Source organism: Arachis hypogaea, chromosome 14 (assembly GCF_003086295.3).
Source record: "Arachis hypogaea cultivar Tifrunner chromosome 14, arahy.Tifrunner.gnm2.J5K5, whole genome shotgun sequence".
NCBI classification, from domain to species: Eukaryota; Viridiplantae; Streptophyta; class Magnoliopsida; order Fabales; family Fabaceae; genus Arachis; species Arachis hypogaea.
In genome coordinates, this window is record NC_092049.1 from 93,920,960 (window position 1) to 93,993,048 (window position 72,089).

The following is a 72,089-nucleotide window of genomic DNA, read 5'->3' on the forward strand; positions in this document are numbered from 1 at the left end:
CTGCCCTATAATCTCTGAAAACACTTAACACACATATCAAGGCATCTAATTGTAATAAGAGAGGATTAATATTAGCAAATATAAGTCCAAAGAAACATGTTTTCAATCAAAGCACATAATTAGGAAGGCAAATGTAAGACCATGCAAATAGTATGAATAAGTGGGTAAAGAGTGGATAAAAACCACTCAATTGAGCACAAGATAAACCATGAAATAGTGGTTTATCACCATTCCTGCCCTATAAAGACTAAAACACTTAACACACGGATCACAGCATCGAATGGTATAAAGGAGGATTAAAATATACTAATTTAAGATCTCTAGGAAGCAAGTTTTCAATCATAAAACAATATTAGGAAGGGATTATAAAATCATGCAAATCATATGAATAAGTGGGTAAAGGCTTGATGAAAACCACTCAATTAAACACAAGATAAACCATAAAATAGTGGTTTATCACTTGTCCTCCTCAATGGGAATGTCTCCTTCTATGACAATTTCATCTGAATTGCATAAGTGACATATGAGGTAAGGGAATGCCAACCTTGCTTGAGTGGAGGGCTTTTCTGCCACCTTGTACAGCTCTTGAGGTATCACCTCATGTACCTCCACCTTATTCCCAAGCATGATGCAATGAATCATGATGGCTCGGTCAATGGTCACTTCGGACTGGTTGCTAGTAGGGATAATAGAACGTTGGATGAATTCCAACCATCCTCTAGCTACGGGCTTGAGGTCAAGCCTTCTTAGTTGGATAGGCTTGCCTTGAGCATCCCTTCTCGATTGTGCTCCTTTCACACAAATATTTGAAAGGACTTTGTCCAGCCTTTAATCAAAATTGACTCTTCTAGTGTAAGGGTGTGGGTCTCCTTGCATTAATGGTAGATGGAGTGCCAACCTTACACTTTCCGAACTGAAATCCAAGAGACGCCCTCGGACCATGGTGTGCCAATTTTTGGGGTGTGGGTTCACACTAGTGTCATGACTTTTGGTGACCCACGCATTGGCATAAAACTCTTGCACCATTAAGATTCCAACTTCCAGGATAGGGTTGGTCAGAACTTCACAACCTCTTCTCCGCATTTCTTGTTGGATCTCCTGGTACTCATTCTTTTTTAGCATAAAGGGGACTTCAGGAATTACCCTCTTCTTTGCCACTACTTCATAGAAGTGGTCTTGATGAGCTTTAGTAAGGTATCTCTCCCTTTTCCAAGGTTCGGAGGCAGAAGCTATGGCTTTTCCTTTCCTCTTTCTAGAGGATTCTCCGACTTTGAGTGCCATAAGTGTGAATGAAAAGCAAAAAGTAAGGCTTTTCCAATACCAAACTTAAAATCTTTGCTCGCCCTCAAGCAAATATGAACAAAAGGAAAGAATAGAGTAGAAAAAGAAGAAAATAGTGGGATAAAGAGAGAGAGAGTGATTCAGCCAAGTGGGGGGCTTAAGGTGTATGAGGGTTGTGTATGTGTGGGTATGAAGGGGTGATGGAGTGGGTATTTATAGGGGGGTTTGTGTTAGGGTTCGGTTATGGGGTGGGGGAATTGGGAGGGAAATGTTTTGAATTTGAAGTGGGTGGGGTTGGTGAGAATGGTTGGATGGTAGTGATGAAAGGTGTTGGGAAGAGAAAAAGGTGATGTATATGTGATTGGTTGAGGGTGTATGGGGAAGGGTGTATATGGAGAAGAGGGAATGTAACAGAGAGAAGAATGTGGGGTAGGTGGGGATTCTGTGAGACCCACTGATCCTGAAGGGCAAGGGAATTCAAAGTCCCTGCCCCCTTGTGGGCGTTGAACGCCCAGCTTCTACTCCCTGGCTGGCGTTCAATGCCAACGTCCTGCTCCTTTTTAGGCATTGAATGCCCAGCCTCTGCTCCCTGGCTGGCGTTCAAGGTCAGCTTCTTGCTCCATATAGGGCATTGAACGCACAGCCTCTGCTCCCTGATTGGCGTTCAACGCTAGCTTCTCGTTCCTTCTTGGGCATTGAATGCCCACACTATCCCTTGTGTGGCGTTCAATGCCAGCTTCCTCACCCATTAGGGCGTTGAACGCCCCTCTTGCCTCCTTGTCTGGCATTCAACGCCAGCAAGGGGTGTACTCCAAGGTGTTCTGCTTCCATCTCTAAATGTCTTTGTCTCTGTTCAAACTACTGCACATGATCAAACTAAAAAAAATTATGAAAATAAACTTCATATTAGATAAATAAACTTAAAAAAAACAGGAAGACTCTAGTTATGGTTGGGTTGCCTCCCAACAAGCACTTCTTTAACGTCACTAGCTTGATGGTTAGCCCCTTTATGGGGATGGATAGGGGCTCAGGACTTTGCCCCTTACAGTGAACTTCTTCCCTGTGCTCTCATGGATGAGCTCCACGTGTTCTAGAGACAGGATCTTGTTCACAGTGTGCGAAATCACTGGGCTGTCTGTGAAGACAACTCTCATGCCAAGTGAGAGGCCTTCAGTGGGGATTTTTTTATCCCTCCAACCTTTAAGTACCTTCTTCTTAGTACCCTTATCCTCAGTGCTTGTGGATGGTTTCACAACACCAAACTTATATTTGGTGTTTGGGGACTCTGCACTAAGAGAGAGGATTGAAATACTAAGTGTTGCACAGTTGTCTCTCCCTTAGGGAAGGTGTTAGGTTTGGGCATCTTGAATAAGATGTGGTCCTCCCATAATTGCAGAACTAGCTTTCTCTTCGCCACATCAATTATGCCATTGGTTGTAGCTAGGAAAGGTCTTCCAAGGATGATGGCTTCATCCTTGTCCTCTCCAGTATCTAAGATGATAAAATCTGCATAGATGTAAAAGTTTTCAACCTTTACTATGACATCCTCTACCAGACGATATGCCTTTTTCAGTGACTTGTCTGCCATCTCCAAAGAGATCTTAGCAGCTTGCACCTTAAAGATTCCTAGCCTTTCCATTATAGAGAGAGGCATGAGGTTTATGCTTGATCCTAGGTCACATAAAGCTTTATCAAAGGTAATTGTCCCTATGGAGCAGGGAATTAGGAAGCGTCTGGGATCCGGCAGTTTCTGAGATAGTTTCTTTTGAACCAAGGCATTGAGTTCCTTGGTGAGCACTGGAGGTTCTTCCTCCAATGTCTTTGTTCCAAATAATTTGGCATTCAGCTTCATCAGAATTTTGAGGTACCGAGCAACTTGCTCTTCCCTAGTCTCTTCTTCCTCATCAGAGGAGGAGTATTGTTCAAATTCTATAATCTGCAACCAGGTATTTAAGGGAACCTCTATAGTCTCCTTATTATCCTTGGTTTCCTTCAGTTCTTCAACAAGGTGATCCTTAGTGGGCGTTGAACGCCCAGCTACTCCTATTGTGGCGTTCAACGCCAGGATTTTTCCCTCTTTAAGCGTTGAACGCCCAGTCTCTACTCCATTACTGGCGTTCAATGCCAATAACTGCTCCTCCTTGGGCGTTGAACGCCTAGCTACTCTCTTGCTGGCGTTCAATGCCAGCTTCTCCTCTTCAGTTTTGGCTTCAACTTTTACAGTGATGGCCTTGCACTCTTCTCTTGGATTTACTTCAGTGTTACTAGGAAAAGTGTTAGGAGGAGTCTCAAGGATTCTCTTACTCAACTAACTAATCTGTACCTCCAAATTTCTAATGGAAGATCTTGTCTCAGTAATAAAACTATGAGTCTTTTTAAAGAGATTGGAGACTATAGTGGCTAGGTCAGAGAAGCTCTGCTTGGAAGTCTCCATCTATTACTGAGAAGGTAGGAATGATCTATTATTAAACCTATTATGGGTTTTTTCACCTTGGTTGTTATTGAAACCTTGCTGAGGCTTCTGTTGATCCCTCCATGAAAAGTTAGGATGATTCCTCTATGATGGGTTGTAGGTGTTTCCATAAGGCTCATTATTGGGATTTCCTGAGGACTTTCCCAAATAGTTTGATGGTTTATCAGTGGCTAAGAGAAGTGGGTTGAATCTTAGCCCCTTTTTTGCTTAATAACACTTGCTGTCCTTTCAGAACACTTGAGGAGATATTTCTTATTTTTGTCTCGTGCTTAGTCAAGAGATTTTTTCTTTTTGTCTCGTAACCAGACAAGAGATATTTTTCAGTTTTGTCTCCTATGCAGCAGAAAACAGAAATGGAGTAGAAGAGAGAGAAAATCACACCAAGATGTATCCTAATTCAGCTGCCAAGTGCAATGCAACCTACATCCAGTCTCCATCACAACAATGATGGAATTTCACTATAATCATCATGATTACATACACCAATACTCCCTAGGAACTACCCTTCCTATCCGGGACAAGTCCAGAATCTAATCCCAATCCTGAACTTGACTTGGTTACCTACCAAGGTTTCAACTGTTAAGTGCTAACCCAACTTGCAAGGGATTCCCACAGAATCATGAAAGACAACACAGATGTACAAAGGATCTCTAAGGACATCTATGGCTTTTTCTTTTAATTTTACACTCTTTGCCTTTTTCCGCTCTATGGCTTTTTCTTACAAACCTCACTGTTTGCCTTTTTCCATGAGACTCAAGACAGACAAAATTAAACAGAAAAATTACAAAATGAAAACACTAAAGGAGAAGAACTTCTATTAGTTTAGGTAGCTATGAGAACTCTGTGCCTTGCACTCTCACTCCTTGCTTTAAGCCCTGGTTGTTCACCCTTATTTATAGAAGGGGAAGCCTCCACGGTTGAAACTGTTGAACCAAGCTAAACTTCTTCTTCTTCAAACCAAAACCGGTTCGGCCAGAGAGAGAGGAGAGGAAACCGTATGTAAAACCCAACATGCAATTACCTATGTGTCCTCCCTTTACACCAAGCTTCATCAATCCGGGCCTTCCATCTTGACTTTCACTCCAAGAAGGATTCCTAGCCCTTGATGAGTTCTTAATGATGACAGCTTCTTCTGCTCTAACTTCTGCCTCATCCTCCACGTAGCTACAGTAGCTACCTCCTGTAGTGGTTGAGCAAAAGCAGAGACAAGCCATCCCTCCAAGGATCTTCTTCCTCTGACCGAATGGATCTCTATCCTTTTTGAATATAGAAGGCTTGAGTCTTCTTCACCACATCTTACCATAAATGGCAAAGATCTCAGTCACACCATACTTCAGATTTTCTTTTTCTTGATGCCATTATCACTATGGCTTCAAGCTTGCTTCTAGCTTCATCACTTCTTTCTCTGTTGGCTTGTTTCTTCATTTTTCTTTCTGACAGAGAAGTGACCGAAAGTTTGAGAGAGAGGAGAGAGTAGAAAGAAAAATATTCAATGGATTTGAACAAATGAATTAAAATGAATTAATTTTACTTCCCTCTTGCTTTAGGTAGTGTGTAGCACTAATGATAGCAATCAAATCAATTGCTATTTTTTCTCTCATGGTTCCAATGCAATTAAAGCAAGTTAATTGAATTTGAAATCCATCACAAATTGAAAGTGGGATCCGTTGGAAGCAAGGAACTTTGCTTTCTTTCAATATTGGTTTCGGACCAAGCTTTGGTCTTAGTAGCAAAGATTTAAATGGGCTTGTTTCAACAATATACTGGCCCAACTAACAAAAACTTGCTCCAGCCACAATAATTAAATCAATTTGTTCTAAGGCTGAATTTCTTTATTATACCGGGCTTGCTATTTTTCGGCCCAATAGCAAAATCTGCACAGTAAAATTATTTAATTAACACATATGAACCAAAATCAAATTAATAATTTTGCAATTAATCATATTAATAATGTTTAGTCATCACTATTTTAATTTTGAGCTTTCCAAACTCATCAATCTCTCCCTTGATGGCAAACATTATTAAAAATTGAAATGGAAAGAAATCAAAGATTAGAGTACTCCCTTTAAGGATTAAGATTCCTTCACCTTTTAAATTGTTACATGGATCCCCCTTAATATATGTCATTTTACCAAGGGAAGCATTACCTGTAACAATTTTATCAAGCCTAAGGCAACTATGTTATTCAACATATGGAATTTTGAGATGTTGAATGGCTTGATTTATGAGCAGAAATAACATGATAAACACAACTTGACTTGTTATCATATAAATGATTTTCTACTCAATAACAATCAAAAAATGCTTTGAGTATAGAGTACATGAAAAATAGTTGATAATTCCCAAATAATTTGATTAAATGAACAATATTTTCCAGCCATCATATCAGAGCAAAAAATTATCAGTTTATAGTAAGGAAAATATTTTCAACTTAAACAGAATCATATCAGAGCATAAGGAATATATCAATGTATCAAAGCTTAAAGAGATTATCAAGTCACAACTAAAACCCAATTTCAAAAAAAAATATTTCAACAAAATAGAGCATGAGGCATCAACACAGCAGAACATAAAGGAATTGTCAAAAATAACTAAGTTCTAAATACAGCAACCATTTCAACAAAACATATCATAATCATTGGAATAGGGATGATCATGAATCACAAGAGATTTCAGTCCCTATTTCTTTCAATTTTTCAATTTTTCAGCTTTCTTCCCCCTTTTATCATCAAAGGGGAACCTGCAAAAAATGACACCAAAATATCCAGTGTTTAACAGAATATCAGAGGTCTAGAGTATCCAAACAGCCTATAAAGTACCAAAACAAACCAAACAGAACCAGAATTCAACAAGAGACAATTAAATCAATCATCAGAGAGGTTGTACTCAGATCCAGATTCATCATCCTTATCTGCAGCCCCTATCTCTTCTTCGAAATTCTGAAGCATCAGACTAACTCTTTCTTGGCACTTTGTCCAAGCTTTTTCATTTTCGTATGCTTGCTTTCGAGCGGCCTTGTAAGATTCCACCATCAGTTTGGACATATTAGAAAACTTGGTGAGGACTTCCTTAATCGATTCTGTCACCTTGGATGGTTCAGCTGGGCGGCTCTCAAGATCACTGTCAGAGGGCATTGACCGTTTGCCTTTGGTGCCTTTCATAGTACCTGAAACTCCTCCTCCCTTAATTGATGAAACTTTATTCTCTACATCTTCATTAGTTAGTTTAACATTGAAGTATTCAAAGATGCAAGTAAGAAATATGCCATAGGGAAGGTTAGCCTTTTTGGTGCTCCTAACACATTCCCACATATGCCTTATCATGAGATATGCAAAGGAAATAGGAGATAAAGTAATAATGGCAAAAAGCACAAAGGAATCATAAATGGTTACTCTATTGTGTGAGCCACTTTGTGGAGTCAGAATGTGAGTAATGATCCTGTGTATCAATGCTCTTTCTGGACCAAGGGCCTTGTGAGTTGGAACCGTGCCATCCAGCCCAGACAGATTTTCACAGATTTGTTGCAGAGCAATCTGATATGTGACTCCAACATGAGAATCCCATTTTTCTGACATATAAGCTGCTGGACCTTCATCAACATAACCTAGGGTAGCGCTTATTATTTCTCTGATCAGAGTCATGTAAACCCGCTTCACAAAGGAATGAATTGCACCATCGATCAGCCTCATGTTTGCATAAAATTCTCATACCAAGGCAAGGTATACAGGTTTCTAAATTTTGAACAAGGGCGACCACTTCATATTCTCAAAAAGAGTGATAAAATTGATTCCTTTAGCAGCAAGAGAATCCAGGTTCACTATGTGTGAAGTACACAAGTGACGTTTCTTTAGCACATCTTTGTGAAACTCATAAGATGCACAAGAATTAAACCTTCCTGGATCAAAATGTGAATATTTTTGTTGTATTTATTATTGAAGTCCAGGGATTCCAGATTCGGTGGTTCTTTTGTGTTACGTAGCACGTAACCTTTGATCTTCTGAGAGCTTCGGGCAGAAGTATGTGGGGTTGCTTTCTTTGGAGATGAATGAGGTATAGATGTATGAGACTCCTCTTCCTCCTCTTCAATTGGATCTTTCTCTTTTCCCAGCTTTCTTCTGGATGAAGATTTCTTTTCTATCACCTTTCTTCTCATAGTGTCTGTTTGTTTAGAGGAGGGTGAGGGGGATGAAGAAGATGTGAAGTATATATGAATGTGCATGTGTGTTTGAGGGGTTGAGAATGAAGGATTTTTGGGAAAGGGGGTTCGGCTACTCTTCCTTGGTGCAACTTTCTTTTTCATGTTAAGAAAAAAATAGAGAAGGGAGAGGGAAGATGAATAGAGGCCGAAGAGAGTGGAGAGAGGTGGGGGGTTATGGAAGCAATAAATACTGAGTGGAGAGAGAAGATTAGGTGGTTAATGACCATTAAGTTGATTGGAGAGAGGGGGTTATGTGCGGTTATCAACAAGGAAAGAGTTTAAAATTAAAAACTGAAAAGTTAGCTCCTAGAAACAAGGGATGAGAGAAGGGAAAAGATTTGATTTGACAACAATACTTTCCTACAAGATTTGATATGACACCTTCCAAAAAGTATGATTAAAAAATATGAGAAACTCAAAACGGGTTAGAGTAAGGTCAAAGAGATTTGGTGGGGCCCAAGATAATTAAAATCAGTTCAGTCTCCCCCTGAGTCATGGTCCGTTCATCACATCCTAAAATTTGTCTCCTGTTTACCTACGAGACAAAACCAAACAGAGTCAAAAAATTTCATAAATTATCAACAGAACTTAATTCTATCATTCCCAAACTGTTTCTCAAGGAACAGAATCTGTCTTCACACAAGGGCTTAGTAAAAATGTCTGCAAGTTGTTCTTCGGATTTTACAAATGGAATATCAATAGTACCTTTTTACACATGTTCTCTAATAAAATGATATTTGATCTCAATGTGCTTGGTTCTTGAGTGCAAAACAGAATTTTTTGAGATATTTATAGCACTCATGTTGTCACAAAACAAGGGTATACTATTGATTTTTAATTTGTAATTCTCCAATTGAGTTTTCAACCAAATTAATTGTGAACAACATGCATATGCAAAAATGTATTTAGCTTCGGCTGTGGATAGAGCTAATGTGGCTTGTTTCTTGCTTGACCACATGTTGAGTGAGCTTCCAAGGAAGCAACACATGCTGCATGTGCTCCTTCTATCCACCCGATCTCCCGCATAATCTGCATCACAAAACCCTACTGCACAAAAATCATCAGATTTTGGATACCATAAGCCATAATCACTAGTTCCCTTAATGTATATAATGATGCATTTAACGGCCGAAAGATGGGATTCTTTTGGGTGAGATTGAAATCTTGAACATACACCCACACTTTGAACAATGTCCGGTCTAGAGGAGGTAAGATACATGAGTGAACCTATCATTCCTCTATACCGGGTTTCATCCACATCTTTGCCATCATCATCTTTATCAAGCTTAGTGTTTGGATGCATTGGTGTTCCCATAGGTTTGGAGTTTTCTAGGTCAAATTTCTTGATTAATTCTTTAGCATACTTTCCTTGGTGAATAAAAGTGCCACTAGGAGTTTGTTTGATTTGGAGACCAAGGAAGAAGGTTAATTCTCCCATTAAACTCATTTCAAACTCACTAGTCATAAGTTTTCCAAACTCTTCACACAAGGATTCATTGGCCAATCCAAACACTACATCATCCACATAAACTTGAACAAGAAGGATGTTATCATTAGATACTTTAATAAATAAAGTAGTATCGGTGGTACCCTTTAAAAGTGATTTTCCAATAAGAAGGCACTAAGCCTTTCATACCAAGCTCTTGGAGCTTTCATAAGGCCATAAAGAGCCTTTAAAAGTTTGAAAACATGATTAGGAAATTCTTTATCTTCAAAACCATGGGGTTGTGCCACAAACACTTTTCTATCTATAAAGCCATTAAGGAAAGCACATTTGACATCCATTTGGAACATTTTAAAACCTTTATGGGCAGCATAGGCAAAAAGCAACCTAATTGCTTCCATTCTTGCTACCGAAGTAAAAGACTCATCAAAATCAATACCCTCTTCTTGATCGTAACCTTGGGCCACTAATCTAGCCTTGTTACAAACAACTTTACCATCCTCACCCAATTTATTTTTGAAAACCCGCTTAGTACCTGTCACCTTCTTACCATTCGGATGAGGTACTAGTGTCCAAACCTTATTCTTGTCAAATTGAGCTAGCTCTTCTTGTATAGCTTTGACCCAAGAAGGATCTTCAAGAGCTTGCTTCACATTGTTAGGGTCCATTTGGGACATGAAAGCAACATTACTTGGCTCGACTTGCTTCTTGGGTGAGGATCTTGTGGTTACTCCTTGGGAAGGGTCACCTATGATAAAATCATGAGGATAACCCCTCATAGACTTCCATTCTCTTGGTTTTCGGAGTAGGGTTGAGCTTTGATGAGTTTTAGCAGACGGTTCTGTTCCAGATTCTCTTACTGGCTTAGGAGACAAAACAGAAATATCTCCTCCATCCTGACGAGACAAAACTGGACGGACAGATTCTTCGCTTGGGATAGCATTGGGACGTTCTTTACTTGGTTAATGGCTTGTTTCTGCTTCACTACCTGTATCATCATCTAAAGGAGCACTGGGAATTGCATTAGTATCACCAAAAGAAATGTGTATGGATTCCTCTATGGTCCTATGCTCTTTGAGGTAAATTCTATATACTTTGCTAGGGGTAGAGTATCCAACAAACATTCCTTCATAGGATTTTGGATCAAATTTACCAAGATTCTCTTTATTATTAAGTACAAAGCATTTACATCCAAAAATGTGCAAATACTTAAGATTTGGTGGGGTTCCTTTCCATAGCTCATAAGGTGTTTTCTTTAAACCCTTCCTAATGATTGTTCTATTCAAAATATAACAAGCTGTATTTACAGCTTCAGCCCACAAAAATTTTGGAACATCATTTTCACAAAGCATAGCCCTAGTAATTTCTTGAAGGCTTCTATTCCTTCTTTCAACTACCCCATTTTGTTGAGGAGTTCTAGGGCATGAAAAGTTATGAGCAATTCCAAAATCATCACAAAATTTTTCAAAGTCTTGATTTTCAAATTCTTTTCCATGATCACTTCTCAAGTGAGCAATTTTCAAATCTTTTTCATTTTGAATTCTTTTACAAAGGGTTGAGAAAGCATGGAAAGCATCATTCTTATGAGCAAGGAAAAGTACCCAACCGAATCTAGAGTAATCATCTACCACTACTAAGCCATAGTATTTACCTCCTAAGCTTTGAGTTCTTGTGGGACCAAAAAAATCAATGTGCAACATTTCTAATGGCCTCTTGGTAGAAATTCCATCTTTTGGTTTAAAAGAGGTTTTTACTTGTTTACCTAATTGACAAGCATCACAAGTAATATCCTTATCAAATTTAATGTTTAGAATTCCTCTTACCAAGTTTTTCTTAACAAGTTTAAAAATTTGGTACATGCTTGCATGACCCAATTTCTTATGCCATAGCCATTTTTCATATTCAAGAGAGGTAAAGCATGTTACATTTTGATCTTTTAAATCTTCAAGAGTCAATCCATACACATTGTTACATCTCTTAGCTTCAAACAAAATATCCCCAGATTTTTCACAAATAACTAAGCATACCAATTTTCTAAAAATAACTTCATATCCAAGATCACATAATTGGCTTACACTTAGTAAATTGTGTTTCAAACCATCAATAAGAAGAATATCATTTATAGAAGATGAGAAGCTTTTACCAACTTTTCCAATGGCCACTATTTTTCCTTTACCATCATCACCAAAAGTGACAAACCCTCCATCATACTCATCAAGCATAATGAAGAAGGTTGCCTTTCCGGTCATACACCTAGAGCATCTACTATCCATGTACTACATATTGTCCTTCCTCTTGGATGCTAGGCACACCTACAAAATAAGCTCAAGTGACCTTAGGTATCCAAATCTTCTTGGATCCTTTCACGTTAAACCATCTTCTTTGTCCCAATCCATTGTAGTCAAAAACAACTTTGCAAACTTTGTTACAAATCATTCTTTTACCAAAGAAACATTGAATGCGAAAGTGACCATTTTGGTTGCATAGTCTACAAAATCTTGGAGTTGCTGTTTTGTTAAAGCTTGTTGGGTTTTGAAACCTTGTATCATTAGAAGATGAAGCTATATTTTCAAAAGAAGGTTCTTCAATAGTTTTGAAAGTTTTGTGAAAACCCAAACTAGCTTTATCACAAAGAGGTTTTTGACTAGCCAATATTTGATTTAGATTTTCAGAACTTTGAGTGAACTTGGCTAAGTCTTCTTTAAGCTTTTTAACCTCTTTAAGAAACTTTTCATTTTCTTTAAAACATTTTACATATGCTACCACAGAATGATTACTTTCACAGCTCTTAAGTTGAGCTCTTAACTGCTTGTTTTCTTCAACAAGATCAACAGTAGTTTCAGCCTCCCTTAATTTATTTTTGAGGAAACCATTTTCAACTTTAAGAATGGTGATTTGTTGTTCAAGATCTTGGTTATCAAGCAAAAAGCATCTAATTTTTTCAGAAAGGTGGTCTATTATAAGATGAAGATCTTCAGTGTCAGGGTTATGAGAGACTACCTGTTCGACGTGATCTGCCATGAGACATGGTTGGGACTTGATTTCTGATTCTTCATCATCTTCTGAATCATTTTCCAAGTCCTCCCGAGAAGCCATTAGTCCTTTCTTCCTTCCCTTCTTTGGCTTCTCTTCCTTTTTCAACTTAGGACAATCAGATTTGAAATGGCCAGTCTCTTTATAGTTGTAACAGATCATTTTGCTGAAATCTTTCTTTTGTTTTCTAGAACTGCCTCATTTGCTTCTTTTCTTGAGTTTCACCATTTTCCTAAATTTTTTGGCAAACAAAACAAATTCATTTTCAGAAGAATAATCATTGGATTCATCATCCAGGGGGTTAGTAACAGATGTGAAAGCTATTCATTTCTTTTTTGTATCTTTTTTCAAATATGTATTTTCAAATGCAAGTAAGTTTCCTCTCAAATCATCATATGTCATGGAATCAAGACCACTACTCTCAGATATTATTAATGCTTTTGTTTCCCACTCTTTTGTGAGACATCTCAAGACTCTTCTCACAAGCACAGAATCAGGATACTTTATTCCCATAGCATCCAAGCCAACAATGATGATGTTGAATCTTTCAAACATTTCATCTATAGATTCTCCTTCCTTCATTGAGAACATTTCATATTCTCTGTTCAGCATGTCTATCCTGGTCTTCTTTACTATGGTGGTTCCTTCATGACTGACTTGAAGTTTGTCCCAAATTTCCTTTGCCGTTGTGCATCGTGATACTCTTCGGTATTCCTCAAAGCTGATTGCACAGTTGAGCAAGTTAATAGCCTTGGCATTGAGCTCCACCTTCTTTCTGTCTTCTTCGGTCTAACTGGCTTCTGGTTTAAGTAAGACTACTCCTTCAACACTTGTGGTGGTTGGATATTGAGGACCCTCCAGGATGATCTTCCACAATGTGTAATCTACTGCTTGCACAAAAATCTTCATTCTCTCCTTCCAATAGGTATAGTTTTTTCCATTGAAAAGAGGAGGTCTATTGCTTGACTGTCCTTCTGTCAGATTATAGGACACCAAGTTTGAGCCACTGTTTTCTGCCATCTGAATTTTTTCTCCAAGCTACAAAGCTTGATCTCTTTGAGACCAAGCTCTGATACCAATTGATGGTTCATCAGTGGCTAAGAGAATGGGGGGTTGAATCTTAGCCCCTTTTTTGCTTAATAACACTTGCTGTCCTTTCAGAAAACTTGAGGAGATATTTCTTATTTTTGTCTCGTGCCTAGTCAAGAGATTTTTTCTTTTTGTCTCGTAACCAGACAAAAGATATTTTTCAGTTTTGTCTCATATGCAGCAAAAAATAGAAATGGAGTAGAAGAGAGAGAAAATCACACCAAGATGTATCCTGGTTCAGCTGCCAAGTGCAATGCAGCCTACATCCAGTCTCCATCACAACAATGATGAAATTTCACTATAATCATCATGATTAAATACACCAATTCTCCCTAGGAACTACCCTTCCTATCCGGGACAAGTCCAGAATCTAATCCCAATCCTGAACTTGACTTGGTTACCTACCAAGGTTTCAACTGCTAAGTGCTAATCCAACTTGCAAAGGGATTCTCATAGAATCATGAAACACAACACAGATGTACAAAGGACCTCTAAGGATATCTATGGCTTTTTCTTTTAATTTTGCACTCTCTGCTTTTTTTCGCTCTATGGCTTTTTCTTACAAACTTCACTGTTTGCCTTTTTCTATGAGACTCAAGACAGACAAAATTAAAATTACAAAATGAAAACACTAAAGGAGAAGAACTTCTATTAGCTTAGGTAGCTATGAGAACTCTGTGCCTTGCACTCTCACTCCTTGCTTCAAGCCCTAGTTGTTCACCCTTATTTATAGAAGGGAAAGCCTCCACGGTTGAAATTGTTGAACCAAGCTAAACTTCTTCTTCTTCAAACCAAAACCGGTTCGGCCAGAGAGAGGAGAGGAAACCGAATGTAAAACCCACCATGCAATTACCTCTGTGTCTTCCCTTTACACCAAGTTTCATCAATCCGGGCCTTCCATCTTGACTTGCACTCCAAGAAGGATTCCTAGCCCTTGATGAGTTCTTGATGATGACAGCTTCTTCTGCTCTAACTTCTGCCTCATCCTCCACGTAGCTACAGTAGCTACCTCTTGTAGTAGTTGAGCAAAAGCAGAGACAAGCCATCCCTCCAAGGATCTTCTTCCTCTGACCGAATGGATCTCTATCCTTTTTGGATATAGAAGGCTTGAGTCTTCTTCACCACATCTTACCATAAGTGGCAAAGATCTCAGCCACACCATACTTCAGATTTTCTTTTTCTTGATGCCATCATCACTATGGCTTCAAGCTTGCTTCTAGCTTCATCACTTCTTTCTCTGTTGGCTTGTTTCTTCATTTTTCTTTCTGACAGAGAAGTGACCGAAAATTTGAGAGAGAGGAGAGAGGAGAGAGTAGAAAGAAAAATATTCAATGGATTTGAACAAATGAATTAAAATGAATTAATTTTACTTCCCTCTTGCTTTAGGTAGCGTGTAGCACTAATGATAGCAATCAAATCAATTGCTATTTTCTCTCTCATAGTTCCAATGCAATTAAAGCAATTTAATTGAATTTGAAATCCATCACAAATTGAAAGTAGGATCCGTTGGAAGCAAGGAACTTTGCTTTCTTTCAATATTGGTTTCGGACCAAGCTTTGGTCTTAGTAGCAAAGATTTAAATGGGCTTGTTTCAACAATATACTGGCCCAACTAACAAAAACTTGCTCCAGCCACAATAATTAAATCAATTTGTTCCAAGGCTGAATTTCTTTATCATATCGGGCTTGCTATTTTTCGGCCCAATAGCAAAATTTGCACAGTAAAATTATTTAATTAACAAATATGAACCAAAATCAAATTAATAATTTTGTAATTAATCATATTAATAATGTTTAGTCATCACTATTTTAATTTTGAGTTTTCCAAACTCATCATAGTTAATCTCATCCATCATGGGTTGATCTGGATCATATGCCTCTCCTTCATAGGAGGTTTCTTGAGTGTTGTCATCTGTAGCTTGTGATCCAGTCAAATGCTGAGAGATCATGTTAACCTATTGGGTCAGGATCTTTTTCTAAGCCAATATGACATTCAGAGTGTCAATCTCCAGGACTCCTCTCTTATGAGCTACCCCAGTATTTATAGGGTTCTTCTTAGAAGAGTACATAAATTGGTTGTTAACAACCATGTTAATGAGTTCCTGTGCCTCTTCAGGTATTTTCTTTAAGTGGAGTGATCCACCAGCAGAGTGGTCTAAAGCCATCTTAGATAATTCAGATAGACCATCATAGAAGATATCTAACATGGTCCAGTCTGAAATCATGTTAGGAGTGCACTTTCTGATCAATTGCTTGTACCTCTCCTAGGCTTCATAGAGGGAGTCACCCTCTTTCTGCCTGAAGGTCTGAACTTCTACCCTGAGCTTGCTCAACTTCTGAGGTGGAAAGAACTTGGTTAAGAATGCATTGACCACCTTTTTTCAAGAGTCTAGGCTTTCCTTAGGTTGAGAATCCAACCATAACCTATCTATGTCCCTTACAGCAAAGGGAAAAAGCATAAGCTTGTAGATTTCAGGATCCACTCCATTAGTCTTGACAGTATCACAGATCTGCAAGAAATCAGAGATGAATTTGTTGGGATCTTCCTGTAAAAGTCCATAAAACTGGCAGTTCTGTTGAACTAAAGTGACCACTTGAGGCTTCAGCTCAAAGTTATTTGCACCAATTGCAGGTATAGAGATGCTTCTTCCATAGAAGTCAGAAGTGTGTGCAGTAAAGTCACCTAGGACCTTCCTTGTGTCTCCTCCACCATTAGGATTGGCTGCCATGTTTCTATTTTTAGCTTCTTGTTCAAAAAGCTCTGTGAGATTTCCTCCGAAGTGCTATGCTCTTACTTGTTGTAAACGCCTCCTTAGAGTCCTCTCAAGTTTAGGGTCAGGATCAAAGAGAGGTTCTTTATCCCTATTCCTGCTTATAAACAAGAAGGAAGAATGCAAGAAAAAAAAAAGAAGAAAAGGATTCTCTATGTCAGAGTACAGAGGTCCTTTGAGAGAGTTAGATCAGAAGAAAAGAAAAGAAAGATATCTTTTAAATTAAAAGAGTTTTTGAAAAATAAATAAAAAAGAAAAAGAAGATTTTTGAAAATAGAAGAGAGAGAGAAAGAGGTAAGAATTTTCAAAAAAGGAGAGAGAGAAAGAAGTAGAAAGTTTTCAAAAATAGAAGAGAGAGAAAGATGAATTAAAGAGATACCAAACTTTTAAAAATAAAATAAGATAAAACAAGTAACTAACTAACTAACAAGAATTGAAAACAATTTAAAAGATTTGATTTTGAAATTTAATTTTAAAAGAAGGTAAAGATTTGAAATTTAAAAGTTTTAAAATTTAAAAGAAGATAAGTTAGGAAGGACTTAAAAGTAAGAAGATATGATAAAGATTTGAAAAAGATTTGCAAAGATAAGTTTTGAAATTTGACTTTTGAAAAATATTTAATTTTGAAATTTGAAATTTGAATTTTTAAATCTTAAATTTTGAAATTGAATTTTAAAATTTGAAACTAAAGTAAGATAAGATAGGATTTTTGAAATTTAAAGAAAGATAAAAAGATAAGATAAAGATTTGAAAAAGATTTGAAAATATAAGATTTGAAATTCAAAATTTAAACTTTACTAACAAGAAAACACCAAACTTAAAATTTTTAAATCAAGAAAGGGAAGGTTAGTCAAGATTTTCGAAAAATTAAAGAAAGATAAAAGAAAAATTTTTTTGATTTTCGAATTTTAAGAAAAAAGAAAAAAAAACTAAGAGACACCAAACTTAAAAATTTAAGATCCAAGGAAACCAATTTTCGAAAATTTGAAAGAAAAACACCAAAAAGAAACCAAACTTAAAATTTTTGAAATCAACAAGAAAAATTACCAAGAACAATTCGAATACTAAGATGAACACTCAAGAACAATTTGGAAAATTTAAAGAAAAGATGAACACAAAAAGGGACACCAAACTTAAAAACTAACACAAGACTCAAATAAAGAAAAAGATTATTAAAAAAAAGAAAAAGTTTTTGAAAATATTTTTGAAAAAGAAAATAAAAGACACGAACAAAAGAGTAACTAAACCTTAAAAAGTACCTAATCTAAGCAACAAGATAGTCCAGTAGTTTGTCAACCTCAGAACAATCCCCGGAAATGGCGCAAAAAACTTGGTGCGCGGAATTGAACTCCGCACAACTGAACCGACAAGTACACCGGGACGTCCAAGTAATACCTCAAGTGAGTGAGGGTCGAATCCCACGGAGATTGTTGGATTGATCAAGCAATGACTATCTTGTAAATCTTAGTTAGGCGATTAGAAAAGATGGTTCTTTGGTTGGAAGCATAAATGAATAGTAAAGAACAAAATACCAGATTGATTGTGAAAACAGTGATAAGGATTCAGTTAAGGCTTTGGAGATGCGTATTCTTTCTGGATTAACTTTTCTTACTGTCTACTTCAATAACGAGTGATTCATTCAATGGCATTCGTAATTGTCTAACTCATGTAGCATCATCATCAAATTAGCCTATTCTAAACCATAGCAATCCACCATATCCGAGCAACTCATGTAGCATCCTCATCAAGTTAACTCATGGCTTCCTACTATAGCCGAAGGTGAAGACCTAAGTAATCCACTCCCCTTCACAATCCTACTTAAAACGCCACAGATAAGGTCAGATCTTCCGGATCAAGGAATGTTGCTTCTCAGACTCTAGCCTTAATGCCACAGAGACCTCAGCAACCCACAGTCAACGGGATTTTATGTCACTTATCCAAAGTCGCCCAGGCACTCTCTTGGAATCCGTAGTGCATTCTCTAGCTGTGGTTCAATGCTATACGGGTCAGGACTCACACGGAACCCATGTAGAACAAGGATGAATGTCATGGTTCATCCTCAATTCATGAGATAAAGAACGAAAATGCACAAGAGAATGGAATCAAACGTGTATTGAAATAGAAATAGAAACAGTAATACTATTAATCCATGAGAATCAGCAGAGCTCCTAACCCTAACTTAGGAGGTTTAGTTGCTCATACTTTATAGAAGTAATAGAAGTAATGTGTCTGTGCTTCTCTCCTCCTGGGAAGCATGATCCTCAAGAGGAAGGAAGTTTCTAACCCTAACTTAGGCACGATCCTCATACTAAGCTAAAGGGTGCGAAAATCCACTTCTAGGCCCACTTGGTGAGTGTTTGAGCTGAGTTTAGGATGAATTCACGTGCTTGGACTCCTCTTGGGGCGTTGGACGCCGAGTTTGATCCCTTTTGGGTGTCCAAACGCCAAGCTTGCTCCCTTAAGGGGTTGAACGCCAGAAACGGGGTGTTTTGGGCGTTCAACACCCGTTTTAGACCTTCATTTCCAAAAACAAGTATAAAATATTATATATTGCTGGAAAGCCCTGAAAGTTAGCTTTTCAACGCCATTGATAGCGCATCAATTGGACTTCTGTAACTCCAAAAATGCTTGTTTGAATGTACGGAGGTCAGGAGTTGACAGCATTTGCAGTTCTTTCTTTGTCTCTGAATCAGACTTTTCCAAAACTTTCCAGATTCATCCAAAAATCACCTAAAATCATAGAAAAACCACAAAGACTCAAAGTAGCATCCAAAAAGTGATTTTTTCACTAAAACCTACTAAAACATAATAAAACTTAACAAAACATACTAAAAATACTGAGAAAATAGTGCCAAAAACTATATAAAATATCCGCTCATCAATGCTCTTAGACGTATATAAATAGTTAATATTGTAACATTCTCCTTTAATAGTAGAATGATGGTTACAAACTTACAATGTAACAATTAACCTCATAAAATTGAGTTATTAGGCATTAGAATGGGTTATGAGGAGTTAATGTCTTCTTTGTAACATATTCTTTGGAATCCAAGAGCATACTTAATTATCAAATCGGTTTCTTAGAACTTCTTATACTCTTGAACTCGGTTTTTAGTATTGGACTTATAGAAATATTCCAAAACAGACCACCGAAATCAATATGCTTTTCTTTTGAGAAAGATTTTTTGAGTTTCAGATCTCAGCCTAAACGTGTTATTCTTTAAGATGGAGCTTTCTATTTTGCTTATTTTTTTTATAAAATCCAAACTCTGATCATAACTTCTATCAATCGTAGGTTAGTACTCGATTTATGAGTTTGGGAGTTAGATTTTTAATCAAAGTTTGCATATTGTGATTCTAGGATCAAGAGTCAATATTTTCATTCCTTGAATGTCAGATTGATTTTTTTTTCGTTTTTTTTTTTCGGTTTCATCATGGATTTTCCGCTGTGGCTACCCCCAACTCGTAGCTTGTAAGCTCGAGCGTCCGAGTTTTTGAGATTCCGACGAAGATATATCAAAATAAATTCAAGTTATTAGTTATAATTATTAAATTTATTGTGGATGAAATAGTAACTCAATCATGAAAATATTGAGTTTAAAATAAAGGAATTATTTCTCTTAAAATAATTGCATAATGAATTTTTTTTATTTAAGTACAATCTATCTAAATGAAACTTTTTTCAATCTAAAGCAATTATTTGGACAATTGAATGACGGATTTTTATAATTTAGATTAGTTGACTCGTGATTTTTTTCAATAAACAATTATTCAGAGATTATTCCTTTATTTCTACCATAAATTTTCATATTATTATTATTTTTTAAATAATAATATGCTTTAAAATATTTTATAAAATTTAAATGAAATAAATCATACCTTTACGTGTCTAAGTATGAATGTGGTTTGCCTTCAAGGAGCTTAATTAGGACTTTTAACATGAGAATGAGTTTCCTTCGTCTGGCTTTATTTTTTAAAATTTCGATCTTTGGGTGTTAAGTTGTAATTTTTGTGGTAAATTTGTAAAAACTTTTTTTTTTTTTGGATTTCTTACTTCACAACTTTTACATTATTACTAGGCTTCCAAATCATTGACCATTTAATTATTTTAGCCATTATAAGAATTTGAAGCGTATAGTGATATAGTCACAAATTTAAATTTGTAAATTCAATCTCTTTGGTGAAATTTTTATAGTATGTGCTTCAATGTTTGTCTTTTGTGACCATGCATTTTCTACTCTTTTTCTTACATCGTTCATCTTGTGAATATGTGTTGTGCTGGATTCATCTCGGAGTAGAACTTAGAATGAAGAGAATGTGACAAGCGATATGTCCTCACAGACGGTGCCAAATGTCCGTACCTAAATTGGGTTACATACTTATGAGAATCCGAGATCCCGATATTGATTGTTCAGAGATCAGGCCAGGAGGGCAACCTGCAATTACACTCTAAATTTTAAGTCAGTTGATATATCCTTATTTGCCGTTCGGAGCCCCCATTTTATATATTTCATAAGTATCTGTTGAGCATTTATTGCGTCAAATTGTTGTTTATATTGTTCGACATTACTTACGTTATCCATATTTCTCGCGTGATGTCAATATCGCCCAATTTTGGGTATATAGTAACCCGTAATTGTCTATAACAACATGTTCGTGTATCTATATTCTACTATTTTAAAACTTTTATGTTGTTGAGGGTCAATATCAATATATATACCCATATTTCATATCATGAAAGTCATATTTTGTTGTTATTATCATCTATGAATCTATAAAGCACGGCCATTTCGCTTAATTGTTGTATTTGTGTGTTGAATAAATTTCGGATAAAACAATCATTGACACTCGTCCAACACGTATATCTATTATGTCTAATCGTATCTTAATAAAAAATAAAAAATTCTTATTCAAACACATTTGAACAAATCTAAATACATATCTATTATGTATCAACATATCTAATATTATATTTAACGTACATTCTTAAAATAAATTTAGAAAAATAAATATATTTTATTTATTAAAATAAAAAAATATTTTAAATACTTTATATAATTTAAAAAAAACATTAAAAATAACTAAAAATTATTTTATATTTTAATATCAAATATTAAAATATTATTATAATTTATCTAAAAACTACCTCATATTTTATACCTTCTGCGTGGTAAATACCTGATACACCAAATGGTACAACTGTTAACAAGAGTGAAATTAACTAACTTCGTCCCCTTATGATTTCTATGCCAAAAAAGATGAGATTGGTCAGATAAAACTGAATTTCAATTCAACCTATTTATTTTAGTTCAACTAAAAAATAAGTAGTACTATGCAATGGAATAAAGTAAGCACCTTTTTGCCCATTGTGACAACTGCTAGTATTAGTGATGCAGTGCATTCAAACATGAGCATGGCTCCTAGTCTTTGCCGAAAGTAATAAAAAAAACGAGTAAAGAGATCATCAAGTCCAAAAGCAACCAGTGACCACCTCTCTTTTATTCTGTTACATTTTTAAAAAATTGGTAGATAGATTAAATTATCATAATAGTCATGTATTGTTGCGTATATGCTATGGACTAAGAGTTACCCAAAGTTTTAGTGGTTGAACCAAATGATTACCATTTACCACCAAGAGACTCACAGGGTCACCAAGCAAAATCAATAGTCAAAAAGAAGAAACTAAAATTTGTATACATATGAACAGTTGTTACTCAGTTGAACCAATCTCAAATTTTGTGCTAATTAGACATTTCTTTATGTTATTATATCCCCTGTTGCTTAATTTTTCTTCATGTTAATTGAAGTTTAGTAACAAGATTCCCTTTAAGCATTTATGGTAGATATGATTTTGTAAGGAACAAACACAACACATTAAGATGCGGCTTTAACAGATAATATGATTGGAGGTGTCTATGTAAAACTCACAGGTTGGCGCATGTTATTTGGGACTCTTTTAAGCTCATCATACCATGTGTGACACCATGTCTCACAAAATTTTCATCATTATTATCTTCCCAATTGTTACCTTTAATTCACACATGATATGAGGCTATGAAAGGAGTAGTTGAAGAACATTCCAAACAAGGTAATGGAGAAATACTTGAGTTGGGCACAGGCTTTGGCTTCTGCATGGGGATTCATGCTTTTGGTTGCTCTAATGTGTTGTTGCCTCAGCACCAAACCTCAACAAGATGGTGATGTTCTTTCCGGTAACGGCGGTTGCACTTGTGATGGTGGTGGCCATGCTTGTGTTTGATGCTTCCATTTTTACGGATCAGTAGCGTTACAAAATTTTTATTTAAATTCATATTTCTTGGATGGAAAATGCAAATAGGCGAGTTAGGATCACATATGTTATAGTTGCTGGATAATTTCAAGTTGGTGATATACTTTTTTTTTTGGTGATATACTTTTTTTTGGTGATGTACTTATATATGCATAACATTGTATTGAATTTGAGGTTTGTTATGTATAGAGATGATGTTTCGTTCTTCTTCATTCGTTTTAAATGTTTTTCTTTTCCAGGTAATTGGATCTCTGTTTTCCTTTCTACTTTTAATATCCAAAAAGTTTGCGTTCCTAACAAAAATAATCCTAAAATATAGAGATGATAAATAAATTATTGAAAAATTTAAAAATGTTAGTAAAATAATTATATATTAAATATATATTTAAAAGAATAAAAATTAAATTTTGATATAATTTTTTATAAATATTATTAAAAAATAAAAACTTTTTATTTTTAAAATTTAATAACTTTATGCTAACAATAAAGTGAATTTCTTTAAAAAAATTATTTTTTTTCTCTTGGTGGTTTCTTTTTTCTCTTTGTTTAGTTTTATTTTAGAGTAAAGTAACAATTAGATCCCTAAATATTTTTATTTTAGACTAATTAGTCCAAAAAAAAAAATACCAACTTGGTGCTTGACGATAGCAAACAATGGACACATGATGTCTTTCTATAGATTCATCACGTAAAAATTAAAGGTAGTACTTATATGTACCGTTACCTAATGTGATGTGTTTATTTTTAGAGCAAAATTTCACTTGTTTTAATAAGATTCATGATAAATAGAGAGCAATCGATAAAAATTATATAAAAACTCAAAAAAATAATAAATATTTCGCTGTCCAAATTTACGCCGTTTCTATATTCATGTGGCTGTAACGGAGCACGCACCACTATAAATAATAATACATGGACAACTCTATTTTATTTCGTACTATTTATTAATAAAAAGACATATATATGTATTGTTTATTATTGTAAAAAACTTAATTAATACTTTTATTTCTTTAAGAATTAATTAGTCCAAAGTCAAAATTCTTAAAAATCTAATTGTTACTTTACCTTTTATTTTATTTTCTCATTAGCCACCCATTTCAGGCAGATTATTGGAATATATCAATATTCAATAGCAACTTTCTTCAAATTTTCTCCCCCAATGAAAAGAATTTTGGGTATTTATAGGTTGCTAAATTAAAAGGTGAACTTTGCCTTTCCTTTCACCAACTGAACAATAATTTAGTCATCCTTAAGAGCAAGCTTAAACCTCACTCAATCATTGTCCTTTTCTTTTCCTTGGAGAATCTTTTAAATCTAACCATATTTTTTTGTATACCAGTAAAATTTCATGTATACCAGTAAAATTTCAAACTAAATAACTATTTTAAAAAAACATAAATTATTGAGTGCTTGATGGAAGGGTTAATATTAGTCTAGAAATTTTCAATAGAATTTCGTTATAAATATAGTCTAAACTAATAATTAACTCTCAATCAAAATTTAAAAGGTTGTCACAATATAAATTAAAATAATCAAAAATATTAATCTTGGATCGTTCTCCTTTAGAATTGCAATCAATTGCTCAATTATTAGCTATGAGAAAATCAGACATTTTAGTTGAAATAAACAAGAAATGTAAATAACAAAAAATTAAAAAAGCAAACAATAACTAAATATCAAAAGCAATTAAACTAAGACAATTAAAGAAATCAAAATGCCAAAAGACCTCTTGACAAGAGATGAGAATCAAGGTTTTCTATCCTAGTCATTGACCAAAAACGTGGCAATTGTGAAGAGTTAATCCCACTTAGTCAACCTCTATACATTGAAGAAAGTTAAATAGGTATAATTGATCTCAATCAACAAATCCTAGCCAATTCACTAATTAACTTAGTAAAAGACGCGTTAGTGAAAACCAAATCAACTAACAATCCTAAATTACCAATCAATATTGCACATCAATGACTCAAAGTCACTTAAGTCCTCAATCCCATGCCAAGAGTATGAAAAACTATACTAAAACTAAAAGAGGCATTTTATCAAATACTTGGCATGCATAAAAGGAAATACATAGTAAATTGCATGACTAAAAAAATCTATAACTATCAATTGCAAGAAAACAATAATAACCACTCAACTAAACAACAATAAACATAAAAATATCAAATTGTATTAAATGGAATCAAAATTAACAAGAGTTTATAAGCATGGAAGCAACAAAATAGAGGAAATTAACAAGTAAACTAAGAGAATTAGAATGCTAAAATAATAAAAGTAAAGAAAATTAACTTAAAACAAGATCAAACTCTAAATCTATGGAAAGAAATAAACCTAAAATCCTAAATTCTAGAGAGAAGAGAGAGCTTCTCTCTCTAGAAATATAATTTACAACATAACAAAAACCTATCCTAATTGCTCTCTCTTCATCCTCCTTGAGTTTGGCTTGAAATACTTCAGAAATGAGTTGGATTGGGTCCAAAAAAGCTCTGAAATCGCAACCCACATGTTCACTTAAGTGAAGTCACGTGCTAGCAATCATGCGTACGCATGAGGCATGCGTATGCATGAATTCGCAAATTTCCGAAACGTGCGTACGCATGAGGCATGCATATGCACAACTTGACATTCATGCGTACACATGAGGCGTGCGTGCACATGATCCTGAAATGCTCAAAACTCCATTTTTTCATGAATTCTCCACTTTTGCATGCTTTTTTCTTCACTTCTTCAATCCATCCTTACCTTGTAAGCCTAAAATCACTCAACAAACACATCAAGACATCGAATGAGATTAAAGTTAATTAAATTTAGCAAATTAAGAGTCTAAAATGCATGTTTTTAATTTTAAGCACAATTTAGGTGGAATTCACAAAACCATGCTATTTCAATGAATAAATGTAGGATAAGTTGATGAAATTCACTCATTTCAATACAAAATAAATCATAAAAATTGTGGTTTATCAAATTTTCCACACTTAAACAACAGCATGTCCTCATGCTAAACATAAAAAAAGATAAAAAATAGTATCAACATTTATTCAATGCAAACTATCTATATACAATCTATCTACATGTATGTAACTACTCTAACTAATACTATCTAGTTATCTACATGTATCTACTTAGTCAAAGTAAATCAATTTCTAAGAATACATATATAAATATAAGGGCTAAAGCAATAGCAACCAAGTCAAATTTACAATTGAATTGAGTCATGAAAAAGAATTTACAAATTTGCAAGATAAGAGATAATCATAGGTGAAAACATGGAATTGAGCAATCAAACCCCTCACCAGATGTGTATACGCTCTAATCGCTCAAGTGTATAGGGTTAATTCACTCAATTCTTCTTTAATCATGCTTTCTAAGATTTGTTCTTCATCTAACAATAAAAAATTATTCAATGTATGCATAAAAATATCATGAGGACTTTTCAAGATTGTAATGAGACTACGGGCAAAGGTAAGGATATATATGGCTAAGTGAGCTAAAATTTAAATCTTTAATTAACCTAAGCTCTCACTAAAGACATATAACAACCTATACAATTATAATATCAAGCCTAGCTACCCATTATCTCACTTTCACACACACACCCATGCATTCAATTCAATCACACACATATGCATTGTCCTTATTACTTTCCTTTTAGACCTTTGTCCCCTTTTTATTGCTTTCTTTTTTATTTTTTATTTTCTCTTTTTTTTCTTTTTTTTTCTCAAACTAAAATATATTCACAATCATATACACAATTAATACATGAGCATGTACCCAATTTCTAAAAATTTCAATACAAATATAAACCATATTTTTATCAACCACTATTCCCAATTTTTCTACACTTAGATATTACACAATTTCACTAGCCTAAGCTAATCAAAGATCTAAATTAAGGACATTTATTATTTTTTGCTTAAGGCTAATAATGTGCTAAAATTTAGAATAAAAGGGATTAAAAAGGCTCAAAATTGGATAACAATGGTAAATAGAAAGGGTAAGGCTATATGGGTAAGTGAGTTATGATGAAAGAATGGCCTCAATCACATAAATATATATATACACTAAATAATGGACATAAAAAATCAAACAAACCAAAGATTGCAATCATAGAAAGAGACTAACACACAAGAATGAAAATAGTGGTTAATATAATGTAACCACACATTAAGGCTCAAAAATCACAAGGTTGTATGTTCTTGACTCAAAAATCATATTCCACAATGTATAATTCAAGCAAGTTTTAATGAAAAATATCAACTCAATTCAATTAGAATGTCAATGCTCTGTATAAAAAGAACTTTTTTTGGAAATTTCATTAAATTGACTACACTTATTATATATCTATGCGTGTGCGTGTGCGTGATTGGATGAAAAATAAAAAATCCTAAGTTCATTTCCAAATCAATCAACCCAAATCATCAAGTGTATAGGAAGCTAAACTAGGTACAATCATCACATTATTTAATCACAAACAACAACTAGAGACCAAAAAGTATATATACAAGCCAAAATAAAAGAAAGTATAAATATATGCAATACTAAAAAAGAAATCTAGATTATCTACAAACAAAGATAGAAAGTACAATAAATTAAGAAAAAAGTGTTCAAAATAACACAATATATACAAAATATCTAAAAAACATAATAAAATCTAAAGTTAAAGTGTTTAGAATGGAAGAATTGTCACCCAAAATGCATTGCCAATGGTAAGATGACCTCCCCACACTTAAGATCTAGCACCATTATCGGTGCTTATGAAGTCATGCGGAGTGGAAAGAGTCGTTATCGTTGTCTCCACCCTCAGCTGGTGGGTCGTGCTCCTCCTCCTCGCACCCTGGTTGGTCGTTCTCCTCCTCCTTACTGTGCTCGGAGGGGGTGTTCGGCTCCTCTATCGCCGTGTTCCAAGCCGGGTGTTGTCTCTTAATGTTCTAATAGCTCCGTTTGGAGCGGCGCTCCCAATGGGCTATGTCCTCTACTAGCCGGTGGATCAGACGGTAGAGTGGCTGTGATGATGATGCTGCTGGTGCTGAGGGGGCTGTTGAAGCTGAAGGCCCTGCCTCTGAAGGAGATACTGCCTAATGTCTACCTCAGCGTCTGGAGGTCGACTGAGGTCCAAACTATTTGCCATGAGAAATTACCTTCTTGCTGCCTGCGATGGTCGGCCTCTCATAATTGGTTAGCCAGATAACCTCGGCCTCCATAGCTAGCTCAATGATCATACACAGAAAGGCCAGGTTGCCAATATGGTGAGTCTGCCTCATGTTCTTTCTGATGGACCTTGGAAGGTATAGTTTTTTACCTTCCAAGACACACTAGACAAGACTACCATGTCGGCAATGATGTGGGTCTCGTGGGTGTTCGGCATTATATAATTGGCCAAGATTTGCTGGCAAATCCGTGCCTCGATGGTCAAAGCATGGACTAAGATAGCCTTGGGAGTCATCTTGTCAGCTCCATAAATCCATGAACTCCTAGGCTTGGCAATCACACCCAATACCTTATCCCAGTCAAAATTCATCATCTTTCTTTCACTTTCTGCCTCTTCAAAAGCATCTTTTCTACTGGGCCTAGGTGAAAAGTGAAATGTACGCTCTATAACCTGCTCAGTAACCAGAATCTTCCTGCCTTGTAGGTGAACTGCATCGAGGGCCCCTGTGTAGTAGTTGGAATAGAATTCTGGACTCATGATGCATTCATGGCCACAAGTTCCCTCTCCAGGAAACTCCATCCCCACTGAGCAATCTGATGCTCAGTAAACTTTTGCAGCCCAGCGGGTATTTGGAGCTTTCTCTCAACATGGAGGCTCCTTTTCTAAAGGAAATCGAGGAACTTAAGCTCCGAGTAGAGGTTGCTGAACTTGTATGGATCAGTGGGAGGTGTATTCTGATAAGCTCTATCTCTCTCACTGATCCGTCTCTCATAGAATGCCACATCTCCTGTTTCAGCAGTCTGTAAAGTCCGCTTCCTTTTACCGGACTCCATGGCCTTATCCTTTTCTTTCCTGTCAAATATCCTGAAAAGAACAGAGAAAACAGACATATGAAATGTATTCTAAAGGCACACAGAGAAAAATGATGTGACAACCAGGCAAGAAGCAGAAAACTAAGGTAAATCACAACATATATGTAAAGTAAACGGGTAATATAAAATTGATTGGAAGCATACGTGAAATTCAAAATAAAATCAAACAGAAACACTTTTCAATCAATCAAATTAATCAAAGTTAGTTAACTTCCTTGTTCATCAAAAATAAAGAGAGGAAAGCAGCATTGTTGCTATGCATGAAAAAAAAGAAAATAGTTAGTTAAAAAGAAAAGAAAAGTTAATGGTTGTGTGCATAGTAAAAATGGTACTTAATCCTGAAAGGTTTCAAAAAATTCAAAACAAGTAAGATCACATTCAATTCACTACAATGCAATATGCCAAAGTGAGTGATGCAAAGGTATGTGTAGAGTACATAATCAAATGAATAATGGTCACAAGACACTTAGCATAAGCTTATGCAATTGGTGTTGAAAACGCTAAAGCATTGATTAACAAAGCAATTAAGGAAATTCAAACACCAAGAATGCATTCAAGCACTAAATTCACAAGTTTGAAACAGGAAATAGAAAATTTATGCCCTATGTAACTTAAAGCAGTTTTAGCATGGTGAAAGCGGATAAAACTTGTCACATAGGTTAAGAATCCTCAATTTTGTGAATTCATACAAAAGAATCTCTAATCACAAAAGAATCTAAGTTTTTTGTAAATTTTAAAATCAATTCTAGCCATTCAATGCTTATGAATATATTAACATGAAAACAAGCAAAGGCTTACAAGGTATGACCAAAATTTGCAATAAAGCTTCTTTGAGGCAACTTTTCAAAAGCAAAAGTAGCGTAATGTCAAACTCAAGTAATCACTCATACCAAGAATGAACATTGAAAACCAATTCAAAGCAATAAACCATCAATGTCATACATTCACTCAATAAAATAAGTTTCCATATGAATGCAACAACAACAGACACAATTCACATATCAATTCATAGGAATTAGGGAAATAAACGCAATTGAGTGGAGCAATAAAGTTCAGTATAAGCAACATGAACATTGAACCAACAATCAAGCATAAAAAAATTTCAAAAAAAAAAATCAATCCAAACACAGTCACAGTATCAAAATTAAACAGGCCTAGAATCCACTACATAATATGTTCATCTTATCTAACCACCTAAAAATCCACTAAAACATGCAATTCTAACTAATTCTAATCTAGTCAAAATTGACTAACTAACTTAATTGAACTAAATAGAAGCAGAAATTAATATGTTTTGTATAAATAATCTAGGTAAATTCTATGTAATCTAGGTGAATATGGTGACTATTATCAGTGTAGAGATAGTAGTTATAAAATTTTAGTAATATTCAAAAACTGTTTAAAATTAAAGTTATATTTTTTATTAGAGAAAATGACAAATAGGTCTCTGACTTTTTGCCCCATGGACATTTTTGTTCCTGACCATTTGAAAATACTTTTAAGTCTCCCACCTTCATAAAAGTTGGACGGATTAATCCCTCCGTGCAAATACCTCCGTTAGACTCAACGAAAAAGTCTGACGTGGCTCCCGCTCTGATGACCTGGCGTTACGGCTGCACACGTGGCACATTAGTGGAAGGATAATTTTAAAAATTGGACAAGAAAACCCCTCTCCCTCAACACCACAATCAACCTCCTCCTCCGCCTCAATCACACCACCAAAAGCAACCGCCACCTCCGCGGCAGCAGCAGCAACAATAATCTCCAACAGCACTGGATCCCACCGTCGCATTAATGGGTCCCACAATTTCATTTGTACCCCCGTCCCCATGGCAATCCAACGGTTATGATCACCCCATCCCTTAGTTCCATCACCATCACCATCATTAACAACAACAGAAACAACAGAACCATCTTCAGTTTCCTTGGCCCCACACCCTCTTACCTGCAAAATCTCTTTTGGTTGACTCATAATCCGTTTGCCCCTCCTCCTGGTGTACCCCAAACTCAAACCCTAACCTCAATTCCCAATTCCAATATTAGAATCGACGATCTCAGGAGATTAGAGTTTCTAGTCGAAACTGCCGCTACTACTACTACTAATATAAGCAATAACAGCAATATTAGAGTTTATGCTTTTGTTTAGCAGCAGAAGTTGAAGCTAAAGTTCGGGTCTTTGCCTAATGACGCTTTTGCTCATGAAGTTTCACCTAATGGGGTAGTGGATTTGTTACTATACTTGAAGCTGAACAATGGAAACTTGAACTTCCATGTTGAACCGCATAAACAAGGTCCAAATTTTTTTTAATTTTGCTACAAATTTAGATGCTGTTGAACAAGATAGGAGAGGGATTGAGAGGAGAAAAAACAACAACAACATCAATATTAATAACAATAATTTTCATAATGGTGGAGGAAATCTTAGGTCTGAGACTAGTAGGACTCCTCTGCCAGGGTTTGGGAACAAGCAAAGGGGAAAGGGTCATTGGGGCTCTGCAGGGAGAAGGAAGGGTTCAGAGGTTTAAGATGATCGAGTGATGCTTATTGATTTTGGGGAATTGGGTGGTAGGATTGAGGGTATGCACCCTAGGAAGGAAAATTTCAGGATGGTGTCTAATGGGAAAGGGACTATCTTGTCCAGTTTTCAAAACTACCCTTTCTTTAATATGCCACGTGTGCAACCATAATGTCAGGTCATTAGAACGGGAGTCACGTCAGACTTTTCTGTTGGGTCTGATGGAGGCATTTCCACAAAAGGACTAATCCGTCCAACTTTTAAGGAGGTGAGAGAGTTTAAAGTATTTTCAAATGGTCAGAAACAAAAATATCTGTAGGACAAAAGGTGTGAGATCTATTTGTCTTTTTCTCTTTTTATTATTTAATAATGTTTTTATATTTAATTATACATTTTAATGCTTTTTCTTTCATTTCATCTTTAAATTAAAATGTAGATTAAATAATATAAAAAAATATAATTTTAAGTTTAATTATATTTTTTAGGTATTATTAAAATTTGATTATTACTAACCAATGTCAAAGTACTTATACCATATATAAGTCATCTTTCGTAGGTACAAGATTTTTTTTTTCTATAAATACATTGGCGAACATTTTTATCTTTTATATATACAAATAATTTTTTATTCCCTAATAACTTTTATAATAATAGTGATCATAAAATTTATCATTATGATCATCTAATATAATGTAACAGACTATTAGTTTTTTTTTTCTTTTATATATAGATACCCTGTTTTACATGAAACAAATTTGAATAATTCGGATTTTAGTCTCTTATCAGTAACTTTTTAAATAAATAAAATAAATAAAATATGTAAAAAAAAAATATGTTTACCCTGCAAAATACTGTTTAAATATCAAATTTTGTAATTCAAATATTTTATTTATTTTAAAAGACATCCCTTATCAAATTGCTTAGTGTAAAACTTATATAAAAAACAAAAATAATATAAAATATTAGTGTTATTAATAATATGTCATGATAATTACATTTAAGCATCATTCAAATAGAAATTTATTATTCTATTATATATTACTAATTTTATAATTAAAATGTGTCACGCAGTGAGGGACCCAGGAAATTTTAGGAGTGGGGCAAAAAAAAAAAAAAATATATATATATATATATATATATATATATATTAAATATATTTTGTTAAATATTATTAATTATATGGAGATATAAAAATTAAAAAGAGTTAGCGAACACTTTTATTCTTAAAATACTATTTATTATATATAATTTATAAAAATATTTTTTTATTTCTAAAATTTAAAATTAAAATATTTTAATTAAATTATAGATAATTTATTATCCTAACTAATCTTTTTATACACATTTAATAATAAAAGACTGAATTAACTGGCATATTAGCGCCTAATAATACATTAATATTTATAATTTGAAATTAGAATTATATATAAATACTAGAAAAATTAAATCTTTATATGAAAAGTATGTTTATATAAAATAATAAAAACATAATTTTTATAATTTTTTTTATTTTTTAAAATAATTAAATTTGTTATATATTTTTTAATTTAATTTTGATATAATGTTAGATAAAATATTTTATGTATCTGTTTAATTATATATTATAATTAAAATATTTTTTATCATTATTTTTAAAAATAAAAAATATATTCTAAATTAGTAAATTAATCAGTTCATTTTAAAATTTTATATGCAACATAGGTATATATAATAGAACAAAAGATAAAAAATAAGTAATAAGGATGAATAAATCGAGAATAAAATAAAATATATAAAGTCACGAAAAAAATAAAATATTTGATTGATACCTAAACTATAATTGTTTGAATTAAAAATTGCAATTGAAAATATCAAAAAGAAAAATAATGAAATTGAAAGATACATAGAGTCATAGAGAGCTATATAAAAAAATTGGAGAATTTAAAATTTACTTTTTGATGAAGAGAAGATGACCATTAGACAAGAAATAGAAAAAGAAGGTTGAAAATATAAAAATAAGAAGAGGGTTTAAGAGAATAAAAAATTGACGGTACAATAATTAAATTTGATTAGGTTAAATAATAGTCAAAATGATAAAAAAAATAAAAAAATAAATTTAAAACTTTAACTAATTGAATTTATTTTATTTGTAGTGGAGTCATTTAAAATTTGAAGTGGGGGCATATTATATATAATTATATCTTTTAAACAAAAATTAAAAATATCATGGGGCAAGTGCCCCCTCATTTGTATGCTTGGGTCCGTCCATGGTGTCACGTGTCACTTTTTTTTATTATAATTGAAATTAAATTTTTTTTCTAAAACTAAGAGTTCTCTCCTCTTCTGATCTCTCCCTCATTTTCTATTTTTCTCATTTCTTCACCTACTTTATCTCTCTTATATATCATTATTAATTACTAATTATAAATTTAACAATCAAAATGTGCAACATGATATTTTTTAATTATAATTAAAATTAAATTGAAATTAAAAAATAAAAATTGAAAGTAAAATTAAAATATAGCAATATTATCTATAACAATATATAATGCCAAAACAGAATTTTTGGTGTCCAACTTTAGGTTCCAATATTGCCCTTAATGATAGAAGAAGTTCTCTGTACATGCATGTGTCAGTTACTTTAAATAAAAAAACTTCCACCGTTAACAACAACAACACATATTCTTCTATCTCATTTCATTCTGTGTTTTCACTAGTAACCGTAGAAACGCGTAACCTCTTCTTCAATTCTTCATTTCAATAATTTATCCTTTTCAATTTTTCTTAATTCTCTTCTCCATTCTGAATGTGCTTCTCTGTATATAACAATTATTTGGATGAATTTTTATGGTTTTATGAACTAAATAACGATGATGCCAAATGTTGATTTTCGATGTCAGGTATAAAAGGAGGAAAAGAATAATTAGCAGTGATAAATATTTTTTTATAGATCTTATCATTTTGTTTTGGGTATATTCTATATGTGAGTACTTTATACCAAGAGTTTGATCTCATTCTTCTGTTATTAATTTTTTTTTATCTCATTATTGAATTCGTAGTTCTTTTACTCTCACCATTAGATGCACTTTTACTATAAATAATAAAAAAACAGAAGAAATAAAAATGCTTATTTTTTTGTTTTTAAATATCAAACTATAAGAATAATTAATAAACAAAATAGAAGAATATAAAAACTATGTACCTGAGAAAAATTTTCGTAATTCATCATACATCTCTTTATCAATAATTTTTTGAGTCTTGAAAGACTGTCAGATTTATTGACCATAGAAATAACTATATAAAGCTTCAAGATTATTCAATTAAATTGATTTCTTATTATAGGGATGAATTCAATTAATTATAGATTTGATAAAATAATTTAAAGATTAAAAATAAAAAATATTTAAAAATAAATATAAAAATTTTATAAGTTATTTAACTTTTAGGATGTTAAAATTTAAAAATTTAAATTAAATACGATATTAAAAAATTTATCATGTTGTTATTATGTGTAATAAAATCAAGATAAATATTTATAAAGTAATTATTTATAAATATTATAAAATTTATTTATTTATTTTTTTAACAGTGTTTAATTTAAAGTAAAGATAAAAATTTACATTCAAGGTATTTTTTTTTAATTTTATATTTATAATTCTAATAGATAAAAAAATATTTTATTTTTTAAATTTTATTTTCAATTTATTAAATTATCTTTAATTTTATTATTTTTTTAATTATTAATTTATATTTTTATTATATCTCCTTATTGTATCACACATTATTATTTTCTCTTACTATTATTTTCTATATCACACACTATTATTGCCTTGTTCTCCTTCTCATTTTCTTCTTCTCCTCCTACCTTCTCTTCACCCGATCGTAATTAATGATCATCAAGTACCATTATCGCAACTTTCAATCTTGTCTATCACTTTGATCTATAATCATTTATGGTGTTAACTTTTATCAGTCATTAAAGTGTTGTTAAAAGAATTGATTTTTGTGTCTTTTGAATATCTAGATGTATAAAAATAATAGTTTTTTCTTGATGTGCATTTTAAGTTGTCTTATTATTCTATTAAAAAAGATGTACGACATAAAACATTCAAAATTTTTGCTCAAATTATCAAAATTTGATGTTAATAATCCATAAAAATAATATCAAAATATATTACTTTTAACTAATTTAATAAAAATAGTACATTATTATAAGTTTTTAACTAATAATTATAAATTTAAGTTGCAATTTAATATAGGCCCTTAGAATAAAAGACTGTTATTGTTTCTTATATTTGACTACTTTTATATAAGTTACACATTTGTTTAAACTATATTAATTAAACTAATTTTATTATAATATTTTGCATGTTTTGAAATAATGCGATCCTACTATAAGGATGACATTAGTTTTCATAATCTAATATGAACCTTCTTATTATTTTGTTTATTACTTAAATACTATCTATAAAAAAAGTAATTACTTAAGGTGAAACATTGTAAAAAGAGAAAAAAATTTTTGAATCTAGAGTTTTAATTTGTTTATTAATCATCACTTGATATAACGCAAATTTAATATGTTAAAAAATTCTCTCTATCTCTCACTCACTCATATTCTTAACTTCTTCTATAATAAATTTTTTAAATTATTTAATATACAAAAGGTCACATCTTTACATTTATCTTAAAAGTTAAAAGTTAAAAGTAAATGATATTAGTATTTTTAACAAAATTAAAATAAAAAAAATAGAAGGCTCTTGCTATGTTCTTTTGCCCTAGAATATTACAGTTTATTATATTATTATTTTATCTTTGTACCACAAAATAAAAAGTAAGATTTTATATCTTCTTGTTTTTATTTATTTTACTTTATTTTTATTACAATTTATTATATTATTATATCATCTTTGTACCACATAACAAAAAGTAAAATTCTATATCTTCTTGTTACTTATTTTACTGTGTTTTGGCTATCTAGATTAGGCTGTATAATATCATGAAAGTTGAAATGTTAAAAAATATATAATAGAAAATTTAGATGTTTATTGTGTTATCAGGTTATTTAAAAAAATTAATTAATAAATATTTTTATTCTACTACATCTTCAATGTTATATGTTATCTAATATTCAGTAAAAAAAAATAATATTAACCAACATAGAATTGATTAAAAATTAAAAAAGAATTAGCAAAATTTTCATGAGAATTTTTTTACTTTACCATGTAGGTACAGATTTTTTCGCGTCTTTTATATGCCAATCAAATAATTAGTACCATATGTCAAATGAATAATATTAAATTAATAAATTTTTTTGCAATATAAGTTATTTATTTTAATTTAATTATGAACGAATTTGCAAGTACTTGAATATCAGTACTCTACATCATTAATTGTTTAAGAAATAAACATATTAATATTTTAACAAATCATTGGTAGGTGTAATTTTTTTTTTTTGCGTCTTTTCTATGTTAATCAAATAAGAATTTAATTTTGATGTTATTTTTTTTTTTTTTTTTGCGTCTTTTCTATGTTAATCAAATAAGAATTTAATTTTGATGTTCTATTAGTGTAAAATAGTTTGACATGCATCTAATTATACAACACTATCAAAATTAAACTCATCAAATAATGAGGGTTATATACCAAACAATATTGTGGAATACAAAATCATTAAATTTTTTGTTATATAATTTATTTAATTTAATTTAAAAATAAATATTTATATACTCAAATTTTAATCACAATACTTTACATAATCAATAATTTAAAAAAATAGAAAAAATAATAGCATTCAATACAAAAAAAATTTTAAAAATTGAGATTTAACTAAAAGGTAATAATTTGTAATTGTAGTGAATGGAGGCGATACAATCACGATGTTGAAAGAAGGATAATAATGACAATAGTAAAAATATAGAAAAGTGCATCTAGTGGTGAGAGTAAAAGAACTACGAATCTAATAATGAGATAAAAAAAATTAATAACAGAAGAATGAGATCAAACTCTTGGTATAAAGTACTCACATATAGAATATACCCAAAACAAAATGATAAGATCTATAAAAAATTATTTATCACTGCTAATTATTCTTTTCCTCCTTTTATACCTGGCATCGAAAATCAACATTTGACATCGTCGTTATTTAGTTCATAAAACCATAAAAATTCATCCAAATAATTGTTATATACAGATAAGCATATTCAGAATGGGGAAGAGAATTAAAAAAAATTGAAAAGGATAAATTATTGGAATGAAGAATTGAAGAAGAGGTTACGCGTTTCTACGGTTACTAGTGAAAACACAGAATGAAAATGAGATAGAAGAATATGTGTTGTTGTTAACGGTGGAAGTTTTTTTATTTAAAGTAACCGACACATGCATGTACGGAGAACTTCTTCTATCATTAAGGGCAATATTGGAACATAAAGTTGGACACCAAAAACTTTGTTTTGACATTATATATTGTTATAGATAAATTTAAGTTACAATTTAATATAGGCCCTTAGAATAAAAGACTGTTATTGTTTCTTATATTTGACTACTTTTATATAAGTTGTACATTTGTTTAAACTATATTAATTAAACTAATTTTATTATAATATTTTGCATGTTTTGAAATAATGCAATCCTACTATAAGGATGACATTAGTTTTCATAATCTAATACGAACCTTTTTATTATTTTGTTTGTTACTTAAATACTATCTATAAAAAAATAATTACTTAAGGTGAAACATTGTAAAAAGAGAGAAATTTTTTTGAATCTAGAGTTTTAATTTGTTTATTAATCATCACTTGATATAACGCAAATTTAATATGTTAAAAAATTCTCTCTATCTCTCACTCACTCATATTCTTAACTTCTTCTATAATAAATTTTTTAAATTATCTAATGTACAAAAGGACATCTTTACATTTATCTTAAAAGTTAAAAGTAAATGATATTAGTATTTTTAACAAAATTAAAATAAAAAAAATAGAAGGCTCTTGATATGTTCTTTTGTACCAGAATATTACAGTTTATTATATTATTATTTTATCTTTGTACCACAGAACAAAAAGTAAAATTTTTTATCTTCTTGTTTTTAGTTATTTTATTTAATTTTAAATTTTTACCGCTTATCTGTAATTTATATTTTTATTTTTCTTCTTTCAAATATTTATTATATATAATTTAGAGAGAATATTAGTGTAGTGATTAATAATTAGAATCAAGATTCAATTATTTTAAAAAATATTAATTTTGAGTTAATTTTATAATTATTAAATATGAATTTTTTTATTCCTAATTATATTGTATATACATAAGAAAAAAATATTATTTTTAAATAACAAACATAAAATTAATTATTTTTATTTATTTATGCAATAAACTTAGCACCGTACAAATATAAAAGTATACACATTAAATTTTTTAAGTTTTAAATAATAAATATTAAAATTAATTATTAATAAAAAATTAAACTCTTTCACATAAAAATAATAATAAAACAGTTTATTATTCAATTTTTTATTTATTTATGAAGACTCTGGTCTTTTTATCCACAGAAACTTTTATCTCTTAAGACCTTTTTTTAAAAATAGTTTAATTTTATAAATTTTTTGTGTCATAATCTATAATGTCATGTCAAAATAAAATCAACATAATTCTAAAATATTTATATTTCCGTAATATTATTACACGAAAAAACACTAATTCATAAAACTAAATTTATTTACAAAGATCTTTACTCCGATCACTCTTCAATGTGATAAATATTTTCACGTTGAGAATCATTACTATTACCATCACGTTAATGGCCATCAGAGTATGTAGCTTTCTAAAGAAACAACCAAAATTGGTTGTTGCTCAACTATTATCGTAGTATAACTAATAATATATTACAAAATATAAAAGATGTTAAATTTCAGCATACTTAACATACATCATACATATATCACACTTTTGGCCTAACATCATATAGTTTGTTTACAAAATTAAAGTCTTCTTGTTCTTCATCTCTTTTCTTTTACCTTTCTGTTACATATATTTTTAAATTTATTATACACAATTTATTCTTATTGCCAACATACAACAAGATCACCGCACACAAGTAGCTAGTGATAGCATTATTTCCCATAACATGGTAGCACCCAAGCTTTTAACTTAGATGGTTATTATAGAATTGTACTTAAATTAAAGCAGGGAAAGAGGGTCTTTAGGTAGTGTTTGGATTGTGTCAAATACAAAAAGAAAGAGATCTATTTAAAAGACATTCTCTCAGTGTCTGTTCCGTTGTCTCCATATTTGCATTCCAGAACACAATCCAAACAGAGCCTAAGGATGCACAACGGCTCTCATCGTTTTCTTGGAAGCACCAGCATTATCGGAATCAAGGGGGAAGAAAAAGGGGTAAAGCTCATATCTAACATAACAAGAACTATATAGCACTCTACAGCCTTTACGATTGTTGCAAAACGTGGGAAAGTTGCTCACCGAAATAGCCAAACACTGGGCACAAGATATCTCAGACAAGTCCCTTGTGCATTGCACCAACGCATAAAGCGTTACAAATGGGGACAGTTTGGTCTTTCCCTTCCCTAGCCCTTCCTGTTTTGGCACAACAGCCTCTGCTCTAATCTCATCCATCAGGGATCCAAGTTTGTTGTTGAAAGTTTTGGGATCTGTTACGTTCTCCACGTTGTAATAGAATATGCCGAATGAAGTATCGACTTGGCTGGCGAAAGTCTTGTTGTTGTACCTCAGGAAGCAGAAGTCATACCAGATTCTTGCGTCGGCTTGGTTCGGACACCGTTGCCGGATTTGTTTGGCTGCATCTTCAATGCAAATGGAGCAGTCTTGGGTGCTAACATCTCCCCTGCATTGAGCCAGGCCATAAACTTGGTCTTTCTCTTTACCTATGTTCACAAACATAAACACAAATACCAATCATCTATACACAAATGCCAATCATCTATATTAAGTCTATACCAATTATTACCAAAACAACTGTGCTACACTAAAATCAGTATATTATCTATATATTATACGTATTGAAATACAAAATATATAATAAAAAAAATAATATATATATTATTATAGTTGATTTAGTAATAAAGTTTTTAATGTGCATATAATATTATTAAAGAAAAATAGTGTTATTGTTTTTTGTCATTATTTTATTATCAACTTAATTTTTTTAATTCAATAATTCATCAATATATTTTATTCCATACTTTTAAATATTAATAGTTATCTAATAAAAAAAATAATAAATTTTAATGATCTTTTAATATTTTTTATTTTTAAATACCAATACTAAGTATGATGATCTACAATATGTTAACCAGAGATCACCGATATTGGGGTATAATGTCGAAAAATGTCCATACCAAAAAGGGGGAAAAAAAAAGTTGTTAGCGTCTGTTTTGTGTCCCTCGTTCTTCTTTGTATTTTTTTCTTCGTATTTTCATTTTCTATTAAAGCTTTATGGAAAAATTAGTATAATATAAATAAAAAATAGAATTTATTATTTTCATTTTTTTACAAAATATTAAAAATGGAAAATATAAATTAAAAACAAACAGAACTTTGGTTACTTACTAGGGAGCAGTATATAGATGACGATGCATATGCATATGTTATTGTGCATGAGTAAAAATAATGAAGCAGTTGGGTTTCACAAGTATTTACCAAATGTGGTAGCAAGAAAACCAGTGGAGGGAGTCTTGAGGACTAATTCGGATAATAAGTTGTTGATATTAGATGATACTTTCCCTCCAATGCTTATGTTAGTCTCTTTATTGCAGAATTCCCCTAAGGGATCTTGAGATTCTGCATCTGAAAAAGTAATGCACAGAAGTAGTAAGAAAATGGTTTTGCATAAAAGGAGATACATGATTTATTTTTCTCTGGCCTTCTGGGTTTCCATGGACTTCTTATTATGAAGGAGAAAATTATAATGGGAAATGGTTGAATATGTGGAATCCATTTAGCAGGCAATTTTGACTTGTAATTTGTAAACTTGCCCCAATCATGAGTACAGGAGGCGTGGTCGTTTCATTGACTTTTTGAAGTCCAATTAAAATATACATAATTTTTTCTTTAATTTTTAGTTTTTGATATCATGCTATTATTAACAGGACATTCATTTTAGTTATTATCAAGTATTAATCCAAAAACTAAAAATAAAAAACAGCCGTCGAGTATATATATATATATAACAAATCCTCTATAAACTCTTTTTTCTTATAGAAAAATTGATTAATAATAGATTCTAGTATGTTTATTTTAGGGTAGTTACAATAGTTAAAAAAAATATTTCTAAAATTAAAATAATATTTTTTAATTATTTAACAATATTTTTTGTTCATTATTTAAATAAAAAATATATGAATTTAATTTTATATCATAACTATCATAAATATAAGCATACTATAATTAGAATACACTTCTTTTAATATATCTCTATTCTAGTATCATAGTTTCCAAGTGTGATCTAAAGTTGTATCTTCAAAAAACAGTGTGATTAGATAAAATTTCACTACTGGAAAATAAACTCCTTATTTTTGTCCTTTACCACGAGATTTATAAAGGCCCCTTCGAAATAAGCCTTATACACATTCTAGATCTTATAATTACCGATCCATCCCCTCAGTGTAAAAGTAATATGTTTTTAAGAATTATAATTTTTAAATATTATAAAACTTGTTTGTTTAATATTAAAAAAGAAGATTATTTTTAATATCTTAAAAATTCAAATGGATTACATATATACTAAAAATTAACTATCAAATCAATCACCAATATAAAATATATATTAAAAATAAATTAATATATATTTATATATAAATATATGATGGCTAATTTAATAATTAATTTTTAATGTGCATAAAAGAACATTTTTGTTCAAAATTAAACTATGAGCATATTTGATGATTTATAATGCATAATTTTAGAAGTATGATGTAAAATTTCCAAAATACTCTATTATTATATATTGATTAGTGCATTGGACACAAAATTATTCTTACAACTTAATTTTAATTAATTCTTTTATCTCAAGAATATTAAATACTAAATAGTCACTATTTTTTTTTAAATTAATATTTATGAAATGTAATTTGTTTTGTGAATAAGTTTATTCTAAAAGTCCATTTTTAAATGTAAAAGTATATTCATATACTATTTCTAGGAAGAAAACTGAAATGACTTTAAACAAACATTACCTAGAAGCTTAATATATCCATAACTAAACTCACTCTCTTTAAATAAAAATATTAGATGTTCATATATTTGTTATTAGCATTGTCTTTAAATTTAAACAAACACTATTTAATTCTTTATTAATTTTTGCTAAAAATATGATGCCCTAAAGTTTGTTGGTGGCTAAGTTTAATGTGTATAAAATATTTTTAAATTCATCGTCATTGTTTAATGATGAGTGCCCAGCCCCAAAAATATTTAAATGAACAGAACGATACATGAAGAACAAATAGAATGTTTTCCTTTAAGAGAGAAAACAATCATCAATTACCTAATTTAAACTTAGTACCAATCCACTATACTACAAATAATTCATAATCCAATGACTACCTCCGTTTACTTCAAATAAATAATACCAATCAACGGAATTTGTAGTTCGCGTGCTTGATATTGTGGATTTGCTCCATGTTTCTCGTTTGGTGCAAGTAGTGGAGCTTGTGTTTTTGTTATCGGAAAAAGATTTCATCATCTCAAGAATAATTTGGGACCATAAATAATCTAGAGAGGTTGGCGTAAGATCAGATTGCATTGATGTATGTGGTGAATAATAGAATAGAAAAGAAGCAATATGCATGGATGACAAAGAGAGCATATGACTAGGACCAACAAAAAATAGTACCCAATTTTTTTTGAGTTTTGCTATTTTAATAACTTTAAATATATTTACCACCATGATTCAGAAAATCAGATAGGACCATAAATCAAGAATTTCTATGGTTTAATTCTTCACATAAAATTGCTAATTTAAAAACCGAACATGAGCCGTTGAATCGGCTGGGAATTGACCGGTTTGCACGAAACGATGCCTTTCGCTTAAAAAAAAAAAAAAAAATCAGAATGCGCGTGCCTACCCTATGCCTCCACAACTTCTCCAAATTCATTCCTTCCTTCCTTCAGAGTTCAGAAAGCTCAACATAACCAAAGAAAAAGTGAAAACTCTCTACCGCCGAACGGAGTGAGCCATTGCCACCGTCTGTTGCAGTATCGGGCTTCTCTCTTTGTCCTATGGGCATTCTCCAAGTCCAACCCTGTTCGCTCTCACTAGTTGCAGATGCACAACTTCTTCCTCAAGCTCGGCGTTTGTCGTCTTCGTCTGCTCACCGTCCAGCTCGTCATCATCTAATCGCCGTCGTTCGTCGCGCTCAACCGCTCTCCATTGTGCTCAACCGCTCTCGAAGGTCAGTGGCAGTGCTCACTTGTTCTTCATTTTTTTTTATTCTCTGTTTCGAAATCATTGAATGATTATTGAATATTTTGTTTTTTGGTCGAATGATAATTTGATTATTGATTAGCTTTGGCTCAAACCAAGCTTTTTCCCCCCAAAACAAACCTTAGATGACAGTAGCCTCCCCCCACCGCAAGGAGGAAACTCACTGCCATCGTCTGTCGCGCTTAGCCACCACCGTCGTCGACCGGTCATCCATGCTTCTTCCTTATTCGCCAATCACACCTTCTTCCTCAAGCTTGACGTTAGTCCTTATCTTCGTCTGCTCTGTCACACTCCTGCTGCCGTCCGTCACGCTCAGGCACCACCGTCTTTGTTTCGTCCTCGTGCTCAAAGTCTTCAACCCACCAATCGGAATCAAGGTTTAGGATTTTGCTAGTGCTATTTATATTGGTTTCTTTGGTTTTTTTTCTAATTTTTAATTCTTGGTTCTTTGTTCTTCGGTTAGGATTCTTTGTTCTTGATTCTGCTTATGCTAGTGCTACTCAAAGTGAATTGTTGAATGATTAGCTTTGCTTACTATTGTTGTGCTGTGTTGTACTCTATTTTGTTGCTTTTTGTTTGTGCTGTGCTGAAAAAAATTGCACTGAAATCCTAAAACCTTGAAATCTTTCTTGTTAATCTTTGAAAAAGTGTGTTAATCTTTGTTGAAAGTATGCTGAAACCTTGTTAAAATTGTGACCAGTCTGCTATATGCTGAAAATATTGTTAATCTTTGTTAAAATTATGCTGAAGTATGAGCTTTGATTTGTTCAATATAATTAGCCTTTTGTTAGGGAAGGAATAAATTGGTTACTCTTTTGTCTTTGTTGTTGTTGTTGTATGTTTATTTTACTTAAGGTGGATAAGAACCCATCGCCATTGCCGAAGTTGTGAACTCATAATAAGGTTCATGTACTTGAAAACTCGAGAGCTACAAGGATCAGTACCACATTGGAGAGAAACAAGCTCATATACCTAATGTAAAGGAAGTAAAAAAGAGCATTGATTGTTCAAACAAGAGAAAATCAGGAGATAATTATGGTTTCATCATCAAATAAGTCCCTTGATGGTTCATCCAAGTTTTCCAAGTTATTTTAAAAAACAAACAGATAGTTAAAATAAAATTTAGTATATGATATTTTAAAAAATGTGATGCCTTGCTCAGTTAATAATTATAATTGCAAGGATATTGAAAAATCAAACCCAACAACAGTTTGAAAAAAGTTAAAAATAAGTAACCATTGCACCAATTTAATTTTTGCAATAGCTCTCAGTATTAACATTGGAAAAAGGCCCATTAAGGTTCTCTAGATGCTCTGCTAAGGTTTGAGGTGCTCAGGTGGTTCTAGGTGCTGCGAAGTCAATCCTTGGGAGAAATCCTTCTTATCACAGTCAATAGAATCCTTGTTCAAAGCTTAATTCTATTGGCTAGTGCAATGAAGATTGCTGGCAAGGATACAGTGAGTGAGGAGGAAAGGAAGAGATTGAAGGCTGTAGGAGTGATATTACTTGATGACTCATACATCAAGGACGGACTGGAGGTTTGTGGGAGGAGTTTGGTAGGAAGAATTATGGCAGACAAGCCCTTTAGCATTGGAACCATTGAACCTGCCATGTTCATAATATGGAGACAACCTGAAGGGTTTCGAGTCGTTGCTCCTGGAGACAATACCTTCCGATTCTTCTTTAAAAAAGAACAAGAACTGATTCGTGTGGAGAAAGAAACTCCATGGCTGCTGAAAAATTACATCGCTAATATTAGACGATGGAGTAAAGATATGGAGATTTTGGCAATTGATTTTTCTTATATCCCGATCTAGATTTAATTGTGGGGCTTACCGGAACAATACAAGACATCGATTTGGGGAGAAAAATTGGTTGTGCAGTGGGGGAAGTAATGGAGGTCGGAATTTTCTCAATGAAGGGCAAAGAGAATAGAATAATCAAAGTGAAGGTGAACCTTGATGTGACTCATAAACTCAAACAGCATATCAAAATTGCAGGATCCAATGGCAAAGTTATGGAAATTCAGCTGTAATATGAGAGGATTAGTTGTTATTGTGCTTACTGTAGCTGTCTGGGACATGAAACATGTAATTACAACTCGTTACTAGATGATACAATTTGTGGAGAAGTTAAGGAGGAAGGATGGGAGGGAGTGGCTGAAGGCTGAGTAGATTGGTAAACGTATTGACCTAATGAAGAAGGAGAACCAACAATCGAATTATTTCTCAATAGCCAACCATAATAAGAATAATTCAATGAAACCTACTCCGGTTAATATTCTAAGGAGTTTGGAGGCTTTGTCAATGGAAGATAAAAATTAGAAGCAAAATTGTGATGCTGATGGAGGTTTCGGACTTTTTTTTTTTTGAAGTAAAGGGAGCTCAATACAACAGAGTGGAGCAATGAAAATAGCTACAAGCAACATAAATATTCAAAATACAACTAACTCTCTAGTCATCTTCGGCATGGCTATTAACAACTAAAGGGTTCACCACCAATCCATTCCTCGAAATACGTAAATGACCTATTGATAATTTAATTTCCACCACACTTGAGGCATGATTTCGGAAAAGCCTACCATTCCTTTCTAGCCAGATTGTCCAGATAACAGCAAAGAATCCAATGAACCACCTCTTTCTGTCAACCTTCCTTTGTGATGAATTCGTCCAGCTTTCACAGTGATGCTTTAGTGTACCTGGAAAGCTCCACCTCCTTTCAAAGGCGAGCAGCCAAGCACACCACACCTGCCAAATGATCTCACAACCAAGAAATAAATGAAAAGTCCTTTCCACAGACTTACAGCATAACACACACATATTATCAATGACACGTAATCTACACACTCTATCCTTAGTATTCACTCTGCCGACCAACACAAACCAAGAAAAAAAACTCAACCCTCGGAGGGACGAACCCTTTCCAAACAGCACTAGTGAAGCTATAGCTTGTGATTTTCTCCAGTAGAACTTCCGTCTACAATACCTGCACAAAGGAATTAGTTGAATAAACACATGTCTTATCAAATTTCCATACCACTCTATCCTCTCTCTCAGTTGTGAGCTTGAATGATTGTAATATCTCATGAAGTTGGCTTACTAAATCTAACTCCCATTGGAACAACTCACTCCTCCATTGGAAACTCCAAATCCACTCTAACCCATCCCAAAACCCACAATCCCCTATAACAGATCCGTTAAGGTTTGAAATCGAAAAGAACCTAGGGAACAAATCTTTCAACACCCCATTAGGTAGCCAGCTATCCTCCCAGAATCGGATTGTTCTACCATTCCCGAGGTCCATAGACAACCCTCTGATCATCTTTTCTCTCACTTGCGGCTCGCTTATTTGTAACTGATAGATATCCATCCAAGGACCCCCTCTTGTGGGTACAGGCTGGCCTCTCAGCATCACCAACTCCCAATCCACCTGCCTTCTTGGGAGCCATTACTACTTCCCATTTCATGAGCGGTAACCCGTGCCTCCCATCCTCTGAACTCCACAAGAACCGTCGTTGTAGGGAGATCAACTTCTCTGCCACTGTCTTCGGCATCTTATATAAGCTGAGATAGTAAATAGGCAGGCTACTAAGAACAGACTTAATGAGGACTAGCCTGCCCGCTTTGTTGAGGGTCTTTGCTTTCTACAGACTCATCTTTTCTTCCACTTTGTTAATTACTGGTTTTCATGTCTTAACCAGTCTCGGATTTGCTCCCAAGGGAATGCCCAGATATCTTACTGGTAGTGACGCCTCCCGACAACCCAATAAAAGACACATTCTACAGAACCACAGCCTATCACAATTGATCGGGATGAAGCTGGATTTCTCAAAATTAATGCTCAATCCTGACATCAGTTCGAAGCATCAGAGCAGCCGCTTATAATTCCTGATGGTCTCCTCTTCAGTCGGGCAGAAAAGAATAGTATCATCCGCAAACTGCAAGTGTGACAACTCAATGTTATCCCTTCCAACTAGTAACGGAGAGATACGTCCATTTCTTACCGCCTCTCCAATCATCCGATGAAGAACATCAACAACTAATACAAACAGAAAGGGAGACAGTGGGTCTCCTTGTCGCAAACCCTTTTCCATTTTGAAAGGCTTCGAAGGTGATCCATTGACAGGTACCGACACAAATGCAAAGCAGACACACTCCTTGATTATTAGTTTTTTTTTATTAAAAATCACATTTCTGGACTTTACTATGAGTTTGTGTGTTTTTCTATAATTTCAGATATTTTCTGGCTGAAATTGAGGGACCTGAGCAAAAATCAGATTAAGAGGTTGAAGAAGGACTGCAGATGCTGTTGGATTCTGACCTCCCTGCACTCAAAGTGGATTTTCTGGAGCTACAGAACTCCAAACGGTGCGCTTCCAATTGCGTTGGAAATTAGACATCCAGGGCTTTCCAGAAATATATAATAGTCCATACTTTGCCCGATTTTAGATGACGTAAACTGGCGTTGAACGCCAGTTCCATGCTGCAGTCTGGCGTCCAGCGCCAGAAACAAGTTGCAAAGTGGAGTTCAACGCCAGAAACACGTTACAAACTGGCGTTCAACTCCAAGAATGACCTCTCCACGTGTAAACTTCAAGCTCAGCCCAAGCACACACCAAGTGGGCCCCGGAAGTGGATTTTTACATCAATTACTTATTTCTGTAAACCCTAGTAGCTAGTCTAGTATATATAGGATATTTTACTATTGTATTAGACATCTTGGGACGTTTAGTTCTTAGATCATGGGGGCTGGCCATTCGGCCATGCCTGAACCTTTCACTTATATATTTTTCAACGGTAGAGTTTCTACACACCATAGATTAAGGTGTGGAGCTCTGTTGTTCCTCAAAGATTAATGCAAAGTACTACTGTTTTTCTATTCAATTCAACTTATTCCGCTTCTAAGATATTCATTCGCACTTCAATATGATGGATGTGATGATCGTGACAGTCATCATCATTCTCACTTATGAACGCGTGCCTGACAACCACTTCCGTTCTACCTTAGATTGGATGGATATCTCTTGGATATCTAATACAGGGGACCGAGTCCGAGATATTAGAGTCTTCGTGGTATAAGTTAGAACCCATGGATGGCCATTCCTGAGATCTGAAAAGTCTAAACTTTGTCTGTGGTATTCCGAGTAGGATCTGGGAAGGGATGGCTGTGACAAGCTTAAAACTCGCGAGTGCTGGGCGTAGTGACAGACGCAAAAGGATCAATGGATCCTATTCCAGTATGATCGAGAACCGACAGATGATTAGCCGTGCCGTGATAGAGCATTTGGACCTTTTTCACTGAGAGGATGGGATGTAGCCATTGACAACGGTGATGCCCTACATACAGCTTGCCATGGAAAGGAGTAGGACTGATTGGATGAAGACAGCAGGAAAGCAGAGATCAGAGGAACGAAAGCATCTCTATACGCTTATCTGAAATTCTCACCAATGAATTACATAAGTACCACTATCCTATTTTATATTTTATTTACTTTCATCCACTATAATTTCTTAATACAATTTAATCTGCCTGACTGAGATTTACAAGATGACCATAGCTTGCTTCAAGCCGACAATCTCCGTGGGATCAACCCTTACTCACGTAAGGTTTATTACTTGGACGACCCAGTGCACTTGCTGGTTAGTTGTACGAAGTTGTGAAACAGATATAAGATCATGAACGTGCGTATTGAATTTTTAGCGCCGTTACCAAGGAATGGAATGATCACGATTTTGCACACCAAGTTTTTGGCGCCGTTGCCGGGGATTGTTCGAGTTTGGACAACTGACGGTTCATCTTGTTGCTTAGATTAGGTAACTTTATTTTAATTTTAAGTTTTTGTTTTTATTCCTTTAATTTTCGAAAAAAAATTTTCCAAAAAAAAATAAAATATATTTTTCTTCAGAATTTTTAAGGATGAATTCTAGTGTTTCATGAAGCATGTTGAAGCCTGGCTGGCTGTAAAGCCATGTCTAAATTCTTTTGGACTGAGGCTTCCAAACCATCAGCATAGAGGCAAGTTAATTTGATGACTTAGTTGATGAATGTCTGATTTACATGCTGAAGCTTGGCTGGCCATTGGCCATGTCTAGTGTTTTGGACCGGAGCTTTCATTGAAAGCTTGGCTGGCTAGTGAGCCATGTCTAATTCCTGGACTAAAGCTTTAGACTAAGAGTGCAAGATTCCTGGAATTCATATTAAAAATTTTGGAATCCTTATTTTTCTGTTTCAAATAATTTTTGAAAAATACCAAAAAAAATTATAAAATCATAAAATCAAAAATATTTTTTAGTGTTTCTTGTTTGAGTCTTGAGTCAATATCAAGTTTAGTGTCAATTGCATGTTTTAAATTTTGCATAAAAATTTTTGAAAAATTCATGCATTCATAGTGTTCTTCATGATCTTCAAGTTGTTCTTGGTAAGTCTTCTTGTTTGATCTTGATATTTTCTTGTTTTGTATCTTTTGTTATTTTTCATGTGCATTTTTGCATTCATGGTGTCAAAGCATTAAAGATTTCTAAGTTTGGTGTCTTGCATGTTTTCTTTGCATCAAAAATTTTTTCAAAAATATGTTCTTGATGTTCATCATGATCTTCAAAGTGCTCTTGGTGTTCATCTTGACATTCATAGTGTTCTTGCATGCATTGTGTGTTTTGATTCATAATTTTTATGTTACGAGTCTTTTTCATGTTTTTCTCTTTCTTTATTAAAAATTCAAAAAAATCAAAAAAATATCTTTCCCTTTTTCTTCTCATAAATTCAAAAATTTGAGTTGACTTTTTCAAAATTTTTTAAAATTTAGTTGTTTCTTATGAGTCAAATCAAATTTTCAATTTAAAAATCTTATCTTTTTCAAAATCTTTTTCAAAAATCAAATCTTTTTCATTTTTCTTATTTATTTTCGAAAATTTTAAAAATATTTTTTAAAAATCTTTTCTTAATTTTATCTCATGATTTTCGAAAATATTATCAACAATTAATGTTTTGATTCAAAAATTTCAAGTTTGTTACTTGCTTGTTAAGAAAGATTCAAACTTTAAGTTCTAGAATCATATCTTGTGATTTCTTGTGAATCAAGTCATTAATTGTGATTTTAAAATTTAAATCTTTTTCAAAACTAATTTTAATCATATCTTTTTATCATATCTTTTTAAATCATACCTTTTTCAAAAATTTGATTTTAAAATATCTTTTCTAACTTCTTATCTTCTTATCTTTTCAAAATTAAATTTCAGATCTTTTTCAACTAACTAATTGACTTTTTGTTTGTTTCATATCTTTTTCAAAAACTACCTAACTAACTATCCCTTTCTAATTTTCGAAAATACCTCCCTCTTTTTCAAAAATTCCTTTTAGTTAATTAATTGTTTAAATTTTAATTTTAATTTTAATTCTCTTTTAATTTTCGAAAATCATCAACTCCTTTTCAAAAATTATTTTCGAAAATTTCTCTCTCTCATCTTCTTCTATTTATTTAATTACTTACTAACACTTCTCCTTACCTCATATCTCTGCTCCTATCCTCACCCTTGTGTTCGGATTATCCATTCTTCTTCACTCTTATTCCCTTTCTTCTTCTACTAACAACAAGGAAACCTCTATACTGTGGTAAAAAGGATCCCTATTATTATTTTATGTTCCCTTCTTTTTCATATGAGCAGGAGCAAGGACAAGAACATTCTTGTTGAAGCAGACTCTGAACCTGAAAGGATTCTGAAGAGGAAACTAAGAGAAGCTAAATTACAACAATCCAGAAACAACCTTACAGAAATTTTCGAAAAGGAAGAGGAGATGGCAACCGAAAATAATAATAATGCAAGGAAGATGCTTGGTGACTTTACTGCACCAAATTCCAATTTACATGGAAGAAGCATCTCCATCCCTACCATTGGAGCAAACAATTTTGAGCTTTAGCCTCAACTAGTTTTTCTGATGCAACAAAACTGCAAGTTTCATGGACTTCCATCTGAAGATCCTTTTCAGTTCTTAACTGAATTCTTGCAGATATGTGATACTGTTAAGACTAATGGAGTAGATCCTGAAGTCTACAGGATCATGCTTTTCCCTTTTGTTGTAAGAGACAGAGCTAGAATATGGTTGGGCTCTCAACCCAAAGATAGCCTGAACTCTTGGGATAAGCTGGTCACGGCTTTCTTAGCTAAGTTCTTTCCTCCTCAAAAGCTGAGTAAGCTTAGAGTGGATGTTCAAACCTTCAGACAGAAAGAAGGTGAATCCCTCTATGAAGCTTGGGAGAGATATAAGCAACTGACCAAAAAGTGTTCCTCTGACATGCTTTCAGAATGGACCATCCTGGATATATTCTATGATGGTCTGTCTGAATTAGCTAAGATGTCATTGGATACTTCTGCAGGTGGATCCATTCACCTAAAGAAAACGCCTGCAGAAGCTCAAGAACTCATTGACATGGTTGCTAATAACCAGTTCATGTACACTTCTGAGAGGAATCCTGTGAGTAATGGGACGCCTCAGAAGAAGGGAGTTCTTGAAATTGATACTCTGAATGCCATATTGGCTCAAAATAAAATATTGACTCAGCAAGTCAATATAATTTCTCAGAGTCTGAATGGAATGCAAGCTACATCCAACAGTACTCAAGAGGCATCTTCTGAGGAAGAAGCTTATGATCCTGAGAACCCTGCAATAGCAGAGGTGAATTACATGGGTGAACCCTATGGAAACACCTATAATCCCTCATAGAGAAATCACCCAAATCTCTCATGGAATGATCAACAAAAGCCTCAAAAAGGATTTAATAATGGTGGAAGAAACAGGTTTAGCAATAGCAAGCTTTTTCCATCATCCACTCAGCAAAAGACAGAGAGTTCTGAGCAGACCCCATCTAGCTTGGCAAACATAGTCTCTGATCTATCTAAGGCCACTCTATGTTTCATGAATGAAACAAGGTCCTCCATTAGAAATCTGGAAGCACAAGTGGGCCAGCTGAGTAAAAGGATCACTGAAACCCCTCCTAGTACTCTCCCAAGCAATACAGAAGAAAATCCAAAAGGAGATTGCAAGGCCATTAAAATGACCATCATGGCCGAAACCACAAAAGAGGAGGAGGACGTGAATCCCAGTGAGGAAGACCTCCTGGGACGTCCAGAGATCAATAAGGAGTTTCCCTCTGAGGAACCAAAGGACTCTGAGGCTCATCTGGAGACCATAGAGATTCCATTAAACCTCCTTATGCCATTGACGTTGGAGATTTCTACCAGTGAAGAGAGTCATAGAAACGGTCGCGTTGTAGATATAGTCTCTAAACCGACAAAAATCCCTTTCGTACAAACGTTTTGGGTGTCACAAGTAACAAACCCCTTTAGAAATTGTTAACCGAGTATTCAAACCTCGGGTCGTCTTCTCAAGGAACTGCGAGGAAGTATGTTCTTATTATTGGCTATAAAGGTTGTAATCGGGGTTTAGAAGATGAGAAGCAAGTAATTTAAATGACAAGTAAAGTAAATGGCAATTAAAATAAATAAATACTGTAAAGCAAACTTTTGGCAAGGTAAGGGAAGTTGGAGGTCCAACGCAGTTATCTCTCTCAACTATAATGAAAGTTGAATTTAAACTCCACTTGATCAACCTGTACTAGGGCAACGGAGAGTCAAGGGACTAATTAAATTGACCTTTGAATCCTATTTATTTCCTAAGAAAAGGTTGGGATTACTTAAGTTTAGCTCAATTAGCAAGATAACGATTATCAATTATGTTGAGTTTAATAACTGTTGAGTTACTGAATTCTTAACCAGGACCAAAAGGGGAAAAAGTAAAATTGCTGGAATGATAAAAATATCCTTTAGATGGGAAGCAATGGTAACTTAAATCAAAGAGAACAATCATAAACTGAAATTACCTCAATTATCATTAATTCAAATAACAGTCTGTAACATGGAAGAATTCATAGATCCAATTATAAAGGTAAATAGCCAACTCAGATATTGAAATAAATAAATAAAGTGAAAGGGAAATTTAAAACAAAGAAATATAAAACCTGGATTGAGAGTCACTCTTAAAATAAGAAGAAATCCTAAATCCTAAGAGAGAGAGAGAGAGAGAAGATCTCCCCCTCAACTAAATCTAAATCATTGAAAAGTAAAATATGCAAGCTCCCTTTGAATGGATGCATTCCCACACTTTATAACCTCTGGTCTATGCTGTCTGTACTTGGATCTGGGCCAAAAGGGGCTTCAAAAATCGCTATGAGCGTTTTATGCAATTTCTGGTGCGTGGCCTCTGTCACGCGTCCGCGTGGGTCACGCGGTCGCGTCATTTGGAGCTTTTCCTTGCCACGCGGTCGCGTCAGTCATGCGATCACGTCATGTGCGTTCTGCTTAAGGCGCGCGGTCGCGTCAGTCATGCGGCCGTGTCGCTGCTGATTCGTGCTTGGCACGCGATCGCGTCATCCATGCGATCGCGTGAATACCAGTTTCCTTCAAAGCTCCATTTTGCTTTCTCCTTCCATTTTTGTATGTTTCCTTTTCCATCCTTTAAGTCATTCTGCCTTAGAAAATCTGAAACTACTCAACACACTAATCATGTCATCGAATGGAAATAAAGGTAATTAAAATAATTAATTTTTAAAGCTTAGGAAATATGTTTTTCACAATATGACATAATAAGGAGGGGAAAGTAAAACCATGCAGTTAATATGATAAGTAGGCGGAGGATTGAATAAATTACTCAAATTAAGTACAAAAGAACTCATGAAATATAGGTTTATTAACCTCCCCACACTTAAACACTAGCATGTCCTCATGCAAAATCCAAGGTAAATAATTAAGGTTAAAGTGTTGGAATGTCATGCAATGCAACCTAATTTAAATGCAACTATCTAAATGAATGATGCATCATGCAACTCCAATTTATTCACTCATATATAAAGCTTACATGTAGTCAAGTTAATTCACATTCTCAAGGAGTCATGTATATATATATAGCCAGCCCTTAAATAATAAAGCATTTTAGCAAATGAGATGGGAAAGAAAACATTTGTACAAACTTGCAAAACAATTAGTAAATTTAAGTACAGATATATGTTGATGAGTTATTGAATCCTCACTGGATTTTGTGTTTACTCTCTAGTCACTCAGTGTTTATTGGGTTTATTCACTCTATTTCTCTTTTTATTCTTAATTTCTATAGCTTTGTTTTTCATCTAACCAATCAACAATTATAGAATACAGTCATACCAAAAAGTCATGAGGTCTTTAATTGAGGTTGTAATGTGGTCAAGGTAAAGGTAAGGATTTATGTATAGGGTCAAGTGAGCTAATAAGTGAATCCTTAATTAGACTAAGATCTCACCTAACATACATATTTAGTAAAACAAAAAATCTCTTTACCTAATTTCCCATATTTCCCACTTATTGTTACATGCTCATGTTTCACTTTTTAATTTTTTTATTCCATGTGCATTGCTTTTATTTGCATTGGGGAATTTCTTTTGTATCCCCTTTTATTAAAAAAATTTTGTTTTTTTTTTTGTTTTTTTTTCAAGGCACATGGCAATTAAATCACTTTGATTTTCTCATGAGCATGCTTCCCAAATTTATTTTATTTCTTTTAACTTCTCTACCTTTTTGTTTCTATCATCCATGTTCCCAAAAGGTTTTCCACATTTAACTCTATTCATGATTTTCTATCTTAAGCTAACCAAGGATTCACTTGGGATTTTCTTTTGTTTTTCTGCTTAAGGCTAGTAATTTGGCTAAATAGAATAAAGGGGTTTTAAAAGGCTCAAGGGGGCTAACAAGGGTGATGTAAAAGGTAGGCTTATTTTTGGCGTAAGTGAGCTAAAATCAAATAATGGCCTCAATCATTCTCTTGGTATGTATCTACATTCTATAATTGGACATATAGATTAAAGCAAAGTAAAGAACATCAGAATAAAAAGAGATGAAACACACAGAAATGAAATTATGGTTTGAATGCAACCATACATTTTAAGCTCAAGACTCACAGGTTGTGTGTTCTCTAACTCAAGCATCATATATCATTTATATATTGTATGCAGGTTTAGTTAAAAATTCCCATTATTCTCATAAAAAAATTATTTAGGGTAGCTTTTAAAGTTTTAATGTTCCTCCTTGATGAAATGTTGTCGGCTTAACTACATCATGTAATGCTATATATAAGATTCGTGGATTTAAATCTGATATGTTCAATTTCCTAGCTTACTTCCTTTTTATATTTTTCAATTTAAACTATACTATCTTATGCTAAAAAGGGTAAACTATGCTAATTAATCCACTAATAAATCAGAATTGCAAACTAAACTAAATAACTAAAATAAACTAACTGGCTAAAATGTGAACTAAAGATGCAAAATGCAGAAAATAGAATAAAAATACATAAGAGCAATGTATAAGTACTCAGAAAATAACAGTAAAAGAAAAAGAGAAAAATACAGAAAAATATCCAAAATAAAAGAAAAAGTATGTAGTGGTTCACCAAAATAAACGCCAGAGATGGCGACCTCCCCACACTTAAAAGGAAGCATCGTCCCCGATGCTCAATCAAGCCTGGTGTGAAGGAGTGTCATCACTGGGAGGGATGGTAGCTGGAGTCTCAGTGATGGTAGGCTGAGGGTCTGGCTGCTGTGGAGGAGGTGCTGACTGGATCGGGATCTCAAGATTTGCAGCCTCAATCTGATGTGGGACCGCTGTCTGTGGTGCGGCTGGTGCTGCCTCATGGGGATGGGTCTCTACCTCGGGTGCATCCGCCTTCTCCTCAGATGCCTCGGACGGTGTGTCGGGCTCGGAGGGGATGTCACCGGATCGTATCATCAGCTTTAGGTGCTCATAGCGCCGCTTGTTGCAACGCTCCATCTGGTCAAGTCGTCGGAACAAGCGGTGCACCAGATGATAGACGGGTTCTGTGGCAGGTGGAGGTGCAGTGGTGGTAGCAGGGGTAGGTGGTGCAGCAGTGGAGGAAGAGGGTCCAGCAGACGGAGGGGCTGACTCATCAGTAGCAGTGAATGGTGGTGGTCTGTGGCCCAAGGCTAAGAAGTTCCGGCTGTGCAGAATGATCTTCCTGCAATCCGCTGCTGGTGGTCTCTCATCGGCAGCCTCCCATGGCGCGTCAGCTCGACGGCCAAGCTGTGTAACTAGATATGGAAAGGGGAGGGTGCCTCGGACGTGGACCCTGGCCATATAGTGCCGAATGAAACGTGGCAGATAAAGGTCCTTACCCTCCAGCACGCATCAAAGGAGGGTGATCATAGCAGCCGGGATCTCTGTCTCGTGAGTACTCGGCATCACATAATTACTCAGGATCTGATGCCATAACCGAGACTCATCATTTAAGTACGCTCTCTTGATCCCTCTAGGCATGGTAGTGTCCTGACCCATCTCCCAAGGAACTATCGGGTCGAGAGCAATCCGTGCTTTTACAGCATCCCAATCAAACTGCATCTGACGCATGTCCTCTTCAGCCTTTGAATAACCATCAGGCTGATCGGACTTGGCTGGGAGCCGGAGAATGTCCTCTAAGGCCTCTTCAGTGACCAGAATTTGTTTTCCTCTCAGGTTCACTGCATCTAGGGTAGTGAGATAGTAGTTGCAGTAGAATTCCCGTACCCAAGATGAATTGACCTCTGTCAATGTTCTCTCCAGAAAGAACCAGCCCATTTGCTTGATTTGCTCAGTGGTGTACTGCTGGAGGGCTTCTGGAATCTTCAGAGTTCGTTCCAGGTATAGATTTCTGGAGTTTGCAAAAGCCGGGTACTTCAGCTCACAGTACCGGTTTACAAATTTTATAGGATCATTTGCAGGGAGCAGCTGGTCAGCTTTTTCCTGCTGTGTGAAGTTCTTCTCCCGCCATGAAGAATCGTGCATTAGAGCAATGATGGACTGGGAGGAATCTCCTCTCTTGCGCTTGCCAGTAGCCTTGCCTTTTCCTTTCCTCTGTGAGGCAGACATCCTGAAAAACAGAAAACCAGGATATGGATAACATAGGAAAGCAAATAGGCAATTAAACAAAGGAAACTCAAAGCAGCAAGGGAGAAATAAAAAAAAGGAAAATGAGTAAATGAAATGTGATTGAATTTATGTTTAATGGAAAAATAATCAATATGCCATGGTTAGAAAGGTAGAGGAAAGTGAAAATAATCAGAAAAGAGATTAAAAGGGTTAGTATGGTTAGAATTTGAAAAGGAAATTAGTGAGTTAGTAAAGTGCGGGTTAAAGTAAGTGGCATAGAAAAATTCTATATAACAAGGATTCACAGGTAAGAATAGAAGTACTCATAATCGAACAAGGAAAACAGGGTGATGCTGATTCGAATAGAAATAAAGAAAGCAAAAATTGGAATCAGTGAATCACAAATGCAGTTCATGAACCAGGAAATCAAAGAGGATAAGAATGTCTGCCATAGCATTCATGAAATGGTTTGGGTAAAGCAGAGTAAAACAGAGTTCAGAAATGCCAAACCAAAACAAGAATGAAAACAATTTTAAAAAATTTTTGGGCAGCATTCTGGCTAAATTTGGGTTGTCCCGGAAAATAAACAGCAATCATAGCAGTTCATATGAATTAAAAACATGCTGCAGTTACCTAGTAATGAATAGAAACAGGAAAATTTGGAGTAACAAGCAGCAATTGCAAGAAATCATAGCATATGAATGAGGTCACAGGAACAACAGAATTGCAGTTATGATAAAACATAAACAGGAACAGTGCAAGTAAACAGACCTAGATCCACTAACCACAGCCTAAGCTACCTAACAACCTAAAAATCCACTACAGCATGCATATCTATCTATCCTATTGATGAACAGAAACGGAAAAAATTATAGAAAAACGACGAACGGATAAAAGGGGGTTACGTTTTGCGGAACCTGGTAGGCGGGAGGGGTGGAACGGGAAAGAAGGTGGCTGCGGCGGCGTCCGGCGCGGTGTCGCGGTGGCAGATGATGGGGGCAGTGGCGGATAGAGGGTTTAGGGTTAGTGATAGAAGAAGGGGGGTTTCGGGTGGGTGGCGGAGAGAGGGGGCGCGGCTGGGTGGCCGGCGGTTGGGGGCGGTGGACAGTGGTAGAGAGGGGAGGAGAGAGGAAGAAGGGAGAAGAAGGGAGGGGATGGGGCTGCGGCGGCGGCGCCCGACGTGGTGGCGGCGTCTGGGTGGTGGCGCAGTGGTGGCTGGGTGGTGCTGGATGGTGGTTGGAGGGAGAGGGAGCAGAGAGGGAGAAGAGGGTTGGGGGTGGGGGGCTGCGCGACTGATAGGGTTCGTGGGCTAGAGGGGTTATATTTTCGAATCCACGTGGCGGCCTGGGGCACGCGGTCGCGTGGTTGAGGCGAAAATGGGAGTGACGCGATCGCGTAGGCGGCGCGATCGCATGAGAGGGGGGAAAGAGGGGTGACGCGATCGCGTGGGTCGCGCGATCGCGTCGCTGGAATTCGTGCTAAATGCACGACTCCAGCGCCGTTTTAGCGCAACTCTCTGTCTCCTTTTGGGGTGATGTGCAATCCATGCGACGCGATCGCGTCGTTCACGCGGTCGCGTGGGATTGGTATTGTGCAAGTGACGCGATCGCATGGGGCATGCGATCGCGTGGGCCAATTTGTGCGAAACGTACAAGGGCCGCACGATTCCAGCCTAACTTTCTATTCGTTGGATCCTTACGCCGATATATATCACGCGGCCGCGTGGATCACGCGGTCGTGCGGGTGGTGTTTTTCACAATATAACGCGATCGCATGGGGCATGCGGTCGCGTCGTGCACCCTTTTTTTTTATATGCATGAAAAATGCAGAATGCAATGATTAACATGAATGCTATGCATGATTCCAGGTTTAATAAATCAAAATGAAAAAGGAAAAAAATGAAAGCAATTAACAAATAAATTGAAAAAGAAGCGACCATACCATGGTGGGTTGTCTCCCACCTAGCACTTTTAGTTAAAGTCCTTAAGTTGGACATTGGAGGAGTATCCTGTTATGGTGGCTTATGTTTAAATTCGTCCAAAAATCTCCACCAGTGCTTGGAATGCCAATAGCCTCCGGGGTCCCAAACTAAGCATGCAAAGCTTCTGAGCAGCTCCAAACAGATTTTCAGGCTCCCGGGACTACGAATGTCAGGATAGAGTCCAAGATTCTAAGCCTTGCTTTTAAATCCGCCTCCGTCTTGATCTACATGTTTCCATTCGGGCGGGTTAAAAAGTAGAATCTCACCTTGGTGACCAAACATTTTCCGTGATCCATGCAATTGAGCATGATACCAATCCGTGTACTTTGAGGTGAAGCGTGGAACCTTATTGAACCTTGTGCACCAGCTCTGAGTACGAGCCATTTCCCTCTTACTCTTAAAGCCACAGAGAGCTCTAAGCTGGCCATCTGTTTCAAGCAAACCATATTCAAATGAATAAGTAAAGTTATAAGTTAAGGATTGTACCCACTTGAAGCTTGTATTAGGTGGTAATGGCCTTGGGATAGGTGTTTTTGGTGGTTCTGCAAGTTCCATTTTCTTGTGCTCTTCTGTGAATTCCTCCACTTCTTTGCAAAGATCTTCAATTGTATCTGTGTCCTGGTCAAAGTCTTCTATGTCTTCCTCATCACTTGAGTCATAGATTGGAGGTTGAGAGAAATCTACCTCTGCATCATCTTCATATTCAATTGGGGAAGATTCTTCAATCTCAGAGAATTCACTTGCGGATGCAAGTTCATCACCAAGAGAGCTAGACTTGTGACTATTATCATCAAGGGAAATTGCTTCTTGGATTATTCCGTTTGATTCTTCATAAACGACTTGCCTTGGAGATTGTACTGTATCCTCCTTAGCATCAACTGTAGCATCCTGGACGGAGTTTTCCTCAATTCTGGATTCCCATGGAAGTTCAGCATCTCCTAGGTCTTCAACCAACTCTTCTTCTTGAACAAAGACAGCTTCTTCTAATTGTTCTAGTACAAATTCATGCTCTGTCTTGTCTACTGGAGTTTCTGGCAATTCCTTCATGCTCTGCTCTTCATTGGGCTGTCCACATGGAGCTGTGGCTAATCCTTGTGTATTTGAGCGCCTAGAAGTCCATTGAATCATTGCTTGCTCCAGTTGTTTAATGGTTGTTTAAAATTTAATTACTGTTTCCCTTAGGCGATCCTCTGCTTCTTGGGTTGCTGGACTTGGACATGATACAAAGGAAAGTGGTGGTGATTGGGGGTGATTGGATTGGTATTAGGGTAAGGAAGGATCATATGGTGGCGAATGGTGAAGAGAGGCTTGTGAGTGTGGTGGTTCGAGGTTATGTTGAAAGGATGGTTTATATGCACGGGGTGGGGCTTGTTGGTAGTTACAAGGTTGTCCACCATGTCTTTTAGCTGGGTATGCACTGTAGAATGGTCTTTGTCCAGGATATCTCGGAGGGTGTTGCTGCCAAAAGGGTTGATTAGATCCTCTTGGTCTCATCCATCCTTGATTGGTCTGACCTTGGTACACATTCCTGCTGTAACTTCTATTTCTCTTAACAACATTAGAACCAAACTCAAAGCGAGAGGGGTGAGAGTTCATAGTAGCAAATAAAGATAAAAAGGAAAAACAAAAATAAATAAACGAGCAAAAGAAAAATATTTACAATAACCAATAATAAGGCACACGTTAGCAGTTCCCCGGCAACGGCGCCATTTTGACGTTGGAGATTTCTACCAGTGAAGAGAGTCATAGAAACGGTCGCGTTGTAGATATAGTCTCTAAACCGACAAAAATCCCTTTCGTACAAACGTTTTGGGTGTCACAAGTAACAAACCCCTTTAGAAATTGTTAACCGAGTATTCAAACCTCGGGTCGTCTTCTCAAGGAACTGCGAGGAAGTATGTTCTTATTATTGGCTATAAAGGTTGTAATCGGGGTTTAGAAGATCAGAAGCAAGTAATTTAAATGACAAGTAAAGTAAATGGTAGTTAAAATAAATAAATACTGTAAAGCAGACTTTTGGCAAGGTAAGGGAAGTTGGAGGTCCAACGCAGTTATCTCTCTCAACTATAATGAAATTAGAATCTAAACTCCACTTGATCAACCTGTACTAGGGCAACGGAGAGTCAAGGGACTAATTAAATTGACCTTTGAATCCTATTTATTTCCTAAAAAAAGGTTGGGATTACTTAAGTTCAGCTCAATTAGCAAGATAACGATTATCAATTATGTTGAGTTTAATAACTGTTGAGTTACTGAATTCTTAACCAGGACCAAAAGGGGAAAAAGTAAAATTGCTGGAATGATAAAAATATCCTTTAGATGGGAAGCAATGGTAACTTAAATCAAAGAGAACAATCATAAACTGAAATTACCTCAATTATCATTAATTCAAATAACAGTCTGTAACATGGAAGAATTCATAGATCCAATTATAAAGGTAAATAGCCAACTCAGATATTGAAATAAATAAATAAAGTGAAAGGGAAATTTAAAACAAAGAAATATAAAACCTAGATTGAGAGTCACTCTTAAAATAAGAAGAAATCATAAATCCTAAGAGAGAGAGAGAAGATCTCCCCCTCAACTAAATCTAAATCATTGAAAAGTAAAATATGCGAGCTCCCTTTGAATGGATGCATTCCCACACTTTATAACCTCTGGTCTATGCTGTCTGTACTTGGATCTGGGCCAAAAGGGGCTTCAGAAATCGCTATGAGCGTTTTCTGCAATTTCTGGTGCGTGGCCTCTGTCACGCGTCCGCGTGGGTCACGCGGTCGCGTCATTTGGAGCTTTTCCTTGCCATGCGGTCGCGTCAGTCATGCGACCGCGTCATGTGCGTTCTGCTTAAGGCGCGCGGTCGCGTCAGTCATGCGGCCACGTCGCTGCTGATTCGTGCTTGGCACGCGATCGCGTCATCCATGCGATCGCGTAAATACCAATTTCCTTCAAAGCTCCGTTTTGCTTTCTCCTTCCAGTTTGGTATGTTTCCTTTTCCATCCTTTAAGTCATTCTGCCTTAGAAAATCTGAAACTACTCAACACACTAATCACGGCATCGAATGGAAATAAAGGTAATTAAAATAATTAATTTTTAAAGCTTAGGAAACATGTTTTTCACAATATGACATAATAAGGAGGGGAAAGTAAAACCATGCAGTTAATATGAATAAGTAGATGGAGGATTGAATAAATTACTCAAATTAAGCACAAAAGAACTCATGAAATATGGGTTTATCAGCCCTTCATGAGCTCTGATGAGTATTCTTCTTCTGAAGAGAATGAAGATGTTACTGAAGAGCAAGTTGCCAAGTACCTTGGTGCAATCATGAAGCTGAATGCCAAATTATTTGGTAATGAGACTTGAGAAGAAGAACCTCCCTTGCTCACCAATGAACTAAGTAATCTGGATAAACTGACATTGCCTTAGAAGAAACAGGATCCTGAAAAGTTCTTAATACCTTGTACCATAGGCACCATGACCTTTGGGAAGGCTCTATGTGACCTTGGGTCAGGGATAAACCTCATGCCCCTCTCTGTAATGGAGAAATTGGGAATCTTTGAGGTACAAGCTGCCAGAATCTCACTAGAGATGGCAGACAACTCAAGAAAGCAGGCTTATGGACTAGTAGAGGACATGTTAGTAAAGGTTGAAGACCTTTAAATCCCTGCTGATTTCATAATCCTAGACACTGGGAAGGAAGAGGATGAATCTATCATCCTTGGAAGACCCTTCCTAGCCACAGCAAGAGCTGTGATTGATGTAGACAGAGGAGAATTGATCCTTCAACTGAATGAGGACTACCTTGTGTTTAAAACTCAAGGACCTCCTTCTGTAACCATGGAGAGGAAGCATGAAAAGCTTCTCTCACTACAGAGTCAACCAAAGCCCCCACAGTCAAACTCTAAGTTTGGTGTTGGGAGGCCATAACCAAACTCTAAGTTTGGTGTTGGGAGGTCCCAAACTTGCTCTGATTATCTTTGAGGCTCCATGAGAGCTCACTATCAAGCTATTGACATTAAAAAAATGCTTGTTGGGAGGTAACCCAATGTTATTTAATCATATCTATTTTATTTTCTCTTTATTATTTCATGTTTTATTAGGTTGATGATCATATGGAGTCACAAAAACTACTGAAAAATCGAAAACATAATGAAAAACAGCATTGAAAATAGAACACCCTGGAGGAAGAACTTACTGGCGTTTAAACGCCAGTAAAGAGCATCTGGCTGGCGTTCAACGCCAGAACAGAGCATAGAGTTGGCGCTGAACGCCAGAAACATGCTGCATCTGGGCATTGAACGCCCAGAACAAGCATCAATTCAGCGTTTAAACGCCAGAATTGCATGCAAAGGCGTTTACATGCCTAATTGGTGCAGGGATGTAAATCCTTGACACCTCAGGATCTGTGGATCCCACAGGATCTCCACATACCTCCACTCACCTTCCCTCCTCATAATCCTATATCACCCTTTCCCAAGAACCCTTCATCAATCACCTCAATCTCTCTTCTGTTTTCCATTCACCACTCACATCCATACACCCCACCTACCTTCAAAATTCAAAATCTCTTTCCCACCCAATCCCACCCATATAGCCGAATACACACATCCCTCCATCTCCTCCATATCTTCTTCTTCTTCTTCTATTCTTTCTTCTTTTGCTCGAGGACGAGCAAACATTCTAAGTTTGGTGTGGAAAAAGCATTGCTTTTTTATTTTTCCATAACCATTGATGGCACCTAAGGCCAGAGAAACCTCTAGAAAGAGACAAAAGCTTCCATCAAGGGTCTATAGCTCAGTGGTAGAACATTTGACTGCAAATCAAGAGATCCCTGAGATACCTCAGGGGATGCATTTTCCTCCACACAATTATTGGGAGCAACTAAGGATAGGAGCACCAAGAGCACTCCATCATCCTCCATGAAATTAGAGAAGATCAAAGAGTTATGAGGGAGGAGCAACAAAGACAAGGAAGAAACATAGAAGAGCTCAAGGACATCATTGGTTCTTCAAGAAGAAAACGCCACCATCACTAAGGTGGACTCATTCCTTGTTCTTAAATTTACTGTTTTTCGATTTTTGAGCTTTATGTTTATTTATGTTTGTGTCTTACTACATGATCATTAGTATTTAAGTGTCTATGCCTTAAAGTTATGAATGTCCTATGAATCCATTACCTCTCTTGAATGAAAAATATTTTAATTACAAAAGAACAAGAAGTACATGGTTTCGAATTCATCCTTGAAACTAGTTTAATTATTTTGATGTGGTGACAATACTTTTTGTTTTCTGAATGAATGCTTGAATAGTGAATATGTCTTTTGAAGTTGTTGTTTAAGAATGTTAAATATGTTGGCTCTTGAAAGAATGATGAATAGGAAAAATGTTATTTGATAATCTAAAAAATCATAAAAATGATTCTTGAAGCAAGAAAAAGCAGTGAATACAGAAAGCTTGCGAAAAAAAAAAGAAGGAGAAAGAAAAAGAAAAAGCAAGCAGAAAAAGCCAAAAGCTCTTAAAACCAAAAGGCAAGAGCAAAAAGCCAATAACCCTTAAAACCAAAAGGCAAGGATAAATAAAAAGGATCCCAAGGCTTTGAGCATCAGTGGATAGGATGGCCTAAAGGAATAAAATCCTGGCCTAAGCGGCTAAACCAAGCTGTCCCTAACCATGTGCTTGTGGCGTGAAGGTGTCAAGTGAAAACTTGAGACTGAGCGGTTAAAGTCAAGGTCCAAAGCAAAAGAAGAGTGTGCTTAAGAACCCTGGACACCTCTAATTGGAGAATTTCGCAAAGCTGAGTCACAATCTGAAAAGGTTCACCCAGTTATGTGTCTGTGGCATTTATGTATCCGGTGGTAATACTGGAAAACAAAGTGCTTAGGGCCACGACCAAGACTCATAAAGTAGCTGTGTTCAAGAATCAACATACTGAACTAGGAGAATCAATAACACTATCTGAACTCTAAGTTCCTATAGATGCCAATCATTCTGAACTTCAATGGATAAAGTGAGATGCCAAAACTATTCAAGAGGCAAAAAGCTACAAGTCCCGCTCATCTGATTGGAGCTATGTTTCATTGATATTTTGGAATTTATAGTATATTCTCTTCTTTTTATCCTATTTGATTTTCAGTTGCTTGGGGACAAGCAACAATTTAAGTTTGGTGTTGTGATGAGCGGATAATTTATATGCTTTTTGGCATTGTTTTTAGTATGTTTTCATTATGATTTAGTTAGTTTTTAGTATATTTTTATTAGTTTTTTTATTAAAAATCATATTTCTGGACTTTACTATGAGTTTGTGTGTTTTTTATATGATTTCAGGTATTTTTTGGCTGAAATTGAGGGACCTGAGCAAAAATCAGATTCAGAGGTTGAAGAAGGACTGCAGATGCTGTTGGATTCTGACCTCCCTGCACTCAAAGTGGATTTTCTGGAGCTACAAAACTCCAAATGGCGCACTTTTAATTGCGTTGGAAAGTAGACATCCATAGCTTTCCAGCAATATATAATAGTCCATACTTTGCCCGATTTTAGACGATGCAAACTGGCGTTGAACGCCAGTTCCATGCTGCAGTCTGGCGTCCAGCGCCAGAAACAAGTTGCAAAGTGGAGTTCAACGCCAGAAACACGTTACAAACTGGCGTTCAACTCCAAGAATGACCTCTCCACGTGTAAAATTCAAGCTCAGCCCAAGCACACACCAAGTGGGCCCCGAAAGTGGATTTTTACATCAATTACTTATTTTTGTAAACCCTAGTAGCTAGTCTAGTATATATAGGACATTTTACTATTGTATTAGACATCTTGGGATGTTTAGTTCTTAGATCATGGGGGCTGGCCATTCAGTCATGCCTGAACCTTTCACTTATGTATTTTTCAACGGTAGAGTTTCTACACACCATAGATTAAGGTGTGGAGCTCTGTTGTTCCTCAAAGATTAATGCAAAGTACTACTGTTTTTCTATTCAATTCAACTTATTTCGCTTCTAAGATATTCATTCGCACTTCAATATGATGGATGTGATGATCGTGACAGTCATCATCATTCTCACTTATGAACGCGTGCCTGACAACCACTTCCGTTCTACCTTAGATTGGATGGATATCTCTTGGATATCTAATACAGGGGACCGAGTCCGAGATATTAGAGTCTTCGTGGTATAAGTTAGAACCCATGGATGGCCATTCCTGAGATCTGAAAAGTCTAAACTTTGTCTGTGGTATTCCGAGTAGGATCTGCGAAGGGATGGCTGTGACAAGCTTAAAACTCGCGAGTGCTGGGCGTAGTGACAGACGCAAAAGGATCAATGGATCCTATTCCAGTATGATCGAGAACCGACAGATGATTAGCCGTGCCGTGATAGAGCATTTGGACCTTTTTCACTGAGAGGATGGGATGTAGCCATTGACAACGGTGATGCCCTACATACAGCTTGCCATGGAAAGGAGTAGGACTGATTGGATGAAGACAGCAGGAAAGCAGAGATCAGAGGAACGAAAGCATCTCTATACGCTTATCTGAAATTCTCACCAATGAATTACATAAGTACCACTATCCTATTTTATATTTTATTTACTTTCATCAACTATAATTTCTTAATACAATTTAATCCGCCTGACTGAAATTTACAAGGTGACCATAGCTTGCTTCAAGCCGACAATCTCCGTGGGATCGACCCTTACTCACGTAAGGTTTATTACTTGGACGACCCAGTGCACTTGCTGGTTAGTTGTACGAAGTTGTGAAATAGATATAAGATCATGAACGTGCGTATTGAGTTTTTAGCGCCGTTACCAAGGAATGGAATGATCACGATTTTGCACACCAATCAACAATTTCCAATTATCAATCAACAAGGGAGTTTGATAACTCAAGTGTCACCAATTACTCAACCAAAGCTAAGAATGTAAAATAGATAAACTAGAGTACTAAGACAAATAAAAGTAGAAAAGAAACTAAATTAAAGGAACATTGAACATGTTATCAATTGTGATGAGAATTGGTTATTGCTCCCACTTAGTTAACCCTTACTAAATAAAGGAAAGTCAAGTGGACTAATCAATTTGATTCCTCAAGTCCTAGTCAACTCTAAGGAAAGACTAGCTTTAGAGGGATCCAAATCAATAAGCAATTTCCAATTATCAATCAACAAGGGAGTTTGATAACTCAAGTGTCACCAATTACTCAACCAAAGCTAAGAATGTAAAATAGATAAACTAGAGTACTAAGACAAATAAAAGTAGAAAAGAAACTAAATTAAAGGAACATTGAACCTGGAATTGAGAAGAAGAAGAAATTCTAATCCTAAAACCTAAGAGAGAGGAGAGAGCCTATTTCTCTAGAAACTACATCTAAACCTAAAAAATTATGAATAATGAGAATGTGTGCTGAGTCTCTGCTATTCCCTGGCTCTAGTCTGTGTTTCTGAGCCAAAAATTGGGTCCAAACTCGGCCCAAAATCGCCCCTAGCATTTGCTGTTATTTCTGCAGATCGCGCTTGTCACGCGTACGCGTCAGTCACGCGTACGCGTCGCTGGTCATCTTCACGTGTCACGTGTACGCGTCAGGTATGCGCACACGTCGTCTTGCAGAACTCCAATCCACGCATACGCATCAGGTACGCGCACACGTCGCTGTGAAAATCTCCAGATCACGCGCACGCGTGAGCCATGCATGCGCGTCGATGCTCGCTGGTTGTCTCCTTCATTTCTTGTGCTCCTTCCATTTTTGCAAGCTTCCTCTCCATCCTCCAAGCCATTCCTGCCCTATAAAGTCTGAAACACTGAACACACGGATCACGGCATCGAATGGTATAAAGGAGAATTAAAATACATAAATTAAAGACTTTAGGAAGCAAGTTTTCAATCATAGAACAAAACTAGGAAGGAATTGTAAAACCATGCAATTTGTATGAATAAGTGTGCAAAGACTTGATAGAAACCACTCAAATGAGCATAAGATAAACCATGAAATAGTGGTTTATCAAGCTTATTGGCTTTTTCTTAAGAATTCTCTTTTTTTTTTTTCGCATGCATGTATATATATATATATATATATATATATTTCTTTTATTACAACATATTTTTCTTTTCTTTTTTCTGCTTTTTCTTGCTTCAAGAATCAATTTTTGGATTTTTCAAATCACCAATAATACTTCTCCTTTTTCATTATTCTTTCAAGAGCCAACATCCTTAATTCCAATTTCAAATATGCATTGTTCATTCATACATTTTGAAAACAAAAGCAATGCCACCACATCAAGATAGTTGAACTATTCTTAAGGTAAAACTTGAAATTCATATATCTCTCAATTCTTTTTCAAATAAAATTTTCTTTTAAGTAAGGTGAGAGATATATGGAACATTTTATAACTTTAAGACATAGATAGAAATGATCATGCAGTAAGAACACGAGAACAGAAAACAAAACATAATGAAAAACAGAAAAATAACATAAAAGCAAGGGGTGATGGAACAGGACCACCTTAGTGACGGCGACTACCACTTCCTCTAGAGAATCCAATAGAGTGCTTGATGTCTTCAATGTCACGCCCTTGTCTCTGTTGTTATTCCCTTATAGCTCTTTGATCTTCTCTAATTTCATTGATGATAATTTCATTGATGATAGTGGAATGCTCTTGATGCTCTATCCTCAGCTAATTCATGTTAGAGCTTAATTCTTCCATGGAAGTATGCCATTGATCCCAATAGCTTTGAGGAGGAAAATACATCCCCTGAGGCATCTCAGGGATTTCATGTTGAGGCGGCTCCACATGCTCATGTTGTGGTTCATGTGCTGGCTCTCTAGTATGCTCCATCCTTCTTTCAGTGATGGGCTTGTCTTCCTCAATTGGAATGTCACCTTCTATGACAATCCCAACTGAATTGCATAGGTGACAGATAAGATAAGGGAAAGCTAACCTTGCTTGGGTGGAGGGCTTGTCCGCCACTTTGTACAACTCTTGAGGTATCACCTCATGTACTTCCACCTCAGTTCTGAGCATGATGCAATGGATCATTGGTGTACGAAATTGTGATTCACACTTTTCACAACCCCGCACAACTAACCAGCAAGTGCACTGGGTCGTCCAAGTAATACCTTACGTGAGTAAGGGTCGATCCCACGGAGATTGTTGGCTTGAAGCAATCTATGGTTACCTTGTAAATCTTAGTCAGAAGATTAATTATGATTATCAGTTTGAATTGCGAAAAATAAAAGAGCATGAAATAAATACTTATTATGCAGTAATGGAGAATATGTAGGGGTTTTGGAGATGCTTTGTCTTCTGAATTTCAGCTTTTCCCTTGTTTTCCTCTTCCCTCATGCATGCAAAAGTGCAAAGTTCCTTCCATGGCAAGCTGTATGTTGGTGGATCACCGTTGTCAATGGCTACCATCCGTCCTCTCAGTGAAAAAGGTCCACGTGCGCTGTCACTACACGGCTAATCATCTGTCGGTTCCCACTCATGCTGGAATAGGATCCATTGATCCTTTTGCGTCTGTCACTACGCCCAACACTCGTGAGTTTGAAGCTCGTCACAGCCATCCAATCCCATAATCCTACTCGAAATACTGATGAGCGGATAATTTATACGCTTTTTGACATTGTTTTTAGTATGTTTTTAGTAGGATCTAGTTACTTTTAGGGATGTTTTTAATAGATTTTGTGTTAAATTCACATTTCTGGACTTTACTATGAGTTTGTGTGTTTTTCTGTGATTTCAGGTATTTTCTGGCTGAAATTGAGGGACTTGAGCAAAAATCAGATTCAGAGGTTGAAAAAGGACTGCTGATGCTGTTGGATTCTGACCTCCCTGCACTCAAAGTGGATTTTCTGGAGCTACAGAACTCGAAATGGTGCGCTTCCAATTGCGTTGGAAAGTAGACATCCAGGGCTTTCCAGAAATATATAATAGTCTATACTTTGGCCAAGAATAGACGATGTAAACTGGCGTTCAACGCCAGCTTTCTACCCAAATCTGGCGTCCAGCGCCAGAAAAAGATCCAAAACCAGAGTTGAACGCCCAAACTGGCACAAAAACTGGCGTTCAACTCCACAAATGGCCTCTGCACGTGCAACACTTAAGCTCAGCCCAAACACACACCAAGTGGGCCCCGGAAGTGGATTTATACATCAAATACTTACTCATGTAAACCCTAGTAGCTAGTTTATTATAAATAGGACCTCTTACTATTGTATTAGGCATCTTTGGATTACCTTATGATCCTTTGATCACGTTTTAGGGGGCTGGCCATCTTGGCCATGCCTGGACCTTCACTTATGTATTTTTAACGGTAGAGTTTCTACACTCCATAGATTAAGGTGTGGAGCTCTGCTGTTCCTCAAAGATTAATGCAAAGTACTACTGTTTTCTATTCAATTCTTCTTATTTCGCTTCTAAGATATCCATTCGCACCCAAGAACGTGATGAAGGTGATGATTATGTGTGACGCTCATCATCCTTCTCCCTTATGAACGCGTGCCTGACAAACACTTCCGTTCTACATGAATTAAGCTAGAATGAATATCTCTTAGATCTCCTAACCAGAATCTTCGTGACGTAAGCTAGAATGATGGCGGCATTCAAGAGAATCCGGAAGGTCTAAACCTTGTCTGTGGTATTCCGAGTAGGATTCAATGATTGAATGACTGTGACGAGCTCCTAACTCGCGATTGCAGGGCGTTAGTGACAGACGCAAAAGGATAGTAAATCCTATTCCAGCATGATCGAGAACCGACAGATGAATAGCCGTGCCGTGACAGGGTGCGTGAGCATATTATTCACTGAGAGGATAAGATGAAGCCATTGACAAGGGTGATGCCTCCAGACGATTAGCCATGCCGTGACAGGGCATTGGATCATTTTCCCGAGAGATGACCGAAAGTAGCCATTGACAGTGGTGATGTATCACATAAAGCCAGCCATGGAAAGGAATGAGACAGATTGGATGAAGATAGCAGGAAAGCAGAGGTTCAGAGGAACGAAAAGCATCTCCATTCGCTTATCTTAAATTCCTACCAATGAATTACATAAGTATCTGTATCCCTATTCTATTATTTATTATTCGAAAACTCCATGATTATTTTATATCCGCCTGACTGAGATTTACAAGGTGACCATAGCTTGCTTCATACCAACAATCTCCGTGGGATTCGACCCTTACTCACGTAAGGTATTACTTGGACGACCCAGTGCACTTGCTGGTTAGTTGTATCGAAGTTGTGACAATTATGAATTAAGATCAGAGCACCAAGCTCTGGAGCCATTACCAGGATTTGTTCGAGCCTGGAGATCACAATTTCGTGCACCAAGTTTTTGGCGCCGTTGCCGGGGATTGTTTGAGTTTGGACAACTGACGGTTCATCTTGTTGCTCAGATTACGTAATTTCTTTTTATTTTATTTTCAAAAAAAAAAATTTCAAAAATCTTTCAAAAATTTCTCATCTGTTTTCGAAAAAAAAAATATATTTGTTTTCAAAAATAAATTATTATATGGCTTCAAAATTTTTAAGAATGAATTCTAGTGCCTCATGAAGCATGTTGAAGCCTATCTGGCTGTAAAGCCATACCCAAACTGCTTTGGGATTGGCTTTCAACTAATTACCTCAGTGGAGTCAT

At 35.1% G+C, this 72,089-nt stretch overlaps 1 protein-coding gene and 2 long non-coding RNA genes across 3 annotated transcripts; 1 reads left to right on the plus strand and 2 right to left on the minus strand.

Annotated features, from left to right (window-relative positions):
* Positions 1-27,017: 27,017 nt before the first annotated feature.
* LOC140178860 (uncharacterized) lies at positions 27,018-31,237 on the minus strand. The gene is made up of 2 exons (XR_011871831.1): positions 30,110-31,237; positions 27,018-28,590 (listed from the first exon to the last, which is right to left on the minus strand). It is a non-coding gene; the product is annotated as an uncharacterized lncRNA (long non-coding RNA).
* A 7,948-nt stretch (positions 31,238-39,185) lies between these two features.
* On the minus strand, positions 39,186-41,075 carry LOC112743514 (cysteine-rich repeat secretory protein 55). Its single transcript, XM_025792752.2, has 2 exons — positions 40,765-41,075; positions 39,186-39,989 (listed from the first exon to the last, which is right to left on the minus strand). The coding sequence occupies exons 1-2, from the start codon at positions 40,967-40,969 to the stop codon at positions 39,409-39,411; spliced, it is 786 nt and encodes a 261-aa protein (XP_025648537.1). The 5' UTR covers positions 40,970-41,075; the 3' UTR covers positions 39,186-39,408.
* A 1,781-nt stretch (positions 41,076-42,856) lies between these two features.
* On the plus strand, positions 42,857-48,429 carry LOC112743515 (uncharacterized). Its single transcript, XR_003171996.3, has 3 exons — positions 42,857-43,514; positions 43,629-47,671; positions 47,782-48,429. It is a non-coding gene; the product is annotated as an uncharacterized lncRNA (long non-coding RNA).
* Positions 48,430-72,089: the final 23,660 nt, after the last annotated feature.

Excerpts from the sequence above, each read along its gene's own strand:
- LOC112743514 (XM_025792752.2), bottom strand. The coding sequence starts at position 40,969 with ATGTATCTCCTTTTATGCAAAACCATTTTCTTACTACTTCTGTGCATT. Across the intron at positions 39,990-40,764 it reads TTTTCTTGCTACCACATTTG|GTAAAGAGAAAGACCAAGTT; the intron begins GTAAATACTTGT and ends TTGTGAACATAG.